Source organism: Nicotiana sylvestris, chromosome 4, assembly GCF_000393655.2.
Source record: "Nicotiana sylvestris chromosome 4, ASM39365v2, whole genome shotgun sequence".
Lineage (NCBI taxonomy): Eukaryota > Viridiplantae > Streptophyta > Magnoliopsida > Solanales > Solanaceae > Nicotiana > Nicotiana sylvestris.
The window spans coordinates 18,116,976-18,189,064 of NC_091060.1; the positions used below are offsets into that span (position 1 = coordinate 18,116,976).

The 72,089-nt window shown below is 39.7% G+C and overlaps 2 protein-coding genes across 2 annotated transcripts; one reads left to right on the forward strand and one right to left on the reverse strand.

Annotated features, from left to right (window-relative positions):
* Window positions 1–16,424: 16,424 nt before the first annotated feature.
* On the reverse strand, window positions 16,425–18,681 carry LOC104220032 (uncharacterized). Its single transcript, XM_070172584.1, has 6 exons — window positions 18,649–18,681; window positions 18,470–18,524; window positions 17,995–18,134; window positions 17,516–17,820; window positions 17,193–17,433; window positions 16,425–17,129 (listed from the first exon to the last, which is right to left on the reverse strand). Exons 1-6 carry the CDS (start codon window positions 18,679–18,681, stop codon window positions 16,425–16,427), a joined length of 1,479 nt encoding a protein of 492 aa, XP_070028685.1.
* A 9,285-nt stretch (window positions 18,682–27,966) lies between these two features.
* LOC138889294 (uncharacterized) lies at window positions 27,967–29,761 on the forward strand. Its single transcript, XM_070172585.1, has 4 exons — window positions 27,967–28,258; window positions 28,732–28,935; window positions 29,184–29,523; window positions 29,638–29,761. The coding sequence occupies exons 1-4, from the start codon at window positions 27,967–27,969 to the stop codon at window positions 29,759–29,761; spliced, it is 960 nt and encodes a 319-aa protein (XP_070028686.1).
* The last annotated feature ends 42,328 nt before the right edge of the window (window positions 29,762–72,089 follow it).

Below are 72,089 nucleotides of genomic sequence, written 5' to 3' on the forward strand. Positions count from 1 at the left end.
CTAGCTTAGTGAGTAATAACACTTAAACCGTTTTTATTTGGGGACAAGTAAGAAAACATGCTAGTATCTCAAACAGAAAATAACATAAAAATGCCCTTTCAGAAACAATAAATAATTTTCAGTCTCATCATGCTCTTCTTGTAGTATAATACAATTAGCAATCCAGTAATAAGCTCGGTAACCACTATATAATATCCATATTCATATTTTGGGAGGTTTCAATGAATGGATCATGTAATCGGTATAACTGTGGACTTCTTTGCAAGAAGTCAAATATAACGGTAGTCCCTACTCAAGGGAAATCGGTAATGGTATGCTAGTTCTACCTTCCCACTAGCGAGGGCTATAACTGTGCTCTTTAATAGGTACATACAAGGTGCACCAGGTCTAACGAACCCATCGTTAGCTACGGGATCCTTCAAAGTCTACTCCTATTTATACTTGTCTCTGTATACGTATATACTCATAGGAAAATATTTTAAAATAATATAGGACATTTCAGTTCTTATCGAATCATGTAATTTCATTTTGATAACAGTAAATTCAAGTAACGGTAAAACATATCTAGTGACAGCAAGAATATTTAAAACAACGGTAATCATGTCAAATAACTATTTCGGTATCATATCGAGTAAAAAATTTGTCCCACATGCAACTCAAATTAATCGGTAATATATTCATATTAAAAATCATGTGTAAATCATGCAGGTTATGAAAACACAAATTGCGGTAAGATTATTACTCACAGTACTCGTGCCGAAATTCCAAATGCTTCACCTCGAGCAATTCGTACAACTTCCTCGAATTAAATCTATAATTACATAATATCGGTCTCATGTTAATTTCTATGTTTAGGCTAATTCATAGCTAATTTAGAGTACCCAACCCTCGAGGCTCAATATTTGAATCTTAATTCGTCGAATTATATTCACCCACAGGATGAGTAATTATTAATCTATCAACTCCAACCTATTCATATAATATACCCGCTTAATTCATGAAAAGGTTTATGGATTTCTCTTAGTTCCTAACCTCTTCTTCTATCTCAGACTCAAATCCCACATTATATTTGCTTAGTCTCGCGAAGAATCATGTATAAAAATTACTATTGTTTCAAAAGAAGGAAAAATATATGCAATTACCTGGGCTTATCACTGAGACTACAGAATATATACCAATGTTTAAATGGAAATGGTATTTGGCACTGAGGTAACACCAGAAACCTTCCCCCTTTTCGTTTTTCTCTATTGATGCTTCTGTGGTGTCGTGATGTTGGCGTTGGCTAGGGGTTTCTCTTTTTTTTTTAAAAAACCTTTTTCTTTTGCTTCTGGTTTGGTTACGCCAACAGACTTTTCCTTTTCTTCTTTTGATTTGGCCAGAGAAAGGGGCTTTTTTCTTTACATGTCTTTTTTTTTATTTGTTTTGTTGTTGTTTTTTAAGTTAGTTTCTCATTATTATTATTTTTCTAATGACCAATACACCCTTATGAAAAATATAGGGTATTACATCCTCCCCACCTTATGAAATTCGGTCCCCGAATTTAACTCAAGTATGTACTTGTAGATTGAAACAAATGGGGGTACTGGACTCGCATATTATCCTCTATTTCCCAAGTAGGTTCTTCAACGGCATGATTTTTCCATAAAACTTTAACGAACATAATTTTGTTTTACCGTAGCTTTCTTGCTTGTCTATCAACAATTGTCATAGGCTCTTCCTCGTAAGATAACTTCTCATCAAGCGGTATAGTTGGTGCTTCAAGCACCTGAGATGAGTCTGATATACATTTTCTTTGCATTGAGACATGAAATACTAGATGAATAAAGGACAACTTAGGAGGAAGTGCCAAACGATAAGCCACAACTCCCACTCGGTCTAGTATCTCATACGGTCCTATAAACCTGGGGCTCATCTTGCCTCTTTTCCCAAATCGCATCACACCTTTCATAGGAGAGACTCGTAGGAACACTTTGTCTCCAATTGTGAACACTAAATCTCTTCTTCTCTTATCAACATAAGTGATAATAGGCTAAATTGTTTAATATAGCCTATGTTTTAACTCAACTTAAGGATGGTTTACTATTGTAAATGTTCAAATAATGCAAAAATTGGCTCTAATCATGACTTTAATGTCTCACATGAGTTCAATAAACAAATGAGGATTTATGATGGTAATCAAGTGAAAAATGGAGTCAAATGACGAAAAGTTGAGCAGCAACATCTTAACAAGAGAAAATCCCACTAGCGCGGGTCATTCGCTCCCGCGCTAGTTCAATTGTTTTGGACAGAAAGAAACCCCACTAGCGCGGGTCATGCGCTGGTCATGCGCTCCCGCGCTAGTCCTGTCTGGGAAATCAATTATTTGGGGGTAAAATTGGAATTCCTTCTTAATCCCACTCAACTTACATAAAGTAAAGCTCCATTATTGAGAGAGAAGATCAGATTTTGAGGGATAAAAAGCCATAGAAAAAGGAGGAGCTTCATCTTGGAGCTAAGAAAGGAGAAGAAGAAGAACATCTTGGAGCAAGGATTCAAAGAGTTCTTCTAAACTTTCTTCTATTTGTTTGTTTATATTATGTTTAAAACTTTTATTGTTGATTTTTGTATGATTATGAGTAGCTAAAAACTCTAGTATTCTTGGGTCATGGATGTTAGATAATTATGTTATTTGAAGCTTAGATTGAAGATATTGAATTTATTGTTATGGGTTGTTTATTTGATTCTGCTTCTAATTATTTTACTGCGTAGCTAACAGTGAAATATTATTTACGAATCTTGAATTAAACTTGACAAAGGAAATTCTTGGTTGCATATAGAATCAAATAGAGCAAGATCCGGATCCTGGGCATCGGGTGAAAGATTCGCAATTAAGATAAAACTATACTTAACTGCCTTGCTTGGTTGAAAAATAGGAGTTGTAAATGCATTCTTGCTAATATTAATACCATAGACATATAAGTATTAGTTTAACTTGAATAGATGCATAAGAACTCGAAAGATTCTTATGAATATTATTAACCCTATAATCAATAACCCGGATAATTCAATAAATCCATTTTAAGCTAAAATAGTAGCATAATTTCTAGCAAGTCCATGACCCGGGAATATATTTATCCAAATTGTTATAAACATATTGTGAAATTGGTGTAGTAATTTTGTGTTGAATTATTGTGCAATTATTAAGTAAGTTGTAAATTGGTTCTTTATATATTTTGTGATAATTTAGCTTGAATTGATAATTGTTTGAGTCTACATCAGTCGATAAGTTGATCACAATTCCTCGTGGGAACGATACTCTACTTACTACTATATTACTTGTCGATCGCGTGCACTTGCGTGAGTGTTTTGGTCGCAACAAGTTTTTGGCGCCGTTGCCGGGGGAATTGAAATTAGCTACTTGACTGTTTTAAGATTTTATTAGCTGTTAATAAAAACCTAAATTTTCCATCTACTTTGTTTGTGTTGTGCAGGCTCTTCTCTTGAATGCGGAGGAGTAAAAGCATAAACAACCTCTTCCCTTTTGATCCTGAAATTGAACGAACTATTCATAGAACAAGGAAGGAGTGGGAAGCTAGAAATAGAACATAAAGAGAGTTGGACATTCAAGTTCAACCACAGCCAACAGTGATGGCAGGTAATCAAGAACGTGCGGTGATAGAAGCAGCAAGGTCAAACCTTGCTAATATGACTCAGGCCATTGTGAAGCCTGAAATCACCGGTCACTTTGAGCTTAAACAGTACATGGTGCAGCTGATACAGTCCACTGGGCAATATGTTGGTCTATCTCATGAAGATCCACAAAGGCACATTCAAAATTTTTTGGAAATAACGGATACTTACAATTATCCAAATGTTTCCAAGGATTATGTCAGGCTGACATTATTTCCCTTTTCATTATGCTAGAGAATGGTTGCAAAAAGAGCCAGCTAATTCAATCCACAATTGGGATGATTTAGCAAAGAAATTCCTAATCAAGTTTTTCCCCACCAAAAAGACAAAATTTTTGCAGAGTCAGATTCTTGGGTTTCAACAACGGGATGGTGAAACTCTTCGCCAAGCTTAGGAAAGATACAAGAAACTACTTCGGAATTGTCCTCATCATTATCAAACTGATGAAGTATTGGGCCATACTTTTGTTGATGGATTACCCGAAACTTCCAAAATGAATCTTGATTAAGCTTGTGGAGGTAGTTGCATGGCAAAACCATATAGTGAAATACAACTTCTGCTGAATAACTTTACTGCTAATGATCATAATTGGCAAGGTGAAGGAGAACCAAGGAGAGCAATGAAACAGAAAGCAGGGTTACTTGAACTGGATGACATTTCCGCCATGAGAGCAGATTTAGCAAAATTGGCAAATCAAATGACCAGAATGACAATGGGACCATCACAACCAATGCAGCAGGTTCAACAAATATCAGTTTGTTGTGAAATGTGTGGCGATAATCACACAAGTGACATGTGACCAATGAATCCTGAATCTATTTATTATGTGGGGCAACAAAGCAGAGGTCCGATGAATCAACAAGCCCAATATGGGCACACTTACAACTCAAATTGGAGGAATCATCCTAATTTATCTTGGGGTGGGAGTCAACCCAATCAAAATCAATTTAGACCCCAAGGAAATTTTAATCAACCTCAAAGGCCGCCATAGCAAGCAGAAGAAAGTACAAATGATTTGTTGAAAAAATTATTGCAAGACAATCAACAACTCAGAACGGACTTTAGAAATCTTGAAAGACAATTGGGACAACTAGCTGCAAATCAAAATACTAGGCCTGCAGGTGCTCTTCCAAGTGATACAGAGAAAAATCCGCAAGTTAGTGCAATTACACTTAGAACTGGAAGGGAATTAGAAGAAGTTCCAAAGAAGAGAAAAGACAAGCCTGTACCTGAGGGTGAATTGATTCCCAAAGCAACACATGAAGTAAGGAAAGATGATACAATTTCAGCACCTGTGAATGTTCCAAGGCCACCACCACCTTTTCCACAAAGATTGCAGAAAAAGAATGACGATCGCATGTTCAACAAATTTCTCTTTATGTTGAGTCAGATTCAATTGAATATTCCATTGGTAGATGCGATTCGTGATATTCCAAAATATGCCAAATACATAAAAGACATTGTGGCTAACAAGAGGAGACTAACTGAATTTGAAACAGTTGCACTTACTGAAGAGTGCACTTCAAGGGTCCAAAATAAGCTTCCTCAAAAGCTTAAGGACCCTGACAGCTTTACTATCCCTGTGAGAATAGGCAATGTTGATGTAGGCCATGCACTTTGTGATTTGGGAGCAAGCATAAATTTGATGCCATTGTCTTTGTACAAACAATTGGGTTTGGGAGCTCCAAAACCCACCACAGTGATGTTGCAACTAGCAGACAAGTCCATAGCTTACCCAGAAGGGGTGATAGAAGATGTGCTACTGAAAATTGGGAAATTTATTTTCCCGGCTGATTTCATTATCTTGGATTTTCAGGCCGATGAAAAAGTTCCTATTATATTGGGAAGACCTCTCTTGGATACAAGTGATGCTATAATTAAAGTAAGAGAAGGAAAAATGATCATGAAAGTTGACAACGAGGAAGTTGTTTTTAATGTATATAAAGCAATTCAACTTCCTCGGCAGTATGAAGAATTGTCTATGATATCTGTCATGGAGATTGATGAACAACTTATTACCCCAAGTGTATATTTGCAGGATTCTTTAGAAAAAGCAATTGTGTTGTTCGAAAGTTTGGAGATTAATGATGAGGTTGAGGAGATGAAACATACTTTGAATGCAACATGTGAATATATAAAAAGTTTTAATCCCTTTGAACCTTCGAACAGGCCAGATGGTCCTCTTCTGAAGCCCTCAGTTGAAGAAGCTCCCAAATTGGAATTAAAGCCTTTACCTTCTCACCTTCATTATGCTTATTTGGGTAGTTCTGAAACGTTACCTGTTATTATTTCTGCTGACTTGTCTGAATTGCAGGAGGAGAAATTGTTAAGAGTACTACGTGAGCATAAAAGAGCAATTGGGTGGATAATGTCTGACATAAGAGGTATTAGTCCAGCTTTTTGCATGCATAAAATTCTTATGGAGGAAGGGCACAAGCCAATCATAGAACAACAACGCCGCCTAAATCCGAACATGAAAGAGGTGGTAAGAAAAGAAGTGATTAAATGGCTTGATGCAGGTATTGTATTTCCAATATCTGATAGCAAATGGGTAAGTCCAGTCCAATGTGTTCCAAAGAAAGGAGGAATGACCGTAGTGACAAATGAAAATAATGATTTGATTCCCATTAGAACTGTTACTGGGTGGAGGATTTGCATAGATTATAGAAAATTGAATAATGCCACCCGAAAAGACCATTTTCCCCTTCCCTTTATTGACCAAATGCTTGATAGATTAGCCGGGCAGGAATACTACTGTTTTTTGGATGGCTACTCGGGATATAATCAAATTGTTATAACCCCAGAAGACCAAGAAAAGACCACATTTACATGTCCGTATGGGACATATGCATTTAAAAGAATGTCATTTGGTCTTTGCAATGCACCTGCGACTTTTCAAAGGTGTATGATGGCTATTTTCACTGATATGGTTGAAAGATTTGTGGAAGTATTTATGGATAATTTTTCTGTATTTGGATGTTCTTTTGATGAATGTTTAATGAATCTTGATAAGGTCCTTTCTAGGCGTGAAGAAACAAATTTGGTGCTAAATTGGGGAAAATGCCATTTCATGGTACGAGAAGGCATAGTCTTAGGGCATAAAGTGTCCAAGAATGGATTGCAGGTGGATAAAGCAAAGGTGGAAGTAATTGAAAAATTACCTCCACCAACATCAGTTAGAGGCATTCGCAGTTTCTTAGGCCATGCGGGTTTTTACCGTCGTTTCATCAAGGATTTTTCAAAAATCTCATCTCCTTTGTGCAGGCTTCTTGAGAAAGATACATCTTTCAAGTTTGATGATGCTTGTCTGAAAGCATTTGATGAGCTGAAACGAAGATTAGTTACTGCACCGATTATCATTTCTCCAGATTGGAAACTTCCATTTGAATTGATGTGTGATGCAAGTGATATAGCCATTGGAGCTGTTTTGGGGAAGCGGAAAGAAAAAATATTTTATTCCATTCACTATGCGAGTAGAACTCTTAATCCATCTCAAATGAATTACACTGTTACTGAAAAAGAGTTGCTCGCAGTAGTATGGGCATTTGATAAGTTTAGATCCTATCTAGTGGGGACAAAAGTCATAGTTTACGCAGATCACTCAGCTATAAGGTATTTATTTGCAAAGAAAGATGCCAAGCCAAGGTTAATTCGATGGGTTCTTCTTTTGCAGGAATTTGATTTGGAGATTCGAGATTGAAAGGGAACAGAGAATCTGGTTGCAGATCATTTATCCAGGCTGGAAAATAGAGGCCATGTCACTGAAGGAGAATCAATCAAAGAAACATTCCCTGACGAACATTTGCTGGTCATCACTTCGGATGAAACCCCGTGGTATGCTGATTATGTGAATTTCATTGCAAGTGGGGTGACTCCATCAGAATTCACAGCTGACCATAGAAGAAGGTTCTTACATGATGTGAGATTCTACATGTGGTACGAGCCTTTTCTATACAAGCAATGTGCAGATCAATTGGTAAGAAGGTGTGTCCCTGAGGAGGAGATGAATGCAATATTCCATGACTGTCATTCTTCTCTTTATGGAGGTCATCATGGTGGAGATAGAACTGCACAAAAGGTTTTGCAATCAGGTTTTTACTAACCAAAATTATTTAAAGATGCACATGCTTTTGTTAAAAATTGTGACAGGTGCCAAAGAACCGGAACGGTCACGAAGAAGCACGAGATGCCTTTACAAAATATTTTGGCAGTAGAGCTCTTTGATGTCTGGGGAATAGATTTCATGGGACTATTTCTGTATTCTAATGGGACAGATATATTTTGGTTGCAGTGGATTATGTGTCTAAGTGGGTTGAGTCCATTGCTCTTCCTACTAATGATGCGAAGGTAGTGGTAAGTTTTGTGAAGAAACACATTTTCACACGCTTTGGAACTCCAAGGGTGTTGATAAGTGATGGAGGAACACACTTTTGCAACAAATTGTTGAAAAATGTTCTAGCAAAATATGGTGTAAGACACAAGGTTGCTACTGCATATCACCCTCAAACGAGTGGTCAAGTTGAAGTGTCAAACAGGGAGGTAAAACAGATTTTGGAGAAAACTGTGAGCGCAAATAGGAAAGATTGGTCCGGTAAGTTAGAAGATGCATTGTGGGCTTACCGAACTGCATACAAGACTCCAATAGGTACTTCTCCATACAGGTTGGTTTATGGAAAAGCATGTCATTTGCCTGTTGAGATAGAACATAAAGCTTATTGGGCTATCAAAAAGCTAAATATGAATATGGACTTAGCTGGAGAAAAAAGACTGCTACAACTCAATGAACTTGATGAGTTTCGGTTGCATGCTTATGAAAATGCCAAGTTATATAAAGAAAAGACCAAGAAGTGGCACGACAAACACATCCAACATCGTGAGTTTGAGCCGGGTCAAGAAGTACTCTTGTTCAACTCAAGGCTAAAGCTTTTTCCTGGAAAGCTTTAGTCCCGTTGGGCAGGCCCTTTTGTTGTAGTAAGTGTAACTCCTCATGGAATAGTTGAATTGCGAAACATTAATTCAATAGGCACGTTCTTGGTAAATGGGCAACGAATTAAACACTATTGGGGTGGTGACATTCAACATCACAAAACCTCAGTAGATTTAATTGACATATAATGCAATATGGCGTCGTGCCGCGACATCGTGCTGCGACATTAAATCAGGTGCTGTGTGGGAGGCAACCTACAAATGTATTGTAAATATAGTTTGTAAATGAGAATTTATAACTTGGCCTTCTTGAGAGGCTATATATATATATATATATATATATATAAAACGTTCAGTGATTAGCGCGGGTGAGCATGGTTAGCGCACGACCCGCGCTAATTAGGTTTCCGTCTGCCTGACCTTCAGTGATTAGCGCGGGAGCGCATGACTAACACATAGCCCGCGCTAATCAGGTTTTAGTCTGCCTAGGGGGAAAATGACTAGCGCGGGAGCGCATAACCAGCGCACGACCCGCGCTAGTCACAGGTAACTTCGTTTTAAAAAGTTTTTTTTACTTCTTTAACTTAATAATACCCCCCCCCCACAACCAAAAAACCCTAATCTTTCTCTTCTTCTTCTTCTTCTTCTTATCAACACCCCACTTCTTCTTCTTCATCAAATCTCCCCACCTCTTCATTCACCCCATACTTCAACTCCTCTAAGGTACGTCTTCTTCATCTTCTTCTTATTAGTTATTTTTTTTTTTATTTTTTAGATTAATTTCGTTTTTGTGTGAACATAGTTTTAATTTTCTACTTTTTGTTTGATTTTCAATTTCTTTGCATATTTAGTATAATGTCTTCAATTTTTTTCCTTGTTTAGTTTTATTATGTAACATTATTATGTGGTTGTCAAGATTGTATATTTTTAGGATAGTTTCTTAAATTTTTCTTATTTAACATTAGAATGTAGCATTTATAGAAGATTTAAACATATGTTTGATGTTTGGTTGGGTTGAGGAAGTGAAAAATTAGGAATATGGTGGTGTAAAGTAGTAATTGGGTTGGTTGATGGTGAATACATTGTGACATAGAGTTGGAAAAAGCTTGAAACTCAACATGCTCACAATGTGTTTGAAAAAATGCCTCTTTGGAGGAAGTGAAGTGACCAACTATGTGGTGAAGTCTAAGTATCCCGGTTTGGTCACGCAATTGAATAGGGTTAACTCTAAACTACTTGCATGTATCATGGCCCCTCGTAAACGCCCAACATCAAGTTCCTCATCCGAACGCCCAGCTACAGCAAATGTTGGTGGACGGCCCAGAAAATCAGTTGATACTAGGCCATTCAACAGTCAAAAATTTGTGTCAGCCAAGGCACTGGACAGATTTAACAAAAAGGAGGAGAAAACAATAGTGCCTGAACAAGCAATGGATGCAAATGCTTTGGCTATTAATTGTCCAAACCTAGCAAACGAGTTGAGGAGGCGTGGGCTTGACATATTCTTCGAGGAGCCAATCACGGCGAATGTAATGCTAGTGAGGGAATATTATGCCAACCTTCCGGAACATGATAACTACAATGTTACAGTCCGAAAGCGACAAGTCAATGCATCTATAGAAACAATTCAGGATGTGTACAGGCTACCCCCAGTGGAGGAAGATTACATGGATATGTTCCAGGCATATAACAGCAAGCTAATACCATGGTCCACGTTCACCGACATAATTTGTCGCCCAGATGCAGATATCCAATGGTATAAATATGGGAACAAGTTCCACGCTAATGCCCTGAAGTTCGAGGCCAAATGTTGGTTGTACTTCATCAACAACCGTCTCTTGCCTTCCAAGAATTTGACTGAAGTAAACATCCCTCGAGCTTGCTTAATATGGTGTTTCATGAATAGGGCATGGTTTGATGTGCCATTGTTGATACATAAAGAAATGTTCCAGAGGGTTAGAATTCAATGCTACGGGTTGTATTACCCATCTCTTGTCACCCTACTATGCCTTCGAGCCAATATACCAAACAATCTTGCTGCAGATGGACGACTAGCTAAAGTCAATCCTTTCACGACTAAAATGGTCACCACAGGTAAGGAAGTTGTACATCCAGCTGAATTGGTTGCTGCTGATTCTGATGACAGTGACGATGAGGAAGGAGAGGACCAACAAGAAGGAGCTGACAATGTGGAGATGGGAGAAGATGCACCACCTACACAACCACAAGCCTTTGATGCAGTAGGACCGTCTAGGGCTGGTCGGGGACAAAGGATAGACCGCATGGAATAGGAAATCACTGAAATTAAAACATCAGTGACAGTTCTGGGGAGATGTGTTGATGAAATGCAAGTTCAACAGAAGAAAACGGAAAGCCGGCTCTTGGGTTGGCTTCGTCCAATTGTTCGGGCATGCAATGTGGATTCAGGTTCTGTCTCCGACCAGGAGTGACTCCTCGGGGAAGTATCTTTGCTTCATCTCTTGTTTATAATGAAAGACATGAGGACATGTCTCGATTTAAGTGTGGGGTGGAGGATTCCCTTAAACATATGTTTAACTGTTCTTAAATATTTTGGATGTTAGTAATTATTATGGATTTTTAGGTTGTTTCTATTGTTTGGGATTGTTGGAATGTTTTGGTGGTGTGGTACAATATATAATGTTTTGGGATTGCGTGACTATTTCACTTTTGTTTTTAAATGTTTTGGTGATTTAGTATTGTTGGAGTAATTGTTGTCTGTTCTTAAACATTTTCAGTAGATATTTTTTTTAGTAGTTATATTGGCTCGGCCCGATGATGAATTCTTTTAGATAGGAGTTCTTGAGGGACTGAGCCCATAGAAAACAACAAAAAGATTTTTGTTTTTATTTTTTGTATTTTTAGGTAGTATAACAATTCCCCCTTGGTTTTTCTTTAAGCCGCGGTTCTTTTCCAAGGGTTTATCTTGAACCGGGCATAGGTAGTTTTAAATTTCTGTTTTTATATTTTTTATTTATTTGTAGACTAAAATATGGGATGCAAGTTATAGAAGAGAACTCATAGCGTTGACACACCTGAACACATTAGACCCTAGAGTGTAACGCGCTTAGTCTAAATTGTTGAATCTCATTGAAAGTGACTTAATTTGTATGTTTGTACTGAATTGAATGCTCGTAATGGAGTGTCTTGATGAGCTGATCTGGAATGAGTCATATGCCATGTGTGGTGAGTATTTGTGTAGTCCATGTATTGTACTTGTGTCTAGAACTTGCCCGGTATGTGAGTTGAAGCGAAATTTGAGGTGATGCTCGGTTTGAAAAATGATGTTAGGCTTTCTTTGACCTTTTTGAGCTTAATTGCTTATTAAAAATAAGCAATTAGTCCCTAGTTAACCCTTTTGAGCCTTCAGACTTTTTGTTTGGCACCCGCATTACAAGCCTATACCCTTTTGTTCTTAATTGACATTGTTTTGATCCTTGTACCTCTTAAAGCACTTTAATTATGAGAAGAGCGCTAAAAGAAGTAAGAAAGAAATAAGTGTGGGGTGGCTTTTGAGTGAAACAAATAAAAGGATGAAAGGTGCACTTATGTTGTAAATAAAATACACCACTAGGAGAAATTGAGTGACAAGAAAAAAAAAAGAGATAATTACATTGTGTTTTGCTCTAGCTAGTGGGGAATGAATTAATATAGTGCTTAAAGAAGAAGGGCGTATTTGTGGGATGATATTGTGTATAAATGAGAAGTGGGTTGAAGAATTTATGCTGAAAATTGCTCGTGTGATGTGTTAAAGTGATTAGGGGTTGAGTCACTATTCCTAAATACATCCTACCCGTCCCTTAGCCCACATTACAACCATGAAAAAGTCCTAATTGATTTTCGATTGAGCTAGCCTGCATTAGTAGAAATTTACATTAAGGGCAAGCTTATGGTACCAATTGCATGCATGTGACCTCTTTTGCGAGAGTGAGTGATTTCCTTGATATATGTGAATATATGAATTGAATGTGGGGGATTGAACTCAGTTTTTGTTGATGTAATTGTGAGGGCATATGAATCGTGACGGAGAAGCAAGTCTTGATTTCTGTGTAGAGTACTTTGAGGAAGTGTAAATATTGCATGGCACTTGAGAGTTGACTTTGAGGCTAGGATTGTTCACTGCTAGGCGTAATATATGTACAATGTTCTAGGTGTAATGCGTGAGGGGAAATGGTTGAGTGAAGAATTCTCTAAAAAGAATATAGTGGATTGCTCGAGGACTAGCAATAAGCTAAGTGTGGGGTGTTGATAATAGGCTAAATTGTTTAATATAGCCTATGTTTTAGCTCAACTTAAGGATGGTTTACTATTGTAAATGTTCAAATAATGCAAAAATTGGCTCTAATAATGACTTTAATGTCTCACAGGAGTTCAATAAACAAATGAGGATTTATGATGGTAATCAAGTGAAAAATGGAGTCAAATGACGAAAAGTTGAGCAGCAACATCTTAACAAGAGAAAACCCCACTAGCGCTGGTCATGCGCTCCCGCGCTAGTTCAGTGATTTGGACAGAAAGAAACCCCACTAGCACGGGTCATGCGCTGGTCATGCGCTCTCGCACTAGTCCTATCCGGGAAATCAATTATTTGGGGGTAAAATTGGAATTCTTTCTTAATCTCACTCAACTTACATAAAGTAAAGCTCCATTATTGAGAGAGAAGATCAGATTTTGAGGGAGAAAAAGCCATAGAAGAAAGAGGAGCTTCATCTTGGAGCTAAGAAAGGAGAAGAAGAACAACATCTTGGAGCAAGGATTCAAAGAGTTCTTCTAAACTTTCTTCTATTTGTTTGTTTATATTATGTTTAAAACTTTTATTGTTGATTTTTGTATGATTATGAGTAGCTAAAAACTCTAGTATTCTTGGGTCATGGATGTTAGATAATTATGTTATTTGAAGCTTAGATTGAAGATATTGAATTTATTGTTATGGGTTGTTTATTTGATTCTGCTTCTAATTATTTTACTGCGTAGCTAACAGTAAAATACTATTTACGAATCTTGAGTTAAACTTGAAAAAGGAAATTCTTGATTGCATATAGAATCAAATAGAGCAAGATCCGGATCCTGGGCATCGGGTGAAAGATTCGCAATTAAGATAGAACTATACTTAATTGCCTTGCTTGGTTGAAAAATAGGAGTTGTAAATGCATTCTTGCTAATATTAATACCATAGACATATAGGTATTAGTTTAACTTGAATAGATGCATAAGAACTCGAAAGATTCTTATGAATATTATTAACCCTATAATCAATAACCCGGATAATTCAATAAATCCATTTTAAGCTAAAATAGTAGCATAATTTCTAGCAAGTCCATGACCCGGGAATATATTTATCCAAATTGTTATAAACATATTGTGAAATTGGTGTAGTAATTTTGTGTTGAATTATTGTGCAATTATTAAGTAAGTTGTAAATTGGTTCTTTATATATTTTGTGATAATTTAGCTTGAATTGATAATTGTTTGAGTCTACATCAGTCGATAAGTTGATCACAATTCCTCGTGGGAACGATACTCTACTTACTACTATATTACTTGTCGATCGCGTACACTTGTGTGAGTGTTTTGGTCGCAACAATAAGACTATTGTCTGCTTTGAGCTGTAAGCAATCTCTGTCTGATCAACTGGACTTTGTCCATAGCTTCTTGTACTATGTCAAGTCCCAAAAGTTAGTCTCATCAGCTTCAAACCATCCGATAGGAGAACGACATCTTCTACCATACAATGCTTCATACGGTGCCATTTGAATACTGGACTAGAAGCTATCGATGTAAGCAAATTAAGCTAAAGGTAGATAGCATCCCAACTACCTCCAAACTCAAGAATTCAAACTCTCAACACATCCTCCAAGATCTGTATAGTACGTTTAGACTGCCCCTTTGTGGATGAAATGCAGTACTAAGATCTACTCATGTACCCAATGCTTTTTGAAAACATTTCCAAAAGTGTGAGGTAAATTGTGATCCTCTATCAGAGATGATGGATATTGGAACTCTGTGAAGTCGGACAATTTCATTTATAAATATCTGTGCATACCTCACTCTTCCATATATAGTCTTTACTGGCAAAAATTGTGTTGATTTCGTCAGTCGATCTACAATCACCCATACAGATTCATAACCTCTAAGAGTTCGTGGTAGACCGGTGACAAAATCCATAGTAATTATTTTTCATTTCCACTCTGGAATCTCAATTTGTTGTAGTCCTGCGGGTCACTGATGCTCAGCCTTGACCTACTGACAAGTCAAACAACTAGAAACAAAGTTAGCAACATCTCTCTTCATACCTTCCCACCAATAAAATTGCTTCAGGTCATGGTACATTTTTGTTGATCCAGGATGTATAGTTTATTTATAGTTGTGGGATTCTTCAAGAATAGCATGTCTCGACCCATCTATGTCTGCTACACATAGCCTATCACCCATTCGAAGAACACCATCACTTTCAACAATCATATCCTTGTTTTTACCAACTAAGGCCTCATCTATATATTTGCATAATCGTTCATCCTCATATTGGGTGGCCTTAATGCGCTCAACTAATGAAGACTCCGCCTGAGCACAAGCCAACAATGCCTCTGAATTTCCGACATTAAATTCGATGCCTGTATCTTCTAGTCTCTGAATATCTTTGGCCAAAAGTCTCTTTGTAGGAGCTATGTGTGCCAAACTCCCCATAGATTTTCTACTTAATGCATCAGCCACCACATTGGCTTTTCCAGGATGATACAAAATAGAACAATCATAGTCTTTGAGTAGTTCCATCCAACGACGCTGCCGAAGATTCAGATCTCTCTGCTGAAAGATATACTTCAAACTTTTATGGTCAGTATAAATCTCACAAGTTTTTCCATATAGGTAATGCCTCCAAATTTTTAGAGCAAATACCACTGCAGCCATCTCCAAATCATGTGTAGGATAGTTTTGCTCGTGCTTTTTCAATTGTCTCGAAGAATAAGCTATAACACGAACATTTTGCATAAGAACACATCCTAATCCCACCCTCGAGGCGTCATAAAATACTGAAAATCCTCCAGAACCTGATGGTAAGGCTAATATTGGTACAGTTGTCAGACACGTTTTGAGTTTTTGAAAGCTTTGCCACATTCCTCCGTCCACTGAAACTTTGCATTTTTCGGTGTTAGCTTGGTCAGTGGCACTGCTATTCTAGAGAAATCCTGCACAACATGCCTATAATACCCTGCTAAGCCTAAAAAGCTACAAATCTCTGTAGGAGAAGTAGACATGGGCCATTTTCGCACAGCTTCTATCTTCTTAGGATCTACCATAATTCCATCTTTGGAAAAAACATGCCCTAGAAATGATACCGAGTCTATCCAAAATTCACACTTTGAGAACTTAGCATAAAGCCGATGTTCTCACAACGTCTACAACACAGTCCTGAGATGATCCTCGTGTTCTCCTTGGCTACGAGAATATATCAGGATATCATCAATAAATATTATCACAAATCTATCCAGAAACGGCTTGAACACCCTATTCATTAAATCCATGAATGCCACTGGAGCATTAGTTAGTCCAAAAGGCATCACTAGAAACTCATAGTGCCCATATCGAGTTCTGAAAGTAGTCTTAGAAATATCTTCGTCTTTGATTCTAAGTTGATGATAACCAGAATGGAGGTCAATCTTTGAAAAGTGGCTAGCTCCTTGTAACTGATCAAAATTGTCGTTTATACGAGGCAAAGGATATTTATTGCGTATTGTTATCTTGTTCAACTGCCTGTAGTCAATGCACATTCTTAGGAACCCGTCTTTCTTCTTTACGAATAGTACTAGTGCACCCTATGGTGATACACTAGGTCCAATAAAACCCTTATCTAACAAGTCCTGTAACTGTTGCTTTAACTCCCTCAACTCTATTGGTATGGGCTCTATGTCAAGCAGCAAATCAATACCAAAGTTTATTTCTCGTACTGGAGGTAATCCTGGTAAATCCTCAGGAAATACATTAGAGAATTCTCTCACTACTCGTACATTTTCGATACGAACTGTTTCCTTTCTTGTGTCATTTACAATATCTAAGAGACCCAAGCAACCTTTCTTCATAAGTCGTTGAGCTTTCATAAAAGATACAACTTTGCAAATCTCTGGAACCTGACTCCCTCTTAGAATAAAACTGGGTTCATTTGGTATCTCAAACTTAACTATCTTTGCATGACAATCGACTATCGCATAGCAAGAAGATAACCAATTCATTCCCATCAGCATGTCAAAGTCAATCATATCAAGTACAATAAGGTCAGCTAGAGTATCTCTACCTTCAACCCGAATCTGACAAGCACGATACACGTATTTAGCTAATAGAGACTCTCCAACATGAGTAGCAACTAGAAAAGGATCATTCAATGGCTCAGGCTGTCTACTAAATCTCAAAGAAAAGTACGAGGACACATAAGAGTGAGTAGATCCCGGATCAATCAACGCAAGTGCATCAAATGAACAGACAGAAAGAATACCTGTAACCACTACATTCGAGGCCTGAGCATCCTGTCCAGTAAATGCAAAAACTCTTGCTTGACCTCTACCAGCATTCCCCTATCCTTGATTCACAGTAGTACGGTCTCCAGCACCTCGAACTCTATTTCCTATACTTGTAGCACCTGAAGTATTACGAGTAGCCTGAGTCAGTGCAGTTGACTGAATAGAAGCCTGGTTGAAATTTCTCGGAGGCTGAGGGCAATCCCTCAAGTGATGTCCCAACTGGCCACACCAAAAACACTCTCCAATTAGAACATGACATTGGCCCAAATGATCTACCACAGGTCTGGCAGACTGGAGTAGTGGCATATATCTGCCCAAAATTACGATGTCCAGAAGATGATGGTCCACTATTACCTCATCTATAATGTGGTCTGTATATGGATTGTGAATACATATGTGTCCCTGTCTGAGAACTCTGTTGTTGTTGTTGTTTTTGTCCCTGATTTCCTGCTCTTCTATTTTCATTGAAACCGCCACTAAAAGTCCCTTCTATCTTGGCCTTCTTACGTAAATCACTAGCTGCATATTCATCACGTCCCTTGTTTTCAATCTTTCTAGCAAGGTCGACTATATCAGAGTAGGATAAAGTCTTCATCTGTGGGGCTATTGCAGTGTATAGACGGCCAACCAATCCATCAACAAACCTCTGAACTCGAGCTTCTTCGGTAGGCACTAAGTAAGGAGCATATATAACCAGCTTACAAAATTTAGTGTTATATGTTGACACATCTATATCTGGAGTCTAAACCAATCTCTCAAAGTTTCTAGAATATTTTTGCATCAGGCTATCGGGAAGGAAATGATTCTTGAACAACTTAGTGAACTCATCCTATGTCAGTGGTGCTGCTCCTGCTGGCCTTCCTAGTAATACAGTTTCATACCATGTGTTGGCCATATCCTCTAGTTTGTATGCTGCGAGCTCCACAGCTCTCTCGCTAGAACATCCTAGAGCACGTAATGCCTTGAGTGTCCCATCCAAGAAACTTTGAGGATCTGCTGAATTATCAGAACCTGTGAATTTTGGTGATTTCAATTTCAGGAACTCTTGTAGGGATACTTCCTTATTCCCAAAGTCTGAGTCTGTGCAGATGCTTGTGTCTGTAAAGTAGCCTGAGGAGCTGAACTTCCTCCCTGAGTAGGCACCAATGCCTCTAACACATTCAATAACCTTGCCACTACATCTATAGGTAAGGAAATAGTAGGTACAATAGTTGGCACTGGTGGTGGAGCATCCTGAACTCCCTACCCTTGTACTTGATCTGGCATAACAGCTTGGGGTTGACCCATGTTCCCGACTTCAGGTTGAGGAGCAGTCTGTCTTCTAGTTTGATGAACCCCAACTTAACCTCCACCCCAGGTAGCACCACGTCCAGCAGATGAGGGTGTGCATGCCCCAGCCATCTGCAAAAGAAATATTCCAAAGTCAATCTCAAGTTATCTCAACACACGATCAAAGAATGAAAGAAGGGAAAACATTCCTAAATGTTCAATAGCCTCGAGATCATAAGTATGGGCGCCTACATACCCATGAATAAGACTCTACTAAACATTGCTCCATGATTCGGGACTTAAAGCCTAAGCTCTGATACTGACTTTGTCATGACCCAATTTAGGATCGTGACTAGCGCTTAGGAGCAAGTGCTCCCAAGTAAGCCTCATCGGTAATTTTACAGAAAATCGGAAAGAGTTTTTCCTATTTTTGGACCATCCCAAAAATTTCCCTATGTCAAATCAATAACCAAACATCCTAATATCATACCAAATAATTGGCAACTTGTCAATTAACCAAAACAAGTCTCCACCATAACTAAACCACCAACTAACCACAAGAAATACTAATTTATCTCCAACTTTGATAAATGAGAATGATACTCAACATAAGACTATAATAACAAAAGAATACTCATGACACTAAAATAATGACTATGGAACGACTCTAAGAGTTCAAAGAAAAGAGTATAACAATAAATAAAATCTCTGCCCACGCGAACAAGTGCGAGGCTCACCAAGAACTATCAACCTGTACGCTCTAATTAACGAAATCCTCGCCCGCGTCAACTGCTGTCTCTATAAAAAAATTAGCAGGGAATAAGTCGCTAGCTCAGTGAGTAATAACACTTAGCCACAACCACTTTTATTTGGGGACAAGTCAGAAAACATGCTAGTATCTCAAATAGAAAATAACATAAAAATGCCCTTTCATAAACAATAAATAATTTTCAGTCTCATCATGCTCTTCTTGTAGTATAATACAATTAGCAATCCAGTAATAAGCTTGGTAACCACTGTATAATATCCATATTCATATTTTGGGAGGTTTCAATGAACGGATCATGTAATCGGTATAACTGTGGACTTCTTTGCAAGAAGTCAAATATAACGGTAGTCCCTACTCGAGGAAAATTGGTAACGGTATGCTAGTTCTACCTTCCCACTAGTGAGGGCTATAACTGTACTCTATAATCGGTACATACAAGGTGCACCAGGTCTAACGAACCCGCCGTTAGCTACGGGATCCTTCAATGTCTACTCCCATTTATACTTGTCTCTGTATACGTATATACTCATAGGAAAATATTTTAAAAATAATATAGATATTTAAGTTCTTATCAAATCATGTAATTTCATTTCGATAACAGTAAATTCAAGTAACGGTAAAACATATCTAGTGACAGCAAGAATATTTAAAACAACGGTAATCATGTCAAATAACTATTTCGGTATCATATCGAGTAAAAGACTTGTCCCACATGCAACTCAAATTAATTGGTAACATATTCATATTAAAAATCATGTGTAAATCATGCAGGTTATGAAAACACAAATTGCGGTAAGATTATTACTCACAGTACTCGTGCCGAAATTCCAAATGCTTCACCTCGAGTAATTCGTACAACTTCCTCCAATTCAATCTATAATTACATAATATCGGTCTCATGTTAATTTCTATGTTTAGGCTAATTCATAGCTAAATTAGAATACTCAACCCTCGAGGCTCCATGTTTGAATCTTAATTCGCCGAATTATATTCACCCACGGGATGAGTAATTATTAATCTATCAACTCCAACCTATTCATATAATATTCCCGCTTAATTCATGAAAAGGTTTATGGATTTCTCTTAGTTCCTAACCTACTCTTCTAACTCAGACTCAAATCCCACATTATATTTGCTTAGTCTCACGAAGAATCATGTATATAAACTACTATTGTTTCAAAAGAAGGAAAAATATATGCAATTACCTGGGCTTATCACTGAGACTAAAGAATATATACCAATGTTTAAGTGGAAATGGTATTTGGCACTGAGGTAACACTAAAAACCTTCCCCCTTTTCGTTTTTCTCTATTGATGCTTCTGTCGTGCCGTGATATTGGCATTGGCTAGGGGTTTCTCTTCTTTTCTTTTTTTTAAACCCTTTTTCTTTTGCTTTTGGTTTGGTTACGCTATAGATGTTAAACGGGTGGGCCGGGCCGGGTTGCTATTTTTTGGACTCGTACGGGTTACGGTCCAGGTCGGTTACGGGTTGGGGCTTAACGGGTTCGGGTTCATCCAGGTAAAAATTGAACCGTAAGGGTTACAAGTTAAGGGGGCCGGGCCGGGCCGGGTTTAGTGTATTTTTTAATTTTTTTTGTATTTTGTATAACTATTGTAAGTTATATTAATACTTTTTATTAATTTAAAGATTACAAGTTATATTAATACAAAAGTATTAATATAAATTGCAAGTGCTATATTTATTTCAAAATTAAAAATTAAAATTTGCATTTAAAAAGTAAATTAACAAAAAATAGTAAAACTAAATTTTCATGCATAATAAATTAACAATACTTCAAATTAATCTAACAAACTAAAACATTAAGTATAAATACGTCTAATAATTTTAAAATAACACAAATTATCTTAAAATCTTAAATACGAATTTCCGGAGGACGCTCAAGACAATACTTTATATGCCTCCTTAAACTACCTGTGCCAGACTCTGAACGAAAATTTAAGACTTGACCACAGTTCTTGCACTTTACTTTCTGATCTTCTTCATTTTCTTCTACCTCCTCAAAGTGTTGCCAAACATATGAGCGCACTCTAGAAGTACGAGGCATGATTTAAATTGAATTGAGATTTGAGATTTGAGAATTTGAGTTTGAGACTTGAAATCTTGAAAATTGGAGAATGAGAGAATGAGAGAAATTGAGATTGAGAAATGAGAGTTGAGTGAAGAAATAAAGAAGAGGGGGTGTATTTATAATTTTAGAGAAGGTTAATTTTGTAAATTGAAAAAAGGTTAAATTTTAAAGAAAAAAGAGGCTATTAATACAATTAACCCATTGGGCAACGGATCCCTGCCAGGTCTGACCGTTGCCAACGGTTAGTGGGCCCCACTTAATTCAAAAAATTAAAAAAAGCAAAAAAAAAAAGGTTGTACAGGACCGGGCCGGGCCGGTTTAACCGGTACACGGTACTGTTCACGTGGACCGGGTTTGACCGGTCCGGTTAACCGCTACCAAAATTTAAACGGACCAACCCTCTCTACGCCCCACCCGGCCCCCTATGTACCGGGCCGGTCCGGTTCTGGTTTTAACCTGTCTGGGCTGGGTCGGTTACAGGTCAACCCGGCCCGTTAGACACCTTTAGGTTACGCCAACAGACCTTTCCTTTTCTTCTTTTGATTTGGCCAGAGAAAGGGGCTTCGGCCCTTTTCTTTACTTGTCTCTTCTTCTTCTTTTGATTTGTTTTGTTGTTTTTTTAAGTTAGTTTCTTGTTATTATTATTTTGCTAATGACCAATACACCCTTATGAAAAATATAGGGTATTACACGACATCTGCGCGAGGAAGTGACGACATTACTAAAAAACGACCATATCAGAGAATTCTTAAGCGATCGGGCTAAAAATACGGCCGCAATCGGGATAACGCGGAGCCGTCGAAAGCAAGAGAAGATCCTCCACGTTTGACGATCAACATGATTTTTGGGGGGAAAGAGATTAACTATGTGACATTTTCGGTGGCAATCAGTGACCCACAGTAAGAGACTCCGATAAGTCGCTAAGGACGACATTACTTTCACGGAGGAAGACATAGGTGGATTGTTGTTGTCGCACAACGATGCATTAGAAATCTCTTTAAATGTCTTAAATTTTAAAATTAAGCGTGTTTTGGTGGACATAGGAAGTTCGGCCAATATTATCTAGTGGAGAGTACTGGAGCAAGCCAAGCTCACTGGAAGTATCATTCTAGCCACAAAACTCCTCGTCGGGTTCAATATGGCAAGCATGACAACCCGAGAAGAGATCTTGCTACCAACGAATGCAGAGGGGGTGATGAAGACGTCCCTTTTCAAGGTAGTGGACGGTGATATGGGTCACAACATTATCTTAGGGCGACCATGGTTTCACGATATGAAGGTCGTATTGTCAACTTATCATCAATTGCTAAAGTTCCCAACTCCCGAGGGAATTAGACAAATAAGAGGAGACCAACCAGCGGCAAGGAAGATGAATGCACTCTCAGTTTTCAGTAGCAAAGAGAAGGAACATGCAACATAGCAATTACAGGAACTGGTGCCTGCTCCCAAGCCGAGCGAAGTCAACCAAGGGGAGGATTCATTGGAATCCTATCAGGTACCAAGATACTTCCAGGTACTGGATGAAATGGACACAACAAAATCCATAGTGGAAGAACTTGAACAAGTCGTATTGTTCAAAAAGTTCTTGGAGAGGACGTTCCACTTGGGGACAAGACTAACACCCGAGCTCAGGTATGTGATAACTAGGGATTTTAACGCATTTTATACTCTTTCTTGCTTATGCTTTGATTAGAAATTCATACAAAATAGTCCCAAAAGGCTCACAAGTTGTGCTTGATTGCAGGTTTGATCAACAAAGTGATAAAATGTCAAAGATCATCTCAAAAAGGAGTGAAACTTGCACAAGTCCCAAGACAAGACAAAGCTCAGGCAAAACAGGCCCAGTGCGGCCGCACACCATTCTGTGCGGTCCGCACTAGGGGATTTAGAGAGGTTGATATTCAGGCACAAAGGCAATGCGGCTGCACTACGTTTTGTGCGGTCCGCACTGAAGTTAATGCGGCCGCACTCGACTTAGTGCAGTCCGCAGACCCAAGAATCACAGAGATGCCTGTTTTGAAGTTTCAAGCCAATGCGGTCCGCAGTCCATTCTGTGCGGACCATACTAGAAGCCTCCACGGCCGCAGTCCGTTCTGTGCGGTCCGCATTGCCTGAGTTCAGAGAGTTGGATTTTGAAGTTAAGAGCCCTATTGCAGCCGCACTCCATTTTGTGTGGTCCGCACTAACCCTGCAGGGGCATTTTTGTCCAAAATTTTCAGCTCAGTATAAATAGCTTTTTTTCCCATTTTTAGGGTTATCAGATAGTTTTGTAACGTAGTTGCACTCGTGGGTTCGACTTTCTTAGCCATTTTGGGCAATTTTATCTACTTTTCATCATTTAATCTTGTTATTTACCTTAGTGATTAATTAATATGAGTTGTTCTTCATCTATTTCTTGCTTTCTTCTTTAATTATGAGTAGCTAGACCTATAAGCTAGGGTTGTGGCTCAACCCTAGTGTGAGTAATTGATGGGTCTTGTACTTTAGGGCTAGAGTGACTATGGTTGTTTGATATTTGGGCACATTGCATGGTTAATTGGTGAATTAGTGGTTGCAAACACTAGTTTGTGTTTAGTTGACTAGGGCTCTTCTTGAGAAAGAGAGCCCAAGTCTCTAAAATTGGTCCATCAAGGAATTGGGGCGGACTCAAGAGATTGATAGCCCCAATTAAAGGGTTAAACCTCGAGAGAGTAATACCCGACTTGAACCCTAGTTGCTTGTGCAAATTTACATACCCAATTGGTCTTGAGAAAGTCAATTCGGGCAAAATCACTCGAACCACCGAGAGGTGTAGAATGGGTAATATCGTGCAACTGTTATATCATACTCCTCAATTATGTCAATCATGTCTTAGATTCAATTACCCGTCAATTAACCACCTAGGTGACAGTCATTACCCTAGTGCCTTTTAAACCATTTGAACAATCCTTTTTAGTTTAACTCTTAGCTTAATCTAGTTGCATTTATCATTTGTAGTTAATAATAGTAGAAGTAAAATGAAAACCCCAAAAATGATCAGAAGTGTAATTTCGAACACATACGCAATCCTAAACTAGATAGATACTCAATTCCTAATTCTAGCTCTCTGTGGAAATCGATCCCAACCCTAAATCGGGTAAAAGTTGCTCCGACCCTCTCTCGTTACTCAATAGTAGTGCGGAGTAGGACGTGATCACTTTTTGGCGCCGTTGTCGGGGAGCTAACGGCTTTAGCTATCTATTTAGTTAGTCTTGTGTATTGTTCTTATTTCCTTATTTGTTACTAACTTGTTTTTGTCACAACTCAGGTACCAAATGGCAGCGAACAACGCTAATGATTCTCTTGGAAAAATGATTGTGGGGGAGGAGGTAGATGATGTCGGAGATGATGAGGTCCCTCTTGTACCTCAAGGACAACGTAGAGGCCACAATGCCAATGCTAATCCCAATGACAATGTTCCAAACCCTCCTCTGCCACCTCCAAGAGTGGTTCCCAAGGTACTTCCTTGCGAGTGCTATTGTCCCACCCCGAATCCGGGCGGGCAATTTTCAGATAACCAATGTGAAGTTGACCTTACTTGAGCAGCGTGGGTATTTCACGGGCGCTACAAATAAAAATGCCTACAAACATCTTAAGGGGTTCGTGGATATATGCTGGGGGAGCAAGCAGACGAATGTGTCCGAGGCTGCTCTTAGGTTGAGACTCTTCCCATTCTCACTTCGGGGGAAGGCATTAGATTGGCTCGAGAGACTTCCCAACCATTCCATCATAACTTGGGATGAGTTGGTAGATAAATTCATTGCTAAATTTTTCTCGCTGGGGCATATGATGGTATTGCGTGATGAGATATTGGCTTTCAAGCAAGAGCCCATGGAACCTTTGCATGAGATTTGGGAGCATTATAGAACAATGGTGAAAGAATGTCCCAACAATGATATGACCGAGGCTATGATCCAACAAACCTTCTACCGGGGCATTAACACCACAAACCAATGCATAGTAAACCAACTTACCGGGGGCAATTTTATGAAGCTGTCATATGATGAGGCATGCAATGTACTTGATGAGATGGCTGACACTTCTTCTGCATGGCAAAGTAGATCCAATGTGCCTCAAGGTGACCCCACGGTTATTCATTTGCACAAGGAATTACATGATCATGGGCAGGCTATAGCGGAGTTGACAACTACTATGAACTAATTGGCAAAGGCACAGTTGCAACAAGTTCAAAATCCTCTCCAAGCGAATGCCATGGAGGGTGTTAATATGCTTGTCAACAAAAGAAGGCAACAAAACCAAGGGAATTCTGAGCAATTTGATGATGACTGTGATGGATTTCAAAATGATGGTTATGATGACCAAAGTGAAGAGGTTCAATATGTAAATAGCTATCAAGGCCAACAGAGCAACTCTTCCAACCAACAACAGTGGATACCTCAATGCAATTGGGGCAACCAACAACAAAACAATGGTAATTGGGGGAACAGCAACCAAAACAACAACTGGGGCAATCAAAACAACAATCAAGGCAACCAAGGGAATTAGAATGGTAATAACAACAATTGGGGTAGCAATAACAGTCAAGGTGGATGGAACAATGGAAACCAAGGAAATCAGGGGCAAGGCTTTCAAAGGCCCCCAATGTACCAACAATCGAACAATCCACCCCCATTTCTATCTAAAGGTCCTAGTTCTTTTGGCAATGATATGAGTAGAATTGAAATGATGTTCGAACAGATGATGAAGAAGAATGCGGATTCTGATGCATAGTTAGCTTCCCACAATACCTCTATCAGAAACTTGGAGGTACAATTGGTCCAAATCTCTTAGTCTTTAAATACTCGCCCTAAGAGTGCTCTACCAAGTAATACGGTAGTGAACCCGAAGGGTGGAAACAATCATATCATAGTGGTAACAATGAGAAGTGGGAGAGGAGGTGATGTGAATGCCTCCAAACAAAAACAAATCTTGGATGATGATGTTGAGTTGCAAGAAGATGAAGTCCCTTTGGTAGTTGAAGATGTGGTTGAAGAAAATATGAACAACGAAGTGAGGATTGATATTCAAGATGTCGAGGTGGAAACTCAAAATGATGTGAACCCGTCTAGGGAACACATAATAGACATGTCGAAACCGGTTATGCCTAAATCCATGGCTCCTTTGCCAATGCCACCTCCACCTTATCCTCAAAGGCTCGTGAAGAAAAAGAATGATAATCAGTTTAAGAAGTTCATTGACATGATGAAGAGCTTGTCTATTAATGTCCCTCTGGTGGAGGCTCTTGAACAAATGCCGGGTTATGCAAAATTCATGAAAGACTTGGTCACAAAGAAGCGTTCTATGGATTGTGAAACTATAAAGATGACTCACCAATTTAGTGCTATAGTGAATTCAATGGCCCCGAAGCTTGAAAATTCCAGTGCATTCACCATTCCTTGCACCATTGGAAGAGCGGATTTTGCTAAGGCTCTATGTGATTTGGGAGCTAGTATTAATTTGATGCCCTACTCAGTGTTCAAAACCTTGGGTATTCGGCAACATAGGCCGACTTCCATGAGGTTACAAATGGCAGATAGATCGATGAAGAGACCATTGGGTATTATTGCTGATGTGCTTGTCCGTATGGACAAATTTATCTTGCTAGCTGATTTTGTGATCTTGGACTGCGAGGTGGACTACGAAGTTCCTATCATACTGGGCAGACCTTTCCTAGCTACGGGGAAGGAATTGGTAGATGTGGAAACAGGGGAACTCACCTTTCGGGTGGGTGATGAAAATGTGGTCTTTCATGTGTGCAAATCTATAAAGCAGGCCAATAGTACCGACATGTGCTCTTTTGTTGACCTCGTCACAACAGTGATAATTGATGACACCAGTGCAATGATCAATGTGGATGATCCATTGGAGGCCATATTGTTGAATCTTGATGTCAATGAGGATGCAAGCCGAGTGAAGTGCGCGAATGTTTTACATGGAATGGGCTCTTATTCTTATGAGCCTAGGAAATTGTCTTTGGATCTCGAGAATAGAAAGACTCCACCAACCAAACCGTCAATTGAGGAGCCTCCGGTATTGGAGTTGAAACCACTTCCTCCACACATTCTACTTTGCGAGTTATTCTTTCTTCTTGCCTTACTAACATGTAGGTTGATACCACATTGGCGGTGCTTCAAAAGTGGAAAAAGGCAATTGGATGGACTTTAGCTAATATTCAGGGAATAAGCCCCGCATTCTATATACACAAAATTATTCTGGAAGATGATGCAAACCCTCCTTATAGCATCAAAGGAGGTTAAACGAGGCAATGCAAGAAGTTGTGAAAAGGAGGTGATCAAGTGGTTAGATGCCAGAGTTGTGTACCCCATCTCTGATAGCTCTTGGACTTCACCGGTGCAATGTGTACTGAAGAAGGGTGGCATGACCATGGTTACTAATTCTCAAAATGAGTTGATTCCTACAAGAACAGTCACTGGTTGGAGGGTATGCATGGACTACCGCAAGTTGAATAAAGTGACCCGCAAGGATCACTTCCCTTTGCCTTTCCTTGACCAGATATTAGACCGACTTGCTGGGTGTGCCTTCTATTGCTTCTTAGATGGGTATTCTGGGTACAAACAAATATTAATTGCTCCGGAAGATCAGGAGAATACCACATTCACTTGTCCATATGGCACTTTTGCTTTCTCTAGGATGCCTTTTGGGTTGTGTAATGCACCGACTACATTTCAGCAGTGTAGATGGCCATTTTCACCGATATGGTGGAAGACATTTTAGAGGTGTTCATGAACGATTTTAGTGTTGTGGGGGATTTATTTGATGAGTGCTTGATGAATCTTGATAGGGTGTTGGACCTTTGTGAAAAAACCAATCTTGTCCTCAATTGGGAGAAATGCCACTTTATGGTGGAAGAAGGAATAGTTCTTGGGCATAAAATTTCGAAGCATGGTATTGAGGTAGATAAAGCAAAGATCGATATGATTTCAAGTCTCCCTCCCCTACATCCGTCAAGGGAGTTCGAAGTTTTCTTGGGTATACGGGGTTCTATCGGAGATTTATCAAAGACTTTTCGAAAGTAGTGAACCCCTTGTGCAAGTTATTGGAAAAAGATGCTAAGTTCGTGTTTGATGAGAAATGTATGCAAGCCTTTGAACTTCTCAAGCATAAGTTGACCACCACCCCGATCATTACCACGCCTAATTGGAGCTTGCCCTTTGAGCTCATGTGTGATGCGAGCGATGTTGCGGTTGGGGCAGTTTTGGGTCAAAGAGTGAACAAAATGTTTCATCCGATATACTATGCGAGCAAGACAATGAATGATGCTCAATTGAACTACACGGTGACCGAGAAAGAACTTTTGGCTATTGTGTTTGCTATGGAAAAATTCCGGCTGTATCTTATGGGTGCCAAGGTTATTATTCATACCGACCATGCCGTACTCTGGTACTTGATGACGAAGAAGGACTCCAAAGTTAGACTGATGTGATGGGTCTTGTTACTTCAAGAGTTTGATTTCGAGATTGTGGACCGGAAGAGTAGTGAGAACCAAGTGGAGGACCACTTATCTCTCTTGGAGAAAGAGGGGAGGCCTAGTGATGGCCTAGAGATCAATGATTCATTTCCTGACGAACAACTACTTTCGGTGTTGATGAATGATATGCCATGGTTTGCCAATATTGCTAATTTCCTTGTGACTGATATAATCCTGTGTGAGCTCTCTTCTAACCAAAGGAAGAAGCTCAAGTGGGATAGTTTGGACTTCTATTAGGATGAGTCATACTTGTTCAAGATTTGCAAGGATGGTGTCATCCAAAGGTGTGTCCCAAAGGAGCAGCAATTGTGTATCTTGGAGGCTTGTCATTCCTCTCCCTATGGTGTCCATCATGGCGAGGCAAGGACGGCTTATAAAGTTCTTAGTTGTGGTTTTTTTATTGGCCAACTTTGTTCAAAGATGCAGGTGATTTGGTAAAGAGATGCAACGAACGCCAAAGAGCGGGTGGAATTTTGAAGAAAGATGAGATGCCTCTCAATACCATCCTTGAGGTTGATATTTTTGATGTATGGGGCATTGATTTTATGGACCCATTTGTTAGCTCTTGTAGGAACACTTACATTCTTGTGGCGATGGACTATATTTCAAAGTGGGTTGAAGTCGTGGCTTTGCCCAACAATGAGGCCCGGAGTGTTGTTGCATTTCTCAAAAAGAGCATTTTTACAAGGTTTGGTACTCCTCATGCAATCATAAGTGAGGGGGGGTCTCAGTTTTGCAGTAGAGCTTTCGACACTTTGCTTTCAAAGTATGGTGTCAATCACAAAGTTTCTACTCCCTATCATCCTCAAGCAAGTGGTCAAGTTGAAGTCTCCAACAGGGAAATTAAAAGCATATTGTCAAAGATGGTCAATGCAAATAGGACCGATTGGTCAAAGAAGTTGGATGACTCTCTATGGGCTTATATGACTGCTTACAGGACTCTGATTGGTATGTCTCCGTATCGGTTGGTGTTTGGGAAAGCTTTCCATCTACCATTGAGTTAGAGCACAAGGCCATGTGGGCTTTGAGGAAGCTAAATCTTGAGTGGGATATTGCAGCCAATCTTCATGTGGAGCAACTCAATGAACTTGATGAATTCAGATTCCATGCCTACTCCAGTTCGTCCTTGTATAAGGACAAGATGAAGTACCTTCATGATAAATATGCTCATGGAAAGGAGTTCAAAGTAGGTGATTTGGTTCTCTTGTTCAACTCCCGGTTACGTCTGTTTCCAGAAAAGCTCAAGTCAAAATGGAGTGGACCTTTTGAAGTGGTGTGTGTGACCCTTTTTGGTGCTCTTGATTTAAAGAACAAAAATGGTGAAGTTTTCAAAGTTAATGGGCACCAGGTCAAGCATTATCTTGGAAAAATTGATGATAGCCACGTGGTGGCACTTCTTTATTTCAAATGATATGATGGTAACATGCGTCGTGCCGCGACGTTAAATCAGGCTCTTCTTGGGAGGCAACCCATGTGTTTTTCTTCTTGTTTTCTTTGATTTTCATTGTAGTATAAGATTGATTTTTGGTGCAGCGCAGAACATAGTGGAAAAAAGTGCCAGGTCTTTGAAGTTGTTAAAGCGGCCGCACTACATTTAGTGCGGACCGCACTGGTAAGGGTGAAATATAGACCTCTCTGAAGTTTGCCACTGCGGCCGCAATACATTTTGTGCGGTCCGCAGTGGACCACTGCGGCCACAGTCCATTTTGTGCGGACCGCAGTGTGTTGCCTCCTCAAGCTTGAAAATATATGTGTTGTGCGGACCGCGGTCCATTTTGTGTTGTCCGCACTGGTTGATGAGACTGGGCCCCAGGTCCTTTTCTATAAATAGGGCCTAAGACCCTCCTTTTACCCTTTTCAAACCCTGACTCTTAGAACTAATAGAAGCATTATTCATCATCTTTCCTCCTCGTAACTAACTGCTTGGAATCGTTATTCTTCATTTCATCTCATAGCTGGTACCATTACATCCCTTTTACTTGTTAAATTGTTAATTTCTTTTAATTTTTGTCTTTCCTGCTTCCTTTTCTATGTTTCCCATATTTTCCTCAATTGATTAGATTAGGGTTGTTAATTTCTTGATTAGAGTAGGTTCATGTAGTTAAAAACAATGGGAAATCACGTAGGGACATGACTCAGCTGTTAATTAAGCTTAAAATCAAAAATCCATGGAACCCTGACTTAGTGCCACAGCTGGGCACTTAGTGCGGACCGCGGTCATTTCTGTGCGGTTCGCGATGCCCTTATGCAGTCCGTAGTAATATTTTGTGCGGACTGCACTACTAATTGTTCGGAAAGCTGAACCTTGGGACTACGACCGCACTATATTTTGTGCGGACCGCAGTAGCCCCTGTGCGGGCGCACTACCTTTTGTGCGGTCTGCACTGCCTTGATATAGAGAGTGGGTAGTCTAAACTCACCTCTGTGCGGACCGCAGTAGCCCCTGTGCGGCTGCAATACCTTTTGTGCGGTCCGCACTGCACACCTTTTTGCAACTGTCTGTTTCTTTTCTGCAATTCTGTTTCTTGATTGTTGCAACTGAAACTAACAAGTTCATTTGGATTGTATTTGTAGACAATAGTGAAACAATGAGGTAAAGGATCTAAACAACCTGGCAGAGGTGGATCCTCCCGGGAAGGGAAGCAGAAAATGATAAAACTCACTCCTCAAGCTACGCAAAATATCAAAAAAAAATGAGGAAGATGATAAAAGCTGCTGACATAGCCATTGACATGTCAGGGAGTGAGTACGAGCCCTCCCAGGAGATTTCTTCAGACTCTGTGCCAGAATACATCCCTGACTGGCCGGAGAGGAACAGGCTGAGAGACACACCCCCGGCATCCCCCGCTGCACAAGCTTCCGTAAATATTTCTTCTGGGTCGTCTGAAGGCTCAGGTGAAGGTAGTGGAGAATACTCCACCTCTCCCACAACTTCATTATCTGGAGAGGGTGCAGTAGGTGATGAGGAGGAAATAGGGGAGAAGAAGAAGTAGGAGAAGGAGGTGAACCTTAGGTGGGGGGGGGGTATTGCTAGAACTAGGAAGCCGGAGGTTTGGCAAGACCGTTTTATTAGTGAAGTAGCATACCATAAATTCCGGGAATGGTAGCCGGTGAGGAAGTTAATCCCGGAGCGGATTTTTATTGATAGAAACCTGCTACCTCACAACCCCAACGTGAGGAGGCAGTTTAGGACAAGAGTGGGCTGGAAACATTTTCTAGATGAGTGTATGGATGCCAACGAACAATTGGTCAAGGAAGTTTACAGCAACATAGCCCATATCAAAAAGGGTTCCAAAGTGACCAAGGTTCGAAATCTGAAGGTGTTGTTCGACGGGAAGATAATCAATGACTATCTTGGGTTTAATGAGGAAGATGAGACCCTGTATATGTCAAAGATGGAAATGGGCGAGGAGGTTCGCCCATGGTTGGCACAGTACCTGGCAATCCCAGGTACCACCCCTGACTGGTTGACTGTGGGCATCAAGATTCTGAGACGTAGTCTAAATTTCGAGGCACGAGGGTGGGAGACATTTGTATGTAGCAGGTTGGACCCCACGACACATGACAACTCCCTGCCTCTCCACAGGCAATTTTGGTGGCGTCGATCATGGTGGGTTACCCAATAAATGTAGGGAATGTGATGTCAAGAATTATTATAATTGTAGGTGTTGAGCATGACAGAAACTACCCGTTCCCTAATTTTCTCACTATGTACTTCCAGGATCTGAAAGTGGAAAAGAGGCCCTTCGACATCAAAGTCAAAGCGAAGGCCCCTTTTTCCTGGTACAACATGCAGGGGGATGATAACCCCAAGAGCAAAAATTTCAAAGGTACAGTTACTGCTCCAACTGGCCAGTCTGAAGAACCAGTTGTGGTAGTGACTCCTGCTGAACCTGCCTCTACTTCTACTGCTATCCCTCCTAGTCCATCCACTTTAGCGGACTCGGAGATTCCATCCTCCCCTGCACATCCTATTACTGCCCACCGACTGAGCCAGGCACTTCTTAGTATCAACAACTGGATGTAGAGTGCGTCCTCCCAGTTGTCTACACTCACTACCACAGTAGAGGCTTAGTCGGAACCTCCACCCCACAGATTCCCCAGTCGATAGAGGATGCTCTCAAAGAGATTTTAGATAACCAGAAGAAAATCCTCGACACTCAGAAGGTACTAACTGAGGTGATTGATTCACATAGAAAGGCTCTCAAGGAGCTTGCTCGGGAGCACAAAAAGCTGAGGAAGACACGGGCATCCAAGGAGTCCGTGAAGGTGTTGAGAGCTGATGTTGACAGACTGAAGGCGGATCAGCTGCCTTTAGACTTACTGCTCCAGGACCCAGTACCCATAGCTCAATCCCAGCTAGAGAAGTCACAAAGGCCTCCCAAGAGGAAGAGGATGATTCCTAGAGCGGATGATGTAGTCATCCAGTTGGCCGACCCACCGGAGGCTTCCTCCAGTCAGCCTCAAAATGCACTTCAAGAGCCTGTCCAGGCCCAGGTCCTAGCAGCAGCAGAGCAGCAGGCCACCAGAAACTAGTTTGAGGTTCCCAAGCATAGTGAGGACCCTGGGACCACTCAAGAGCCTATGCAGTCAGACAGGCCATAGGGAGTCCCAATATCCTTTTTCCTTTCTCTTTTGATGCTTTATTTGGTTTAGTTGGAATTGGGGACAATGCCAGCTTTCATTTGAGGGGGTAGGCTCTACATTCGGATGATTGTATATATTTAACATTATTTTTATGCTTTCTTGATTTTTCATCTTTGGGTTGTATATAATTTTAATATTTCGTTACATTTATCGTACTTTTATTTTACTTTGGATTTGTATATAAAGTTATGTTACATTGTACATATTCATCCCATCTATTGTATATTCGACAAATCCCCTCTTGTATATATTCATTTTACTTTCTGCAATTTTTCTTTCCATAGCTTCTTATTTGTGATTCGTAGCTTCTTGTTTTGAAAGTTTGCAATAAGCCTTTGGTTTTCTTAATGCCACGCTTCTTTCCAAAGGTGGAGTGTTGTCTGAACCGAGTGGCTCTTCCCAATGATGGATGGCGTGACAACCTTCTTAAGAGTTTGAGTCAATTTCTCTTTTTGTTTTTAGTAGTTAATAGTTAAGGGTGCCTCAAGCAAAGCTTCACTTGGGCCTAGCACATTTTTCTTTGATCTTATGGTCAAAAACAAATTGTTGTGTTTAGGATGGTGAAAGTAGTGACCTTGAGACTCTTGTGTTGACTGATAATCATCAAGTGGTTTTTCGGGATCATTGTGTGCTCAAATCTTATCTAAGGTTGTTGTGGGCCTCCGACTCTGCGTCTTTAGCAATCCCATAGCTTGTGTGGTGAGTAATCGCATTGCAAGTCTAAGTCCCGAGCCATTGGTTTAGAACTTGCCCTGAATGTTTGTTGAGGTGAAATCCTAAGAGAATTCTGACTTGAGACATGATTATAGGCTCTCCTTGGTCCAAATGATAGTTGAACACACCCATAACCTACCAATGATAAGATCTCTAGTTAACCCTTTTGAATCTTATACCTCTTTCCTTCAAGAACCATGATACAAACATATACTCGTTCTGAAAGATACCCTCTCTTGTCACCTGATCTTTCCTTTAGCACATCGCAAAAGTATAAGTTTGGGGGGATAGATGAGGATTGCAACAAAGTGGTAAAAAGGCACAAAAATGAAGAAAAGGAAAGGCAATGAAAAAGAAAGAAAAGCAAAATGGCAAATAGAATGTTTAATATGAAAAATAACAAAAAGGGATTCAAGAAAATCAAAGAAAGAAAGGTGTGGAAAGTTGAAAAAGGATAAATGGTTTGAAATATATAAGAAAGAGTGACAGTGTGTCTCTCTAACCCCTCAGAAAGAAGTGAAATGACTCAAAGAGTCAGGTGAATGTGTGTCACATGAATTAAAAGAAGTGTTTAAGGGAAGATGGAACCTACTTAGACCAAAACATTTCCTACCTTGAACCAAATACCTTCACAATGTCTCCATAAAAGCCCTATATGATCTTGAGTTGAATGAAGCATACATTAGTGGATACTCACATAAGGGGCAAGCATATGGTACCTAGAGCCGAACTTGTGACTTTTTCTTGAGAGAGATGAGTGAACTTCCATTAACCTCGTTTTGAGTGCCATTATTCTAAAGGTGAGGTTTGCTTAGGAAAGTTGAGAATGTGTAAGTTTGGGTTCCACAATGAGCGAAGTAATAGAAAAGAGTTCTTTGATATGTTGAGTCAATTCTTGATGCTCTTGTGTCGCACTTAATCCATGGTGTTTCAAGGAGTAAAAGTTGTTAATGATTCATTTGTATTGAGGGCAATTGTTAGTCCCAACTGATGCTAGATGAGGTTACTTTAGGTCAGCTGAAAATTTCTTGGATATTCCCTTAATGGGTGGGTCTTATTTTGTTTGCTTGAGTACAAGCAAAAGCTTAAGTTTGGGGGAGTTGATAACTAAGGATTTTAACGCATTTTATACTCCTTCTTGCTTATGCTTTGATTAGAAATTCATATAAAATAGTCCCAAAAGGCTCACAAGTTGTATTTGATTGCAGGTTTGATCAACAAAGTGACAAAATCTCAAAGATCAGCTCAAAAAGGAGTGAAACTTGCACAAGTCCCAAGACAAGACAAAGCTCAGGCAAAACAGGCCCAGTGCGGCCGCACACCATTATGTGCGGTCCGCACTAAGGGATTCAGAGAGGTTGACATTCAGGCACAAAGGCAATGCGGTCGCACTACGTTTTGTGCGGTCCGCACTAAAGTTAATGTGGCCGCACTCGACTTAGTGCAGTCCGCAAACCCAAGAATCAGAGAGATACCAGTTTTGAAGTTTCAAGCCAATGCGGTTCGCAGTCCATTCTGTGCGGACCGCACTATATGCCTCCGTGGCCGCAATTTATTCTGTGCGGTCCGCATTGCCTGAGTTCAGAGAGTTGGATTTTGAAGTCAAGAGCCCTAGTGCGGCCGCACTCCATTTTGTACGGTCCGCACTAACCCTGCAGAGGCATTTTTGTCCAGAATTTTTAGCTTAGTATAAATAGCTTTTTTCCCATTTTTAGGGTATCAAATAGTTTTGTAACGTAGTTGTACTCGTGGCTTCGACTTTCTTAGCCATTTTGGGCAATTTTATCTACTTTTCATCATTGAATCTTGTTATTTACCTTAGTGATTAATTAATATGAGTTGTTCTTCATCTATTTCTTGCTATTCTTCTTTAATTATGAGTACCTAGACCCATAAGCTAGGGTTATGGCTCAACCCTAGTATGGGTAATTGATGGGTCTTGTACTTTAGGGCTGGACTGACTATGTGTGTTTGATATTGGGGCCAATTTCATGGTTAATTTGCTGAATTAGTGGTTGCAAACACTAGTTTGTGTTTAGTTGACTAGGGCTCTTCTTGAGAAAGAGAGCCTAAGTCTCCGAAATTGGTCCAACAAGGAATTGGGGCATACTCAAGAGATTGATAGCCCCAATTAAAGGGTTAAACCTCGAGAGAGTAATACCCGACTTGAACCCTAGTTGCTTGTGCAAATTTGCATACCCAATTGGTCTTGAGAAAGTCAATTCGGGCAAAATCACTCGAACCATCGAGAGGTGTAGAGTGGGTAATATCGTGCAACAGTTATATCATACTCTTCAATTATGTCAATCGTGTCTTAGATTCAATTATCCGTCAATTAACCACCTAGGTGAAAGTCATTACCCTAGTGCCTTTTAAACCATTTGAACAACCCTTTTTAGTTTAACTCTTAGCTTAATCTAGTTATATTTACTATTTGTAGTTGATAATAGTAGAAGTAAAATAAAAACCCCAAAAATGATCAAAAGTGTAATTTGGAACTCATACGCAATCCTAAACTAGATAGATACTCGATTCCAAATTCTAGCTCTCTGTGGAAATCGATCCCGATCCTAAATCGAGTAAAAGCTGCTCCGACCCTCTCTCGCTACTCAATAATAGTGCGGAGTAGGCCGCGATCAGTATAGATTTATCGAATTCCTTAAATTTAATGTTGATTGTTTTGCATGGTCGCATGTGTATATGACAGGTATCCCACCGGAAGTGGCCGTGCACAAACTAAGCCTGGATCCCAACATCCCTCCGGTAAGATAGAAAAAACATCCTATTGACGAGGTCAGAAACAAATTGGTCAAAGAAGAGGTAACTCGTTTGCTTAATATAGGTTCAATCCGAGAGGTAAAGTATCTTGACTGGTTAGCTAACGTAGTAGTAGTTCCAAAGAAGAATACTAAATTTTTCATGTATGTAGATTATAGGGATTTAAATAAGGTGTACCCAAAGGACTCGTTCACATTGCCAAATATTTATCAAATGATTGATGCGACGATCAGGCACGAGTTGATGAGTTTCCTCTATGCTTACTGCGGGTACAACCAAATCAAGAAGAATCTGGAGGATCACAAAAAAACTTCATTCATAACGAACTTCAACACATATTATTATAATGTGATGCCTTTCGGGCTAAAGAATGATGGGGCCACTTATCAGCAGCTCGTAAACAAAATCTTTGAAAAACAAATAGGAAAAACTATGGAGGTTTACATAAATGATATGCTAGTTAAGTCTTTGAATGCATGTGATCATCTTAAACACCTTTAAGAAACCTTTAACATCTTAAGGAAGCACAACATGAAGATTAACCCCGAGAAGTGTGCATTCAGGGTCAGCTCCGATAAGTTCTTGGGATTCCTGGTATCGCAAAGAGGGATCGAGGTTAACTCCGATAAAATTAAAGTCATCGAAGACATTCTGGACCAGCTATCAAGCGTAAAAGAGGTCCAAAGGCTGATAGGGAGATAGGGCACTTTGAGCAGATTCATTTCCCGATCTTCGGAAAAATGTCATCACTTCTTTGCGCTTCTCAAACAGAAGAATAACTTTGAATGGACTCCAGAATATCATCAGGCTTTGAAGGATTCGAAAAGGTATTTGTTAAGTCCCTCATTATTGTCAAAACCGTAGGAAGGGGAACAACTGCTGATCTACTTAATGGTCTCGGAGGTAGAGGTAAATGCCATTTTAGTCCGTGCGTACAAAGGTACACATTCTCCAATTTATTATGTTAGTAAAATTTTAACAAGAGCAGAAACTTGCTACTCACATCTGGAAAAATTGGCCTTAGATCTCGTAGTCACCGGTCGAAAACTTAGGCCTTATTTCCAATGTCATCCGATAGCGGTGGTGACCACCTTTTCTTTACGGAATATCCTTCATAAACCTGAACTATCAGGTAGGTTGTCCAAGTGGGAAGTCGAAATGAGTGAATTTGACATAGAGTATAAACCTAGAACTGCGATTAAGTCACAAGTTTTGACCGACTTTGTGGCCGATTTCAGTTTGGGACTGTTACTTTTGGCTACCAAAGAAGTAGTGATGGTGTAAAAATCGACATCGGGAGTTTGGAAATTGTTCATAGACGGAGCTTCCAATGTGAAGGGGTCCAGGCTCGGCATAGTGTTAATCACGCCCTCGGGAGAAACCCTAAGGTAGGTCATAAGAATTGTTCCCCTGACCAACAATGAAGCAGAGTATGAAGCTTTGATTGTAGGACTCGAGCTGGCCTGAGAACTAGATTTCGAGATCATAGAAATTAAATGTGATTGCCAATTGGTAGGAAACTAGGACTACGGGATCTTCGAATCCAAAGAGGAATACATGCAATAAATTGTAGTGAAAGTCCAGGCGCTGCTCGCTCGATTCAAGGAATGGTCAATTACGCACATCCCAATAGAAGAGAATGTGGAAGAAGACACACTAGTGAATCTGGGATAGATCACGGAAATGAAGGGATCGGGATCTGGTACGATCGTACAGCTTACGCATTCGGTATTGGACGTAGACATCTATTACGAAGTAAATGCAACCAACTTGGTCCGCGACTAGAGAAATGAGATCATAGATTATCTCGAGCACGAAAAATTGCTTGAAGATCCCAAGGCATCTCAAGCGCTGCGCACTAAAGCAGCTCGATACAGCTTCAAGAGAGGTAAATTGTATAGAATATCTTTTCAACGCACGTTGGCCTGTTGTTTGGGGGCTTCCGAAGCCAACTATGTTATGCAAGAAGTCCACGAAGGGATCTGTGGGAATCACTCAGGTGCGGATTCCTTAGTGTTAAAATTAATTAGGGTAGGATACTACTGGCTCGGGATGGAAGAAAACGCCAAGGCTTATGTTAAAAAATGTAATAAATGTCAACGCTACGCACCGTTGGTACATCAACTAACAGAGCCACTACACCCAGCTCTGTCACCATGGCCGCTCATGAATGGGGGATTAGTCGGTCCATTGCTACCAGCTCCCAGTAAGGTAAGATTTCTTTTGATTTCAACTAACTATTTCTCTAAATGGGTTTAAGAAAGTCCTTATCAAAATATCGACGAATGTGATGTAGTAGATTTCTTATTGGAGAATATAATTTGTAGATTCGGGATACCAAAAGAGATAGCTTGCGACAACGGGTCACAATTTATAGGTTCAAAGATCAAAAAATTCCTTGAAGGCTTGAAAATCAAAATGATCACATCATCACCCTAACACCCGAGCGCAAACGGTCAAGAAAAATCAACAAACAAGGTGATTATCTAAAATCTCAAAAGAGATTGGAAGGAGCCAAAGGCAAATAGCTCAAAGAGCTACCAGGAGTACTATGGACGTACCGAACGACGAAAAAATCAAGCATGAGGGATACCCCTTTCTCTCTTGTGTACGGAGCAGAAACCTTGATCCTAGTGGAAGTAGGGGAACCTACCTTGAGATATTTTTGTGTAGATGAATAAACGAACAAAGAAGCAATGTTGGTCAAACTGGAGTTTCTCAATGAACTCAAGGACTTGGCGCATATAAGGATGGCATCCCGAAAGCAGAGAATGGAAAGAAATTATAATCGAAGAGCCAAACTCCATTATTTTAAAGTAGAAGACTTGGTTTTAAGGAAAGTAACTCAAAACAACCGGGAGCTCAATGCAAGAAAGCTAGGTCCAACATGGGAAGGCCCCTACCGGGTTTCAACTATCACCAGAAAAGGGTCATATGAATTGGAAAATCAAGAGAGAGTAAAGTTGCCGAGTAGCTGAAATGTTGCTCACCTTAAAAGATAGTATTGTTGATGAGCCTCGCCTATACTGGAAGTATGTGCTGCACTCTTTTTCAATTCCCTCAGTTTTCGTCCCAATTGGATTTTTCTAACAAGTTTTTGACAAGGCAGCAATGGAAAGCATATTACGAAGGGAGCTTCATTAGCTAAAATAAGAACTTTAAATGACAAGACATGCAAACACTGAGCCACTATAGAGTGCTTAGATAGTCTTTTGCTCGGTAGCAAAGTTCCTATCGGGAAGAAAAACATTTTGTCGGGCAAAGATTACCCAACCGTTCACAAGTGCAAGCCACTAGGGATTTTTAGATAATCTTTGGCTCGATAGCATAAGTTCCTAAGGGGAAGGGAAGTTTGCTATCGGACTGGAGATTATCTAACCATTCAAGAGTGGAATCTTCAAAGGTACAAAACTTCCAGTGTTCAAATTCTCATTCTTCGTATTTGAACATTGGGGTAATGATATGAGAATACGACAACAATGAATGACACATCGACCGGGAACCCGGAAACCGAAAACCAAAAACAAAGTAGTATCATCGGGACCGAGAACTGCACGGCTAGCCCTATAGAAACAAGTTGTACAAGTTAGCCATAAGTAATAGCAATTTCTTTTTAGCACAACGAATGCCTATGTACTTTTGAAAATGGAAGGAATAAAGTAAAGTCCTTTTATTTTTAGCTTATTTCTTATCTGAACGATGAACTAATTTTATCATTTGAAAGTTAAATAGTACTTCAAATGATAGTTCCGTAATGAACAGAAGACGTCATCTTCAAGAGCACCGTAAACATAAGAGAGCCCTCTCTTATGAAACCCTCACGGTAAAGGGTTGATTTCAGAAGAACTTTTGCCCGGAATCCAAATGCTCTCTGGAAAAAATACACCCAAAGCCTTGCATAATTCGACGCAAAGAGAAAAAACTTGCACAAATACTTAAACGAAAAGTACGCAAAGAGAAAAACTTGCACAACACTTAAATGAAAAGATACTTCTATTAACAAAAAATGTGTCAAGTAGCACAAATACAAAGAAAAGAAAGCAAAAAACTAAACTACTACACCCCCAAAATCGGAGGAAGAGAAACATCTGCACCCCTGGGAGAAGTAGGCGGATCCGCCGCCGGCTCAATATCTTGACCTTCACCATCTTGGCCTTCAGAATCATCACCTTTCGGTTCTTCTTCAATTCCCAAGAACTCGGAACCAAAACTAAAAGAATAAGTAACATCAGGCTGGACCAGAAGACCCCTTCAGACAGTTGACTCCAGCTCACGAGCCTTAGAAATTTCAGCATCAAAGTCAATGACACTCGCTTTGGCCTTTTCCAAGGTTTTTCTCCTCATTCTATACATAGAATATATTTTTTCAACAATGAGGGAAGTTGCTCGGGAAGAAGTTTTTCTTTAAGATAGTTAACCTCGGTTGATAGGTTATCCCGCTCGGATCTAGTGGCCTAGAGGCCGACATCAAGCTCACGAACAGTGGAATTAAAAACTCTATTATTCTCTATAACTTTCTTATGTCTCTCTTCCAACAGGGCACACTTCTCCTCGACAGTAGCAACTTCTTCAGCTTTGGAGTTTAAGGCCGCCTCCAAATTATTCAATCTTTTAGTAGAGGCATCCCCACGATCGGATGCAGCAAGAATGACATTGTGGACCTCGAACCACTTTGCCCTAACTTCTTCAAATTGTACCCTTAATTGGGAGGTCTCTTGGCTAAACGTCACTACCTCTTGCACACTTTGTTGCAACCGAGCCTCTAATTCAGTAGCCTCAACAACTCATGCTTCCAATTTCGGGAGGCGTGTAACAATCTGATCTCACTCGGCCAACAATTGATCCCATAAGGAGGTAATCTTTTCTTTATCAAGGATCAATCGTTGAAGACACTCGAAAGCAAGAAAGTTAGCCTACAAAATAGAAGTACAAATTAAAAACCCTACCACAACAAAGATAAAATGAACAACGGAAGGAACAAAGATTATACCACTACCGCGTTATGTGTGGCATTATTTATCAAACACTTCTCTGAGAGAGATTGTATTTTATTCTTGTCCCTTTCCGTAGCAAGAGGCTTTAGATAGTTAGCAAGTTTTACCAGAGGGGACAACAGATGACATCTGGTAGAAACTGAGTGGATACTACTCCACCTCCTTTGAGGATCATCAGAGAGAGAAGAATAGTTATGCCCCAAATTTCCTATGAACTGGGGACTAGGGAAGAGGGACATCCTCTTCTCGGACGACAGCAACTGGTGGAGACGACATAGCAGTTGCTAGTGGCGAAGGCAGTATTGACGAAGAAGGCGGTGAAGCTGTTGGCATTATAGGTTGCGAAACAGCTGTGGCAAAAGCAATGCTAGTTGTTGATTGCTCACCAACCGAAGGCGAAAAAGACCTAGTACACAGCTTCATAGTATCGGGAATGACGACTAGGTCGGAAGTGAGTGTTAGCATCTTCCACCTTATCAAACTCCCCCTAGAGTACCAGTACGTCGTCCTTGTTTCGAGTAACTAACTCAACAGATTGAGCAGTTTGTTGAGCTGATGAAGGTCATCATCTTCAATGTAGAGAAGCCCCCTCATCACTGGCTCCCCCATCATCATCGATCACCACAATGTCTACGGTCGGCTCGGGCATAACGCTCGTCACCATAGAGCCCATGGTTGGTTCAAGCGCGACACTCTTCGCCTTCTTATTTTTACCCCTGGCTGCGGAGGAATGATGCCTCTTTAGTTGCTTGTTCTCTGGCCGGGGACACCAAGAAGAACCACTTGCACCAGAAGTAGTCTCGGTGATACCTGTTTGGGTTAAAGCCTCATACAATAACCTCGCCGCATCAGTTGGATTAGCCAAAACGTCCTCCTAACAGTAACAGACCCCTGTGGTATACCTGAATTCAATGGGAGAGAAAGGTTAAATAACTTTCCCTTATGAAAGGTAAAAACAAGATGAGTTCAACCTACCATGATTTTTGGCCTTCCACCCATATTAAGGGCCAGCTCTTTCCATGTGCGGGTCTCGGGCGTAGTGACTGTTTAATGGAAAAATAGATTTTTGGTCAAAGCTTATATTTAGAAGAAAATGAGTTACTGATAACCAAGTTTTACTCCACTTCCACGATAGGATACTTGTAAAATATTAAAAATTATAGAGAGAATTGATAAAGAGAAATAAGGGATAAATCAATAATCAATCCCTAAAATCAAGGTTGTAAAGTAGAGAATTATAGAATGTATTTTAGTAGTGCTTGGAACTTGTCCTTACAAATAAAATTTTATATCCTTATATATGAGTGTACAATCATAACAACTTTCTCACATAATTTAAATTCATTATGGGTATTAATTGTATTGATCGCCCATTACCACATATAATTGTAACTGGAATATTTATTGCTATAAATGCCTTATAACTGCTCCGATTCCCCTTCCTTATTTACTTCTGATTCATGTCTCTTCCCTTCTTTTTGATCCTTATTCATTTTGTTATCGCCTTTTCTTTGACAACTGTCATGCCAAGTTTTCTTCTCTATACTGTCTCGTGGGTGTTTCTCCCGTTCCTTTCTCGTACTCTTAATTCTATTATTTAAGAATACCACTTGTCGCTATATCACTGCTCCACGTGTCATGTTTTGTCAGCATACTAACATTCCATGTGTAATGACTTTTTTACACCAATACAGATAGTCTCCCCCTCTTTCTGAATATTCGGGAAGTGGTAAGCTTTTATGGCGGGAATTCTCTGCCGCCATTTTTCGAGTGTTATCATGTCTCATTCAGAATAGATGCGACGTACATCACACCATTTAATGCCCATGCCATATGGTTTCTAACGATTGGTTCTGCAGTTTTTCAGCACTTTTTACGATTTTTCTACTGTTGTGTGAGTCACAAAGTGACGGTTCCATTATGACGCTTCATAATGACCAACTTTAACAATGGTTGTGTCTCCTTATAAATACTTCATTCTTTTTTGATTTCTTAGAGTCTTCTTTCTTTAGTATCCATCATCTTATTCCTTCTTTGCATTTTCTGCATCCTTCCTACTGTATTTCTTTGGACAATCATGTCTTCACCAGACCCTAGCAAGGTTGTGATTGTTTACGAGTTTGTTCTTTCTAATGATCCTATTAGAAGTAGGAGGGGTGGTAGGCTCCGTAGTCTTGGTTCAATATCTAACCATGGTTCTTCTTCCCATAGTAGTGCTGCTAAGTCATCTTTTTCTAGGCCTAGAGCTCCTTTAACCCCTAGATCGTCTTCTAGGAATAGAGATTTAGCTAATCATGTGTGTGAACTTCAGTTGCAGATATTGTTCCTTAAGAATTTTCTTTTGTAACAGATCATGAAACCATAAGAAATTAAGTTTATTCTATGGACTCCCTCAATCCTGACCTTTACCCGAGTTTGATCGCTACTGGTCTTCTTTCCCTGATTCGAAGAGAGAGTTACTGGAAACAAGATCTCCCAGTTTTAGTTCCTGGTGCCAACTAGAGAATTACTTCCTATCATGCCGGTTTTTCTTTTGTTTATACCTACCCCTTCGCTTCAGGGTTCAAACCTCCTATTGATCCAATAATCATTGAATTCTGCCATTATTTCAATGTGTGTCTTGGCCAGATTGGCCCCATAGTATGGAAGGTTGTTGCATACCTTTGTTATTTAGCGGATCTGGTTTCCATGCCTTTTACTTTTCAGCACTTGCTTCACCTATATTCCCCCAAACTGTTCCGCGAAGGTGTTTTTACCCTCGTGGCTAGAAGTAAGAGAGTTTTGGTTAGTCCTAAAAATGATCGGGACCATGGCTGGTATGCCCATGTTGTTGCTGCTCCCACTAGTGGAGTAGTAGGTGAAGAAAACATGCCTTTCCCAAAGAAATGGAACTTTGCACGTATTCTCCCTTTTTAAAAAAGATATCTCAAAGGATTTTATTATAATCATATACCCAATTTTTCAGCAACCATGGAATTTTTTGATGAAATTGCCAACTTCCGTGCTTGGGTAGAAAAAATGTTAATAGCTGCACCTGTGGAGAATACGTCTTGAAGATACCTTCTCAAAAATTCAGTTAGAAAGTGAAGACGCACGGTAATTTTTACCTTCACTATTTTTCCTTTTCTCTTCCTTATTTGTTCAAGAATTTCTAATCCTTCCCTTCTCTTATTAGGGTTTCCTATTCATGGCATTAGTCCCGCGTCTGTTCCATCAACCAGGCTTTCCGTGAGTCTTGATCAGGAAAGAATTTTAAGTGCTTCTTCTTCAAAAAGGAAAACTGATGTAGCACATGGCTCTGATGGCAAAGAGGAGATAGAGGAGGGTTCTTTAGTAAAAAGACCACGAGTTAGGAGATGTGTGATTTCTGATAATGAAACTACTCCTTCTCATGACCTTCCAACAAGTTCAATCTATTTTAAACTCACGGATGAGCCAGAGGGTGCTCATTTAGTGATTTCTGATGAAGATGGTGTTAATCCTCCCCCAAGTTCTGTTGATAGATTGCTTGCTCATGGCTTCGAGGGTGATGAAACTTTTGGGCCTGTTTCTGAAGAATTGCCCCTTTCTTCCCTTCTAATTTCAGTTTCCATTAACCCCTATGTGTCCTTACCTGATGCTACTCCTGTTGTTACTCCCGTGGCTGCGTCCACTTCATCTGCTATTCCTGTGGCTACCACTCATGCAGAGACCGGACCTTCTAGCAACAAGATGGAAATAAAAAGAGTTGTTGTTGAGGTTCCTAAAGGTGGGAATTTTTAAGAAAATCTAGTCGCGCCGATGTATGGTTGAAGCCTCTGCTAAGCCTCGTAGAGAAGAAGAAGTTAGAAAGCCATAACTCTCTGATTTTAATGAATGATATCATTCATTCTTCTTTGAAGGTACAAACTTAATTATATTTCCTTTCTTATCTCTTTCTCATTCATAACTCTTCCTCTCTTTTTTGCAGATCAACTTGATTGGCATAGAGCTTATGAAAAGAGTTTCTCAGGCGGAGCAACAAGTTTTAGATTTTTCGCACTGAAGTTGACAACTGGAAAGAGCAATTCGAATGTCTTCAACTGGAAAAAGAGGTTTTGTAGAAGAAAATAATATTTTGAAACAACAAATGAGGATGATTGCCACTGAATTGGCGGTTGAAAAGGCTTTTTCTAACCAAGTTGGAAAGGACAAGGATATACTTGAGTCCTCTATTGCTGAACAACTTTCCAAGGCAACTGAAGAGATAAGGAGTTTGAAGGATCTCCTTAATCAGAAAGAGGTTTATGCGGGAGAATTGGTTCAAACACTTACTCAAGTTCAAGATGATCTTCGTGCCTCTACTGATAAGATTCAGCTCTTGGAAAGTTCTCTCACTCCTTTGAAGACAACTTACGATGCCTCTGAAGCATAAAAAGAAGAGTTGAGATTGACCAGTGGGAGAAGGATTATGAGATTCTCGAGGATAAACTATCGTTGGATGTGAGCTGGGATTTCTTAAACACTTGCCTCAAGACTCTAACTGAAACCAACCAAGAGGGTTTTGACCTTAATGCTGAGATTGCTAAGGTTAAAGAAGCAATTGATAAAACTCAGTAACGCCAAAGCTTTTCCTCACCTAAAGACAAAGGTCCCGAGTGTGACGGAGATGGACTTGTTCCTAGTGAGGCTAATGTTCAAACCTTTTCTTCTCAAGTTAATCCTTCTTCTCCCGTTGGTGATGCTCCCGTGGATGATGCTCCTTAGTTTTTTCCTACTTTTTTGTTTATGTTTGTTTAGATTAACAACTTTTTTGGAAGTTTGTTGTTTTTGGGAAGGTTGTTTTTTGGTTACTCCTGTCTTCTTTTGGGGTTTAATGACAAACTAATACCTCTGTTTTTCCCAAGGCTTAATATATAAATATGTTTCGGTTACTTTTATCATTTATTCTTCTCTTTGATATTTGAGCTTTTTCCTTTGCATTTAAAAAATGCTTTAATCCATGACTTTGATAAATATAGGTTTTTATAAAAGAGATCCCTTTTATATAAACGACACTAACGAAGATGATGTATCATCTTCATATTGGTATAAATATATGAAAGATGAAGTAGACAAAAATAAATAATTTGAGGAAGTTTTATGCTTTGAACTTTCAAATAAATTTTGTACATCATTTTCTCTATTATTCGTACAACACTTTCATAACTACTTTCTTTGTAGCATATATCGGGTCTCTTATCCCGTGACTAACTTTTGGACTTAAACTAAAATGCGTAGGAATATGGAATGCATCTTGCATCATTTTTGCGAGTTCACACCTTATCAAGGTTTTTTATTCAAATTTTTTAGTTATTTTGCTTCCTTGTCTATATGCATAGTCTCCCTACTGTTTGAGCTTTGAAGTATGAAATCTCGAACACTGGATTGCTCCTTCCTTTTGGTATAGTCCCTGAAAAGGAAAATACAAATGGGACTTGGAGATATACATTTAGATGATGACTACATAACCCTTTTTTTCATCAGAAAGGTTGCAACCTAGACCAGGAATAATTCAGTATTTTGCGTATCTTTCGGGTTTAATATCATCATTTGGTGTAGGTTAGCTTTTTACCTATCATCTAAAATTGTTAGTAAAATTCAAAAGAACAAAATAAAATTGTGTCTGAGTGATATCTGTCCAAGGATACTTCCTTTGTCTAGAGTATTACTTTTTCATATGAACAACGTTCCTGTTTGATGGTAGTATCTTATCATCCATGGTTTCCAATTCATATGCTCCTTTTCTAGCGATACCTCAAACCATGTAAGGGCCTTCCCAGTTCGGACTTAACTTTCCTGCATTAGCCGTTTTTGTTGATTGAGACACCTTTTTGAGGACGAAGTCCCCAATCTTGAAGTATCTCATATTAGCTTTCCTATTGTAATATCGCTCAATCATCTATTTTTGAGCCGTCATCCGTATTAGCGTCGCTTCTCTCCTTTCTTTTAGTAAATCCAAATTCATTAGCATCTCTTTCTCATTTGACTCCTCAGTAGCATGTATGTATCTCGTGCTTGGTTCACCTATTTCTACTAGAATTAAGGCCTCAGTGTCATAGACACATGAAAATAGAGTCTCTCCCGTGCTTGTTTTTGTTGTCGTTTGATAAGCCCATAATACCCCTGGTACACTTCTAGCCACTTGCTTTTTGATTCTTCTAGTCTCTTCTTCAAGTTATTAATAATAACTTTGTTTGTTGACTCAGCTCGCCCGTTGGCTACAGGATGGTAAGGCGCATGTGTAATCCATTTAATTTTCCAGCTCTGAAAGAACTCTATAATTTTTGTGCCTATGAATTGTTGGCCATTGTCACACACGATTTCCTTTGGAACTCCAAACCGACAGATAATGTTATGCCAAATAAAGTCCCTGACTTCTTTTTCTCGCACTTGTTTGAAAGCTCCTATCTCTACCCATTTTGAAAAATAATCTGTTAAAACTAATAGAAATTGTACCTTCCATTTAGCTTGAGGTAACGGACCTACAATATCCATGCCTCATTTCATGAAAGGCCATGGCGAGATAACTGAATGTAACAATTCTGCTGGGCGGTGCATGTTATTGGTATATTCTTGACACTTATCGCACCTGGCTACAAAGTTTTCTGCTTCTTTTTCCATTTTTGGCCAATAGTATCCTGCCCTTATTAAAGTCTTCACCAATGATCTTCCCCCAACATGATTGCCACAGTGCCCCTCATATACTTCCTTAATCACATATTCTGTTTGGGAAGGTCTGAGACACCGTGCCAAAGGTCCATCAAATATCTTTCGATATAAGTTTCCACGGATTAAGCAATATCAAGCAGCTTTTTGGCGAAGTAATTATGACTTCTTCTTGTCTTCGGGTAAGACTCTGTACTGTAAAAAGTTAAAAAATTCATCCTCCAATCCCAAGTTAGATTATTAAAATTTACCTCGTTCTTGTCTTGTCGAGTGCCGAGTGAAACAAATGTATTACAATAGCATTTTCTGCATTTGTTATTTCCGTAACAGACGCGAGATTGGCCAACGCATCTGCTTCTGCATTCTCATCCTTGGGTATTTGCACGACCTTCCACGACTGAAATTGTCTGACTAATTTCCCGTACCTTTTCTAGGTATTGTTGCATTCGTGCCTCTCTTGCTATGTAAGTCCCCTGCATTTGGTTAACTACTAATTGCGAGTCACTTTTGATTATAATTTGTTCTATACCAAGTTCTCATGCTATTTCCAAACCTGCAATCACAGCTTCGTATTTTGCTTCATTGTTAGTGATGGGATAATATTTTATTGCTTGTCTTATGACTTCCCCTGAAGGCAGATTTAGAACAATATCTAAGCCTTCTCCTTTAACATTCAAGGAATCGTTAGTAAATAAAATCCAAGTCCCCGGATTAGATCCGATAAATACCTATAGTTCTTTTTCTGCTCCAGGAACTAAATTCATGCTGAAATCTGCTACGAAATCTGCTAAAATATGCTTTTATTGCAGTTCTGGGCTGATATATGATATCATACTCACTGAGTTCTATTGCCCATTTATCTAACCTACCAGATAGTTCTTGTTTATGCAATATATTCCTCAGGGGGAAAGTAGTTATTATAGAGATAGGATGACATTGGAAATAAGGTCTCAATTTTTTAGATGCCATAATTAATGCTAAAGAAAGATCTTCTAAATGAGGATATCGTGTCTCAACATCTAGCAAAGATTAACTAACATAATATATGGGAGATTGTTTACCTTTATCTTCTCGTACCAACACCGCGCTTACCGCCACTTCTGACATAACAAGGTAAATAAACAGCCTTTCTCTATCTTTTGGTTTGGCTAGCAAAGACGCATTTGACAAATACAAGTTTAGGTCCTTGAGGGCTTGTTGGAATTCATCAGTCCATTCAAATTGATTCTACTTTTTCAATACTGAAAAGAATTTAAAACTTTTTTCCGATGATTTTGAAATAAACCTCCCAAGGCTGTTATTCTTGCTGTTAATATTTGCACTTCTTTTTTGCTTGTGAGTATATCCGATATTTCCTCGATAGCTTTGATTTGTGCAGGATTTACTTCAATACCCCTTTTAGAAATAAGAAAACCTAAAAATTTAACTAAAGCCACGCCAAAAGCACATTTTCTAGATTTAGCTTCATATTGTATTTGCTGAAAATCTTGAAAGTGTCTGACTGATATTAAAAATGATCTCCTGATTATGCTGATTTGACTAGCATATTGTCAATGTAAACTTCCATAGTCTTTCCCAGATGTTCTCGAAACATTTTAATCACCAATCTTTGGTACGTGGCTCCAGCATTTTTATACCAAATGGCATGACTTTGTAACAGTAAGTCTCCCTGTCTATGATAAATGAAGTTTTTTCTTCATTTAAAGGATCCATCTTTATTTGATTATAACCTGAATATGCATCTAAAAAAACTTAACAGCTCATGTCCTGTGGTAGAATCAATTAGTTGATCTATATGCGGCAAAATAAATGAATCTTTAGGGCAAGCTTTATTTAAATCAGTATAATCTACACAAACTCGCCATTTCCCGTTCTTTTTTGGAACTACCACAGTATTAACTAACCATTATTTACCTCTCGTATTGACCCAAATTTTAAAAGCTTTTGTACCTCATCTTGGATTACTTGATTTTTGAAGGATCTCTGCTTCCTCTTTTTCTGATTGACAGGTGGATATGACGGGTCCTCATTCAGTTTGTGGGTCATCACCTCTGGTGGTATACCTGTCATATCTAAATGCGACCAAGCAAAGCAATATGTGTTAGCTTTTAAAAATTCAATTAACTTACCTTGCATTTCATTCACCACTCTTAGTAGAATGATATTCACGGAACTATCTGGGTCAATCAAAACTTGATTTACATTAGTATCGTGTACAAGTGGAGATATTACCAGTGTGTCATTATGAGGAATCATTAAGTTGTCTGTATCTTCATCATCAAATGTTATACTGTCTCCATCCAAGACTTGGAGAACTCGTTTCCCATGAGTGACTGTGACTTTTGACGTTTTTTTGCAGTTGTATACGTCATCACATTGACCTCATCTCCCCCGATTATTACATTGACTGTTCTTTTTGGAGATGGGGGTTCAGGGATTCTTGTCTGTTCTTCATATATGATTGTCTACCTTTCTCGCTGAACAGTTCAGTTAGATAACCTTGCTTTAACAAATGCTTGACTTCTCCCTGTAATAACCTACAATCTGTTGTTCTATGGCCACGATCGTTGTAAAATTCACACAAGAAATATGGATTTCTTTTTCTCGGGTCTGATATCATTTCTTTAGGCCATCTCACCTTATCTCCCATACCTCTTAAAACAACCACTAACTCGGAGGTACTGACATTAAAACTATAATCTCTGACCCTCGCATGTGTATAGGAGTTGTTGCCTCGTGCATCCCATTACTTTCTGAATCTAGATAAAGAACTCGCATCTTTTGCTTGATCTTGATCCAGATCGTATATTTTCTTGCTTAGACCAAGAATCTCGCCCTGTAGGTCCCATGTACTCTCATACCTATTTTTCGGGTCCTTTTTTCTGATTCTGAATGTCTCGATCCTGCTCTTTCATCAACCCTTGGTTGTGCAACTGTATCTTCTTCTATCCGTAGCTTTGTGTTATACCTGTTGTACACGTCATTCCAAGTTGTTGCTGGAAATTCTCGCAACCTTTCCTTTAGTCTCATCGTGGCTTCTGAACTTTTCTCGTTTAGATTGCTTGCAAATGCCACAGCTGCCCAGTTGTCAGGTACTCGTGGTAACATCATCCTCTCCCGTTGGAATATATTCACAAACTCCCTGAGTAATTCTGTATTTCCTTGATTTACCTTAAAGATGTCTTCCATCCTTTTTTTAACTTTCTGAGCTCCCGAATGTGCGTTTATGAATGAATCTGCAAGCTCAGCAAAAGAATCAATAGAGTTTTCAGGTAAAAGAGAATACCACGTTAATACTCCTTTTGTGAGCGTTTCACCAAATTTTTTTAACCAAAACTGATTCGATTTCCTGCTTGGTTAAATCATTTCCCTTCACGCCAGTTGTGAACGCATTTACGTGATCTTGAGGGTCAGTTGTTCCATCATATTTTAAAATATCAGGAATTTTAAACTTTTTAGGAATCAACAAAGTTATTGCACTTGTCTTCCAAGGCTGTTGTGAATATTTATCAATATCTACCCCTTTAATCACAGGAGGTACGCCAGGTATTTGCTCTATGAGATCATTTTTCTCTTTCAACTGTTTCTGCAAAGTTAGTACCAAACTTTGTAAATTAGAATTATTTGGTGTACCTGACCTTCCATCACGAGATTCATTGGGAGTTCCTCCACTTCCAGAATTGTCGAGCCCAGAGCGTGGGTTTTCTAGGGTTGCGATATTGACTGGTGGAGGAGTTTGTGGGACAGTTGGTAATCCCCTAACAAAGGCTTTAAGAGCACTATTCACGTGTTCTGCAATCAATTGCTTTAGAGCGTCTTGTTCGACAATTTGTTCATCCACTTGTTGATCATTAGCGTGTGACGCAGATCTTTCAGGTGATCCATCACGGGACTATTGAAGAGATCATTGCAGAGAGAGGAATGGTGGAGTTTCTCCCTCCTATGGGTTCAGCTGGTTATTATTGTAAACAGTCGATAAAGTTGTTTGTCAAAAAAATTGGAAAGTGAAAATATTATCAGATTCCTGGTAACGGAACCAATTTGTTTAACCGAAAAATAAATTTTTGGTCAAAGCTTATATTTAGAAGAAAACGATTTACTGATAACCAAGTTTTACTCCACTTCCATGACATGCTATTTGGAAAATATTAAAAATTATAGAGAGAATTGATAAAGAGAAATAAGGGATAAATCAATAATCAATCCCTAAAATCAAGGTTGTAAATTAGAGAATTATAGAATGTGTTTCAGTAGTTCTAGGAACTTATCCTTATAAATAAAATTTTGTATCCTTATATATGAGTGTACAATCATAACGATTTTCTCACATAGTTTGAATTCATTATGGGCATTAATTGTATTGATCGCCCATTACCACATATAATCGTAACTGGCATATTTATTGATATAAATGCCTTATAACTGCTCTAATTTCCCTTTCTTATTTACTTATGATTCATGTATCTTCCATTCTTTATTATCCTTATTCATTCCGTCCTCACTTTTTCTTTGACAACTATCAGGCCCGATTTTTTTCTACACTGTCTCGTGGGTGTTTCTCCTATGCCTTTCTTGTATTCTTAATTCTATTATTTAAGAATTCCACTTGTCGCTATATCACTGCTCCACGCGTCATGTTTTGTCAGCATACTAACATTCCACGTGTAATGACTTTTTTATACCAATATAGTGATGTCCAAAATCTTTTGGACCCATTGGTCCAAGCCTTCAACCCTTGTTGGTGCCCACCGAGTTGTTGCAATAGTAAAAGAAGAAGTATCAGTAATAGCATGGGATGATCTTTAACTAGAAGAAAAGATAAGCGATGAACTTACGAGTACAGTTCCATAGTTCATGAAAGGATGAAGTCGTGGTCGAATGATGTCCCTGGTGGCAACTACAATGAACCGCTCCATCCACTCGTGGTCATTGTCATCATTCATGCTGGTGAGCAAAGCATGGTGACAATGTTTGCTAAAGTTTATCATTCCCCTACGGAAAGTCTTGGGGGAATAAAGGTTCATTAGTCGAGCTAGGGACAACTCTTCTCCCGTCTCCAGGCATAGGTGCTGAAGACAAGTGACAGTCCGCCACACAGAAAGGATCATCTGTGCTAAACAGGTTTGGTAACAAAGGCAAAACTCCAAGATAATGGAGTCAAGCCCCCAACTCAATGATAACGGGCCCAAAGTAAAGGGATATGTATAAACATACGTAAAATCTATCTTGAAGAAGGTTACTCGCTCCGCCATGTGCGGAGAAATGATGTTCAAATCCTGACAACCACAACCTTCCTTCACAACAGGGATGTTAGAAGGATGTATGGAAGAAGGATACACGCCAACAAGCCATGTTCGGGGGTTAGCAGAAAGGTATTTTTCTTCAAAATCCTTAATTGTAATTGTGACGACTTGGCTGGTTGTCTTAAGAATTAATACCCCGATCCCCTATTAACTGCTTTCCCCTAAGTTTATTTCTAATATTTTGATTGGCCAAGATATTTGGTGTCGAGTTTCGGAGAGTTTTGGGACACTTAGTCCCTAAATGAGAGCTTAAGTGTTGGAAGTTGACCGTAGTCAGAACAGTGTAAAGACGGCATCAGAATAGAAATATGATGGTTCTGTTAGCTCTATTGGGTGATTTCGGGTTTAGGAGCGTGTTCGGAATGTGTTTGGGAGGTCTACAACTAATTTAGGCTTGAAATACCGAAAGGTCGAATTTTGAAGTTTCCGGTTCGATAGTGAGATTTTGTCCAAGGGTCAGAATGGAATTCCGGAAGTTGGAGTAGCTCCGTAGTGTTAAATATGACGTGTGTGCAAAATGTTAGGTCATTCGGACGAGGTTTGATAGAATTTTTTATCAAAAGCATATTTATAGAGTTTTTGGAATTCTTAGGCTTGAATCCTATGAAAAATAGGTGTTTTGATGTTGTTTTGAGCGTTCCGGAGGTTGGACCAAGTTTGAATGATATTTTAGGATTGGTTGGCATGTTTGGTTTAGGTTTCTGGGGCCTCGGGGTGATTTAGGATGGTTAACGAAAAGATTTTTGGAGTTTGAAGTTTGCAGCTTCAGCTGTTATCTATCATAACTGCACCTGCTGTTTGGGTCCCGCAGGTGTGGCACCGCAGAAGCAACTCAGAGGTCGCAGAAGCGGAAATGAGAAAGGGGGCCAGGAACCGCAGAAGCAGCATAAGGAACCGCATCTGCATGACCGCAGATGCAAAATTTGAGGTCGCAGGTGCGAGATTGGGATTTTAAGTAAGAACCGCAGAAGCGGTATCACAAATGCGATTATTTAACAGCAGATGCAAAAAATAGCTGGGCAGAAATATGAAATTTCGAGGGTTTAGTTTCAAAAGTTGGAAATTCAACTTGGAGTTCGGGAGAGGGCGATTTTGGGAGGAAATTGAAGAGGAGATCATTGGTAACAATTCTTTAACCCTTTCTAGTTTTATTCCATCAATCTATAGTTATTTTTATCATTTAATTTCGGATTGAAGATAAAAATTGGGGGGAAATGGAAGAAAGTTCTTAAACTTTGAATTCAACTTTTGATTAAGAATTTGACCTTCGATTTGGATAATCGTGGTATGCATGAACTTGTGAGAGCGTGAGGATTCTGAAAATATTAATTTTACCCGATTCCGAGACGTGGGCCCGAGGGGCATTTTGGTCATTTTACCTAATTTCGCGTATTAGCGTAGAATTTAATTGCAGAATCAGTTACTTGAAATGATATTTACATTATGAAATTGAATTGAATAGATTTGGGCTATTTGGAGTCTAGTACTCGTGGCAAGAGCGTGGTTTCAGATTGATTTTTGAGCCGGTTCGAGATAAATGGCTTGTCTAACCTTGGGGGGGACCTTCCCCTTAGGATTGGTATATTTAGTAATTGAAATGCCTTGTAAGTGAGGTGACGAGTGCGCACTTGTACTAATTGTTGGAAATTCGATTTTCTTTAAGTAATTACTAGCATGTTTTCCTTTCCTGTCTCTATTACTTGCACTATTAATCATGTTATTAACTTAGGAAAGCATGTCTAAGAGACTTAATTGTCTTATTTGCTCAACCTGCCTTACCTGAATTCTGTGCAGCAGAATCACTTGTTGCCTTAATATCAAATTTTACCATTTCTGTATATTTTCCTGTTGCTGCTATGTATTTATTTTGGGACTACGGATATGGGATTCCGGTAGCTCCCCCTTGTCTATTTATTTTGGGACTACGGATATGGGATTCTGGTAGATCCCCCTGCACAATTATATGGAACTACGGGAATGCACCCGGTAGATTTCCCCAGTACTAGGTATTTACATTTGGGACTACGGAACGGGATTTTCGGTAGATCCCCGCGCACTATGAGTTGGACTACGGGACGGGATCCCGGGATATCCATTGGATATGTACATATGGGACTGTAGGACGGTATCTTGGGAGATCCCCGATTGTTATTATTGGTGCTGAGTTGTATTTCCTTTCCGTGTTTACCTTGCTTCGGTATAGTTGTTGTTGTCCTGTACATCCTCTTTTATTTTACTGTTGTACTATTTATATCGTTATGTTCTATACTGTTGATATTTATATTTTATTTAACCTCAGTAGGGCTCTGACCTTCCTCGTCACTACCCGACCGAGGTTAGGCTTGACACCTACTGAGTACCGCTGTGGTGTACTTATGCCCCTTCTGCACATGTTTTTCATGTGCAGATCCAGGTACTGTGACTCAGTCTTATCACCCATAAGGCGAGGCGACTACTCTAGAGACTTTGAGGTACATCTGCCGCGTCCGCTGGTCGAGGAGTCCCTTTCTATTCTAGCTTTTAAACATTTGCCCTTCTGTATTTCTTTCCCTTGTTAGATATTCTAGAGTTAGACATTGTAGATATCCAAAGGCTTGTGGTTCCGTGAGTTTCCAGGTTTTGGGATAGTGTACTTAATTTTGAGAATGTTGTGTTGTAATGCCGAGCGACACTTTTAAACACTATTTTTATCACTCTTCATTCTCTTTTAATTTGTTTTTATTCCGCGTTTTGGTTACCTTCCACAATTTATGCTTACCTAGTCGTAGAGGACTAGGTGTTGTCACGATGCTTCACGGAGGGCGAACCGGGGTCGTGACAAGTTGGTATCAGAGCTCTAGGTTCATAGGAGTCATATATCACAAGTCGGTTTATTAGAGTCTCGTTGATCGGTATGGAGACGTCTATACTTATCTACGAGAGGATATGTAACTGTTAGGAAAATTTCACTTCATTTGATTTCCTTGTCGTGCGATATTTTGACGTCACAATTCTAAATTTATGTCTTCTATTCTCTCACAGATGGTGAGGAAATGTGCTACTCGAGATGATCAGGCACCCACACCCCCTACTGTAGCCGTTAGAGGCCGGGGCCGGGGTAGAGGCCAAAGACGCGCACGTGGTGTAGCCAGAGCACCTACGCGAGCTGCCGCCGAGGTACCACCAGCAGTTCCAGTCGGAGTCTAGGCACCTGACACGCCTACTGCTACCACTACTCCAGCTTTTCAGGAGACTTTGGAATAGTTCATGAGCATGTACACTACTCTAGCTCAGGCAGGGTTGTTTCCCCTTGCCGCAGCTATATCTCAGGCCAGGGAAAGAGCACAGACTCCCGTCGCCCGCACTCTTGATCAGTGAGTACATGTTGAGCAGGTCCTTGAGATTATTCCTGTACCGCTTGCAATGCCAGTTCAGCCTGAGGGCAGGGCAGCAGCTTTCGAGGAGGAGGAGCTAAGGTTTGAGAGGTTCAAGAGGTACAAGCCTCATGTATTCATCAGTCTAGTGTCACACCTCCTTTTTCCGGCACCGCGAGGTGCGTAGGGAGTTTTTTCCAATTAAAGGACAGTCGAAACGGGATTGGTTTAATTATTTCAGAGTCGCCACTTGAGAGATTTAGGGTGTCCCAAGTCACCAATTTTAATCCCGAATCGAGGAAAAGAATGACTCTATATTACAGTCTGCGTACCAGAAATCCGGATAAGGAATTCTGTTAACCCGGGAGAAGGTGTTAGGCATTCCCGAGTTCCGTGGTTCTAGCACGGTCGCTCAACTGTTATATTCGGCTTATTTATCTGATTTTTAATACAATTATGAACCATGTGCAATTTTTATCTTTTACCGCTTTATTATTATAATTATTATTTTTTTAGGAATGTGAACATCGCTTAAAACATATCTTTGGATTGTGTCACATGAAATGCACCCACAATACGAAACATATTTTATTTGATGTTTTAGGATTTAGATTTGGGTCGCATGAAATGCGCATCCGAGTTTAAGAAGGTAAAATTAATTAAATCGCGCCTAAAGAGTCTAACGCGTCATTATCTTTGGGGAAGGAAGTGAAATTCACTAAACAATCCATCCCAAATTCTAAGTAATTTTTTTTAATAATTAAATAAATAAATGAGATTGGAGAATCCTATACATTTGTATTATTTACATCTATTTATTTTTAGCGAAATCCTTTAATAATATCCTTTAATGACTACCTTTTTATTATTACTAAGTTTTTTATAAATATAAAATCAATATCTACATTCTTGAAAATGACATATTAAATAGAAGAGAAAAACAAATATTAGCAGAAAGTAATAAAATTATAATCATAGATACAACATGGAATTATCGAAAAGTAAAAAATAAAAATAAAAAAAAACTAATTATCCCATAGTTGGATTAAAATTCAAATTATTAGTAAGACTTAAGCTTATTGAAACTAATTATTTACAAATACTGAAAATTGAAAGAAATAAAAACAAAAACTTGAGTACTAAATCATATTTCTAAAAAATTTAAACAATTTAACATTAACTAACTTTGTTTTAATTCATCATGTCCTAATACTTGTTTGCAAATTAATTCATGTTATAACTGAAATTGACTACATGATTCGGATTAACTTATCGTTGACGAAAAACCTTCTGAATAAGGAACTTAGTTAATTTTTGCCAAACTGATTCAATAACGCCATTTTTACGTTATTTCTTCTATTTTTTTTATTAAACAGTTTTAATTAATAATCAGGCTTAAATATATTTCCTAATAATCTGGTAAAGGCGTTATTTAATATGTCGCTATAATATGCCTAGTTATGCTGATGACAGTGATTTACAGAATAATAATACATGAATAACCTAAATACAATACAAAAATTAAATTAAACTAAATTAAAAATTTAACACTCCATTCTTCATTTCAGCTTACAAAATGCCAAAATTACAGTTGTGTACCTGATATTGTCAATATAAGAAGAAGAAAGTCAGCAACGTAATACGTAACACAGCAACAGCAACAATAACCAGCAATAACCAGTCAACGAAAATCCCAGTGACAGCTTTGAAAAATTCAAAATAAAATCCAGGAATGCCGAAAATAATGGACAGAAACCAAAGGAAATTTTCAGATTTTTGAAAGGCTAGTTAATCTTCAACCCTTAATTTCTACACCTGTATACCAGAATATTTCTCAGGTGTGTACTACTTTCTCTTATAATTTTTCAAAATTTTTTTTTCTTTGTATGTTTTTCTTTTCTTGAGAGTTTCAATGTTTTTTTTTTTCGGAATAGATGTTCAGCTTTTTTTCAATCTCTTTTTTTCTGTCTGTCTTTTTTTTTTCTTTTGTGTTCAAGACTTCACATATATATATCCCATCCCATAAATCAATTAAAATCAATCCCTTTCTCTACCAAACCCATTATCTTCCCACTCATCCCCATTATCTTCCCACTCATCCCCATTACATTAAATAAATATATCACACCACCCCATTATATTTTGTCCCCCATGCTTTATTTAAAATAATGCAAGATTCCCCTTTAATTTAAATCTTGTCCCCCCTTTATATTAAATAATCATATCACAACCCACCCCATTTCATTTTGTCCCCCATGCTTCAAATAAACAATTACAAAATGTACAATTCCTAAACTACCCCTTCCGACCTTACTGAAATTACCAAACTACCCCTGAACGTATTACAAATTTACCAAACTACCCATCAGCTATAACACATCAATTAATCAAACTTAACCAAAATATAGACAATATGATCAATTTCTAACAATGTTCAAACAACAATATGAACATGGATGAACATCATAACAACAATATCACATGAACATGATTTTAACAACATTTCAACAACAAATCATATGAACACAAATTGAACAACCAAGAACAACTAAAATTTGATTGAACAATATTTTAGCAACAAACAATCCTATTTTCGGATTCAACACCAACAACAAACAAAGTATGAAGATTTCTAAATTCAATCATATTGAACTTAAAATCAACTCTAACAACATTACAACAAACAATTCTTATATTAAACTTTAAACAAGATTATGAGAACAATTCAAGAAATAATCATAAATGGTAAACAAGAAATCAAACTATAAACATTTCGGATTCAAAAATCAAACAAACATAATATGAACATGAATTAAATCTAAAAATAAAAACGACATGACGGGTTAAACGATTAAAACAATATATTCCTTTAATACAACTAAATTCTTTAAACAAATAACAAGATCGACGAAGAAACAATTATGAACTTAAATTTGAACTTAACAATATTAACAATTTCTAACAATACATAAACACATGAAACAAATTGAAGAAATAGTTGATTAAATTTCAATTTGAATCTAACAAACATCATACTAACAAATACATATTTAAACAATAATACAAACATGAAATAAACATGAAAACAACTAATTAAACTTCTATTTTGAAATCTGAAAATTAATTTAACAAACAACATGAATATGAACAAAACCAAAAATCAAATATCTAACATAGACATGAATAAAACAAACATTCGCCGATTTTAGATTCGAAAAATATCAAAACAAAATACGGACAAAAATAAAAATTCAAAAACTACTAACCGGATCGAAACGACGAACAACGACCAAACAAACAACGAACTTGACGAGCCTCGAACAAAGGTCGAACCAACAATGACGAGCACGCGCAGACGACCAAAGAAGATGGTCATTTGGCATCGTTTTAAAAACGAAACCAGTGGCAGCAGCAGCTCGGAGGAACTGGGAGATGAAGCAGTGGCAACCTAGGTTCTTAGGGTCGTGAGGCGGAGAAGATGAAACAGTAGAAGCAACTCGATGGGTCTACTTGGTTTAAGGATGTTGAGCAGCGATCGACGACGAGGAAGGCTATGGCGGACAGCAGTAGCATAGAAACTGTGCACGCGTGGGGGACTGGAGGTCGACGGACAGTAGCAGCTGGAGGTCGACGACGATGAGAAGGCAGCTGTGGCTGGTTGGAGATGATGAAACAGTGGCAGCAGCGATGGAGTTGGGTTTGTTTGAGGACGGAGCAACTGTGGAGGGACGTTTGAGCAGCGATCGACGACGGGGATGCAATCGACACAGCAAAAATGGTTGACGAGGTCTGTTTGGAGGTGAAGAAGCAGCAGCTGGGGGGGGGAACTGGACGTCGGGCAGTGACGGGTTTGTGGGGGACGATGGGTTTTTGATGGTGGTTTCACGATGGGAGGGTGATGGGGAAGATGTGCTCGTGTGAATGTGTTGACGCAGCTATGTGTGTGTCGATGAGGAGCTTGGAGGTGGAGGTAGCCATGGATAGCCATGAATAGCTTGGGATGAATGTTTTGAGGAAGAAGAAAGAGAATAGGGGGGGGGTGCGGATGCTTTAGGCATTTCTTAGGGTTTTCTCAAAAAAAAAAAAAATTTTTTTTTTATTTTTTTGTTTTGTGTCTTTGAAATGCAAGATAGGGATATTGGGTCTTTTGGGTTATGGACTGGGTCGACCCAGTTCGGAATGGACTGGGTCGTAGGGAAGATTGGACCATTTTTGGGCCTGTGGCTTGAAGTTGAAGAAAAGGCCTAATTCCGATTTTCTTTATATTTTCGCTCTTTTTTCTTCTTTTATTTCTCTAAAACTAAATTATAAAAATACTTAAACTATTATTAAGAATTAAATTAAGTTATAAAAGCGCAAACTAACTCCCAATAACAATTAACGCACAATTAAGTAATAATTAAGCATAAAATTGTATATTTGGACATTAAATGCTAAAAATGCAAACGATGCCTATTTTTGTAATTTTTTAATTTTTTTGTAAAACAAATTTAATTACGAACAACTATAGAATTAAATCCTACATGCAAAATGCGACATATTTTTGTATTTTTTATTAATTTATCAAATAAACACGCACAGACAAATACAAATAATTATTCAAAATATCACAAAATATCACAAAATTGCACACCAAAGAAAAATCATTTTATTTTTGGATTTTTTGGGAGTAATTCTCATATAGGGCAAAAATCACGTGCTTACAGCTGCCCCTCTTTGCCCGGATACACGAAGGGTTTTCGTGCAAAGATAAAGCGAGCGATTTTTGCCCATCCGAGTACTCCGTGTGAAGCATTTTTTGAAAAAGATTTGACCGAACCTTTGCTTCAAAGGTTTCCTACATATCCTGGGCTAAACAGGAATCAGGTCAATGTAGTTCGGGAAAACTTTGGTAGCTGGGACTACCGTTGGACTGCACTGTTACTGTTGTTGCATGCTATTACTACTGCTTACCGATCTCCTTGTTACACCGTGCTTAAAAGAAAACAAGAAGCTAGGCTAGACTAAAATTTGTTCTTGTTGCCTTGCTTTCTTGTCGGCTTGTGTTTCCTCCGGTGCTTTTCTTCCGATGCTTTTCTTCCTTTTGACACATGGACTTGAGTTTATGCTGGGACCTCTTGTTGCAACCTTCCGCTTCCCGGTGCTGGGGATTTTATTGTTTACTGCTGGGGATTCCTGTTGTAACCTTCCGCCTTCTGGTGGGGTTACTGATTCCAAAATCTGTAATACAAGACTAAAAGGTTGCTTCAATGCAAAATTATGAAATGTATGCCCGCATTATACTGGTGGGCGACGTAGAGCTGAAAATATTCCCGCATTTTACTGGTGGGCGACCTAGAACATGAATGTATTCCCGCATTATACTGGTGGGCGACCTAGAACTGAAATGTATTCCCGCATTATACTGGTGGGCGACCTAGAACATGAAATGAAAACATAAATGCATACCCGCATTATACTGGTGGGTGACCTAGAACTGAAATGTATTCCCGCATTATACTGGTGGGCGACCTAGAACTGAAATGTATTCCCGCATTATACTGGTGGGCGACCTAGAACTTAAATGTATTCCCGCATTTTACTGGTGGGTGACCTAGAACTTAAAAGTATTCCCGCATTTTACTGGTGGGCGACCTAGAACTGAAAAGTATTCCCGCATTATACTGGTGGGCGACCTAGAACTGAAATGTATTCCCGCATTTTACTGGTGGGTGACCTAGAACATGAAATGAAAACATAAATGCATACCCGCATTATACTGGTGGGTGACCTAGAACTTAAATGTATTCCCGCATTTTACTGGTGGGCGACCTAGAACTGAAAAGTATTCCCGCATTTTACTGGTGGGCGACCTAGAACTGAAAAGTATTCCCGCATTATACTGGTGGGCGCCTAATTGGTAAAGAATAATTTGAATTTGTTTCCTCGATTCTTCGAGAAAATTTCCACTTGTGGCAGAAAATTTTATGCCCCAATTCTGGCGATCTTTCTTATGGCGTATCTTTAGGCCATCATCAACACTTTATTTTCCTGTTCAAATCAAAGAAAATTTAGTTAGTTTTTTTTTTTTTTTTTTTTTGAAATATGGCGAGTGGTCATGTCACTCTTGATGGGGATGATTGTTCCCTTTCCCTTATTCTTGTTCGGCGTTCTCAAAACTTGTTGGGGATGATGTTATTTGCTGGAGATAACATTCTGCTGGGGATGGTTTTTCCATTTATCCCTTCACCATTTTGTATCTCAAAAATTTCTGGAGGTTATTTTGCCGAAGATGAATTTTCCTTTCTTCCCTTCCCCTTCTGTGTTGTCCGACCACCTCGTAGCTTGGTCGATATTCGGTCGAAGTACTCTGGGGATCGTCTTGGAACTTGGCTTACAATTTCCTCAACATGTTTTTTTTTTTTTTCGGCTCTTCCCCGTACTTTCCTTGCCATTTTAGGACAGTATTATTCGGCCTAGTAACCGACGTCTTTTGCCTTATTGCCTTGTCTCTTGCCTGCCCTTTTCACTTTTTATGTTGTATCATTTTGGCAACTGGTAGTAAGCTCTGAAAGACCTTCCTTAAAACATAAATTTCTAGAAAAATTCTTTTAAACAACAAAATGAAAAGATAGAAAAATGAGAAAATCTTTCTGAACAAAAAAAAATGAACTTATCTGGGTGATACAACCGATTCCAATGATCATGTTGTGCATTCCGGATTAATCAACCCAGTCTATTTGTGTCGATCAAACTTTCTGATGTCTTCACTTGCTGGGGATAAATAGGTGCCCAATTCTTCGCAAAATACGGATCTTTTTCCGTCAATCTATCTTGTCGCCTTATAGTGCCCTTCGCGGGGTTTTCACTAACAAGGCTCTCTCATTTCTCACAACTCCCGTCGCCTTATGGTGCCTGTGAAGGTTTTCACCGATAAGACTCTCTCATTTTGTATTTCTCAGCTTACGTCGCCTTATGGCGCCTGTGAAGGTTTTCGCCGATAAGACTCTCTCATCTTATTTTCTCAGCTTGGGATTGGAGTGTTGCCGATAAGATTTATCTCTGCCGGGAATTCTTTTGGCTAAAAATTCTTTCAATTCATGATCCTCATTCAGTCAGGGACCGATGTTTTATTCTTGGTTTTCATTTGCCTATCTTAACACCTCTCGGATACTGATCGGGAGGTCTTTTTTGGATATCAATATGGGTTTTAGAAGAAAAGGATATAAAATTCAAAATAACTTTGATGGGTAAAGTATTACAACTCTTGGAATCAAACTCTTTATTTTTTTTCTTTTTTTTTTCAAAATTTAGAAACATAATTTCTGCCCCAGTTTTCTTACTTGGGGATTTTTCTTTTGATTTTTTTTTTTATTTTATTACCTTATGACCGAGCCGTGAGGCGCCTACGTATCCTCTTTGAGGAATCAGGTCGAACGTAGTTCACTGACTCCTTTGTTTTCTTGCGACCTTCAAAAAGTTTTTTTTTCATACATTTTTTCATTAATGATTCCAAGAGAGGGGTATAAAAAGATAAGTATGGCTCAAAGGGGTAAAGCAAAGGTTAAAAGTGTTTGGATAGAAGAAAGAATTGCCTCCGTCATTTCATTATCCGATAAGCACTAAGTACAAACAAACAAATAAACAACAAAAGAAATTACACATAATATCTTTTGACTGCATCAGAATTGATAGCCATGTCGACGCATCTTCCTTCAACATCCGTCAGACGTAAAGCGCCATTGGATAATACTCTGGTCACAATATACGGCCCTTGCCAATTCGGGGCGAACTTGCCTTTTGCCTCAATCTGATGTGGGAGGATCCGTTTCAATACTTGTTGCCCTACTTCAAATTTTCTGGGGCGCACCTTCTTATTGTATGCTCTTGCCATTCTCTTTTGATACAACTGGCCATGACATACTGCTGCCAATCTTTTTTCATCCATTAAACTCAGCTGCTCTAGTCGGGTTTTGACCCATTCATCATCGTCAATCCCGGCCTCAGCGATAATTCGAAGGGAAGGAATTTCAACTTCTGCTGGTATTACTGCTTCGGTTCCGTATACCAACAAATAAGGAGTCGCACCTATTGAAGTACGAACAGTAGTGCGGTATCCTAACAACGCAAATGGTAGCTTTTCATGCCATTGTCTGGATCCTTCAATCATTTTCCTCAATATCTTCTTTATATTTTTGTTGGCTGCCTCAACTGCTCCATTCGCCTTGGGCCGATACGGAGTGGAATTACGGTGTGTAATCTTAAACTGTTCACATACTTCTCTCATCAAGTTGCTGTTAAGATTAGCACCATTGTCCGTGATTATTATATTTGGGATCCCAAATCTACAAATGATATGGGAATGGACGAAATCCACCACTGCCTTCTTGGTTACAGACTTAAAAGTTTTGGCTTCAACCCACTTAGTGAAATAATCGATGGCTACCAGAATGAACCTGTGACCGTTCGAAGCTGCCGGCTCGATAGGCCCAATGACATCCATGCCCCATGCTACAAATGGCCATGGTGCGGACATTGTGTGCAATTCCATTGGTGGAGAATGAATCAGATCTCCGTGTATCTGACACTGATGGCATTTTCGTACGAAACTGATACAATCATGCTCCATAGTGAGCCAATAATATCCCGCTCGCAGAATCTTCTTTGCCAACACATATCCGCTCATATGGGGCCCACAGACTCCAGCATGTACCTCTGTCATCACTATCGTGGCTTGACCTGCATCAATACATCTCAGCAATCCCAGATCTGGGGTTCTTTTGTACAACATTCCTCCACTGAGGAAAAATCCATTTGCCAGTCGTCGAATGGCTCTCTTTTGATCTCCGGTTGCCTGCTCCGGGTATATCCCCATCCTGAGGTATTCCTTGATATCATAAAACCATGGCTCGCCATCCATTTCTTCTTCTATTATGTTGCAGTAGGCATGCTGATCACGAACCTGAATATACAATGGGTCAACATGGATTTTGTCTGGATGGTGCAACATCGATGCTAAAGTGGCCAAAGCATCGGCAACCTCATTGTGAACTCTCGGGATGTGTCTGAACTCCACTGATCGAAATCGCTTGCTCAAATCGTGCAAACATTGTCGGTATGGTATAAGCTTCAAATCCCGTGTTTCCCATTCACCCTGGATCTGATGTACTAGGAGGTCCGAGTCTCCCAAGACCAAGACGTCCTGAACATCCATGTCTGCAGCCAATCGTAGGCCCAAAATACATGCCTCATATTCAGCCATGTTGTTGGTACAATAGAAACGTAGCTGAGCTGTAACAGGATAGTGATGTCCTGTTTCTGAAATAAGTACTGCTCCTACTCCAACTCCTTTTGCATTAGCAGCCCCGTCAAAGAAAAGCTTCCACCCTGGTTTCTCATTCAGTTCTAACTCCTCTATATGTATCACTTCTTCATCTGGAAAATACGTCCTCAAAGGCTCGTATTCTTCATCAATAGGATTCTCAGCCAAGTGATCGGCCAATGCTTGAGCTTTCATGGCCGTCCTCGTCACATAGACAATGTCGAACTCTGTGAGTAATATCTGCCATTTTGCCAATCTTCCTGTGGGCATAGGCTTCTGGAAAATATACTTTAATGGATCCAGACGTGAAATAAGGTAAGTAGTATGTGACGACAGATAATGCTTAAACTTCTGTGCTACCCAAGTTAGAGCACAACATGTCTTCTCAAGTTGAGTGTACTTATTCTCATAGACTGTAAACTTCTTGCTGAGATAATAGATGGCTTGCTCTTTTCTTCCTGTGATGTCGTGTTGACCCAACACGCAACCAAACGAATGATCCAGGACCGTTAGATAAAGGATTAATGGCCTCCCCGACTCAGGTGGAACCAATACAGGTGGATTAGATAAATAACCTTTGATCTGGTCAAATGCCTCCTGACATTCTGCCGTCCATTCTATCGCGGCATCTTTCCTCAACAATCGAAAGATGGGTTCACAAGTTGTTGTGAGCTGAGCGATGAATCTGCTGATATAGTTCAACCTTCCCAACAGACTCATTACTTCTGTTTTGTTCCTCGGTGGCGGCAATTCCTGGATGGATTTGATCTTTGACGGATCCAACTCAATGCCTCGCCGACTGACGATAAATCCTAACAGCTTTCCAGATGGAACACCAAATGCACATTTGGCTGGGTTGAGCTTAATGTCGTACCTTCGAAGTCTTTGGAAAAACTTCCTAAGGTCTGCTACGTGGTCTTCCTGACGCTTGGATTTGATGATCACATCATCTACGTACACTTCGATCTCTTTATGTATCATATCATGGAACACAGTAGTCATTGCTCTCATGTACGTTGCCCCAGCGTTCTTCAAACCGAATGGCATTACCCGATAACAATAAGTCCCCCATGGCGTAATGAAAGCTGTTTTCTCTGCATCTTCTTCATCCATCAAAATCTGATGATACCCAGCGTAGCAATCCACAAAGGAGCCGATTTCTTTCCCGGCGCAATTGTCGATCAAGATATGGATATTGGGCAATGGAAAGTTATCCTTTGGGCTTGCCCTGTTCAGATTACGGTAGTCGACGCATACCCTGATCTTCCCATCTTTCTTTGGTACTGGCACTACATTAGCCAACCAATCAGGATATCGAGAGACCCGAATAACCTTTGCTTGCAGCTGCTTGGTTACTTCTTCTTTAATCTTCACACTCATATCTGTTTTGAACTTCCTCAGTTTCTGCTTGACAGGAAGACAGGCCGGGTCAATGGGCAATTTGTGAACCACTAGCTTGGTGCTTAAACCCGGCATGTCGTCATATGACCATGCAAAAATATCTTTAAACTCAATGAGTGCTTTGATTAATTCTTCCCTGATGCCAGGCTCAATGTGGATGCTGATTTTGGTTTCTCGGACATTATCCGCATCCCCTAGATTTACAGCCTCGGTGTCATTCAGATTAGGCTTGGGTTTCTCTTCAAATTGGCATAGTTCTCGGTTTATTTCCTCGAAGGCTTTATCCTCATCATATTCAGACTCATAATCGATCTCTTGTATCATTAAATCAGAGTCAGATTGATTTATTAGACTAGGTCGAAGATCCGTCGTGCATGCCATGTCATTAGAACCAGTAAAAAGAGAACTGTTCAGAAAGAGAAAAGAATAAAACAAAATTAAAATGAGACAAGAAAAGAGTTTTATTAAAATGCGGGATAACAGGGTTCACACTTTTACAAGATAAAAATGAGATTTGGATTACACCCTGAATAATCCGAAAAATAAAAAAGCAAAAATCAAAGCCTACTACCAGGACTCTCCCCGAGTAGGAAGAGGAGTAACCGTCCAATTGTTGGTTTTGGCTTCAGGCCCCATAAACTGTATGTCTGTTCCACTGGAACCCTCTCCGACTTCTACCATATTGACATTAGTGAACAATCTTTCGAAACTCTGATTCAGATCCCCGTCAATCCCAATCAATCGCCCGAGAACTTTCGGGACTGGTGACCCCTTGGCGCTTGCTCTAACAAAAGATCTTGAGAGACGTGGCACAGGTTTGGGAAGAAACCAAACTTTCTTCTTCATTTTCCGAGCTCGTTTTACATCTGCCGCAGTCGGTTTGAACCCCAACCCAAAGGTCTCCAAATTCTTGGGCAAGGAAACAGGTTGAACAATTCCCTGAAGTTCAGCTCCCAAGCCTTTTCCTGGCATAAACCCATTACCTAGCATTTCTGAAACCATCATAACCGTTGCGGAAGCTATCCTAGGATGCTGAATGATTTCACCCTCGGGGATCTTGTTTGCCGACACTGCATCAAAAATCTGGTAGACCCAGGGACCTTTGTCATCATTAGTCTCTATGAAGGGTACAATGGCGCCTCCTACGGTGCACGCAGTGTCCTCGCCGTGCAATACGACCTCTTGTCTATCCCACTCGAACTTGACCATCTGATGCAAGGTGGATGGCACTGCTTTGGCTGCATGGATCCACGGACGTCCCAACAGAAAGTTATAAGATACCGTAGCATCTAATACCTGGAATTCCATGGTAAACTGGACTGGACCGATGGTCAACTCAAGTATAATATCCCCCACGGTGGCTGTTCCATTTCCGTCAAATCCTCGGACGCAAATGCTATTCTTTTGGATTCTTCCGTGGTCGATCTTCAATTGGTTCAGGGTGGATAATGGACAAATATTGGCACTTGAGCCGTTATCCACTAATGCCCGAGTAACTGCCGAATCTTCACATTTGACAGTTAGGTAGAGAGCTTTATTATGTTCCGTGCCCTCCACTGGCAGATCATCATCTGAAAATGTTACCCTGTTCACCTCGAAAATTTTGTTGGCAATCGTTTCCAGGTGATTTACAGAAATTTCATTGGGCACATGAGCTTCATTCAGTATCTTCATCAGGGCCCGACGATGTTCATCCGAATGGATTAATAATGATAGCAGTGAGATCTGGGCCGGTGTTTTCTTCAACTGTTCGACCACGGAGTAATCCTGCACTTTCATCTTCTTTAAGAAATCCTCAGCTTCTTCTTCTGACACAGGTTTCTTTATTGCAGCTGGATTGGGTCTTCTCAACTCCGCCGGAGCAAAACACCGTCCTGATCGAGTCAGTCCCTGCGCCTCACAACTATTCTCCTCCACTTGTTGTCCCTTGTACATCACCACTGCCTTCTCATACTTCCAAGGCACAGCCTTGCTATCAATCATTGGTGTTTGGACTACTGGTTTTATGATGACCAGTTCCCTGCAGACCCCTTTCACAACAACCACGGGTGTAGATGATGCTCCCGTTATTACCAACTTGGCTGGTTCTGGTTTCCTTGTAGCGGCAGATGGATTCTTCCCCAATATCACCACTGGCTTGACATCTTCCCCCTTCAACTGTACCCCTGCTTCCTCATTGATCGATTTTTCTTTTGGAGTGGCACGGATCATCATCACTGTCTGTGGGGGTTTCTTCGGCTCCCCTACTTCGTGCACAAGCTCGATCATGTGGGCTTCAGGGTGCTTTGGCAATGGGTTCTGGTTAATGTTAGGTGCCTCCGGTGCCTGTACCTCGATCTTGTTGGTATCAATAAGATCTTGTATTGCATGTTTCAGCCTCCAACATTTCTCGGTATCATGTCCGGGAGCTCCCGAACAATATTCACATCTTACCGAGTGATCCATATTTTGGGGTAAGGGATTTGGTAATCTAGGCTCAACAGGATTTAATAAACCCAACTGCCTCAATTTGTGGAACAAGGCAATATAAGTTTCCCCCAACTCAGTAAAAGTTCTTTGCCTCTGCAATCTTTCATTTCTGGCGGCCGGATTTCCCCTGAAACCCATCCCTGGAGGGTTCCTGTAGGCTCTTGGTGGTGGATAGGTGTTTTGTGGTGGTGGGTATGTGTTATGTGGAGGTGGGTATGTATTGTGGGGAACCGGCGTGCGCCATTGTGGGCGAACCGGAGGTTGGGTGTATGTCTGGGCTTGATGGACGGTGAAATGTTGTTCTTGTGGTTGGTAGTAGGGTTGTGGAGGGTAATTTGGAATGTGTGGGTAGTTTAGACGATGGGGTCTGGGTTGGTAATGAGGGGAAGGACCTCTAGATCTGGACCAATTGTCGGCCTCTAATGTCGTGACCTCCTCTCTCCTTTTCTTCCCTAGCGCACCTCCCGTGCCGCTCTGAATGGCCTGAGTTGTTGCCTTAATTGCTGAATAACTCAGGATCTTATTGGACTTAAGTCCCTCTTCTATCATACCTCCCATTTTCACAACTTCATTAAATGATTTGCCAACTGACGTCACCAAGTGACCAAAGTAAGTTGGCTCGAGAGTTTGTAAGAAGTAATCCACCATTTCTCCTTCTCTCATTGGGGGATCAACTCTGGCTGCCTGTTCTCTCCATCGGAACCCAAATTCCCGGAAGCTCTCTCCGGGTTTCTTCTCGAGCTTTAGCAATGTGAGACGGTCTGGGACTATCTCAAGGTTGTATTGGAAATGTCCTGCGAAAGCCTGTGCTAAGTCATCCCAGGTGTACCACCTGCTCGGATCTTGTCTTGTATACCACTCTAACGCCGACCCGCTCAAACTCTGGCCAAAGTAAGCTATTAATAGCTCATCTTTGCCCCCTGCTCCCCTCATTTTGCTACAAAAACCTCGTAGATGTGCCATAGGATCACCATGCCCTTCGTATAAATCGAACTTGGGCATTTTGAACCCTGCTGGTAATTGAACGTCAGGGAAAGGGCATAGATCCTTGTATGCCACGCTGACTTGGTTACCTAACCCGTGTATGTTCCTGAAGGATTGCTCCAGGCTTTTAAATTTCCGCATCACCTCGTCCTGCTCTGGGCTCTTAGCCGGCTTTTCAATCTCCGCCGGGACCTCAAAGTGGGGATTATAGGTATGTGGCTCGGGTGCTTTGAATGTGAGTTCAGGGGGGTAGTATTGTGTATCGTGAGCCTGAAACAGTGGCTCACTAGATGATCTGTGCAATGGGGCTGGGGGAGGTGCCACAAAGACGGGAACATTTGGTGGAGGAGGGTTTTGAGTGGGTGGTGGAGCTTGGGAATCATAAGCCTCTCTTCCCTGATAATAATGATGGCTTGGGAAACTTGTTGAAGGACCGGGAGAAGGGTATTCCGGCGTGTGTGTTGGTTGGAGGGTAGGAGTAACGGGTAGTTCTTGCCCCTTCTGGGCTCTAGCTAAGGCTATCTGCATTTCATTCATTTCTAGCCTCATTTTTTCCATTTTCTCCAGGGCTTCTTTCAGCATCTGGTTGGCCGTTTTTTCTGACTCAACGCTGTTGTCTGACCCAGTCATGCTTTCTGGTATAGGACCTTTTGATCTTGTCTGATAATGGTACGGTGCCAGTACGCTCTAACAACTAACTGATATTGATTGGAAAAACAACA

Excerpts from the sequence above, each read along its gene's own strand:
- LOC104220032 (XM_070172584.1), bottom strand. The coding sequence starts at position 18,681 with ATGGAGCAATGTTTAGTAGAGTCTTATTCATGG. Across the intron at positions 17,821-17,994 it reads CCAACACATGGTATGAAACT|CTGGTTATATATGCTCCTTA; the intron begins GTATTACTAGGA and ends AAATTTTGTAAG. Across the intron at positions 17,434-17,515 it reads TCTCAGACAGGGACACATAT|ATATATGCCACTACTCCAGT; the intron begins GTATTCACAATC and ends AATTTTGGGCAG.
- LOC138889294 (XM_070172585.1), top strand. The coding sequence starts at position 27,967 with ATGGCCATTTTCACCGATATGGTGGAAGACATTTTAGAGGTGTTCATG. Across the intron at positions 28,259-28,731 it reads GGAGTTCGAAGTTTTCTTGG|AGTTTGATTTCGAGATTGTG; the intron begins GTATACGGGGTT and ends TGTTACTTCAAG. Across the intron at positions 29,524-29,637 it reads TTCGACACTTTGCTTTCAAA|GACCGATTGGTCAAAGAAGT; the intron begins GTATGGTGTCAA and ends CAATGCAAATAG.